At 33.6% G+C, this 51415-nt stretch overlaps 1 protein-coding gene across 1 annotated transcript; it reads right to left on the bottom strand.

The window, feature by feature from the left end:
* Positions 1-14704: 14704 nt before the first annotated feature.
* On the bottom strand, positions 14705-45651 carry LOC143049608 (scavenger receptor cysteine-rich domain superfamily protein-like). Its single transcript, XM_076223208.1, has 7 exons — positions 45513-45651; positions 43887-44050; positions 43287-43434; positions 28190-28359; positions 25005-25146; positions 24025-24173; positions 14705-14859 (listed from the first exon to the last, which is right to left on the bottom strand). The coding sequence occupies exons 1-7, from the start codon at positions 45530-45532 to the stop codon at positions 14705-14707; spliced, it is 948 nt and encodes a 315-aa protein (XP_076079323.1). The 5' UTR covers positions 45533-45651.
* Between the last annotated feature and the right edge of the window lie 5764 nt (positions 45652-51415).

The following is a 51415-nucleotide window of genomic DNA, read 5'->3' on the forward strand; positions in this document are numbered from 1 at the left end:
AACATTACCGAAACTTCAGAAGGAAGCTCGTCGTTTGTTTTTAAAAGCACTTGATTACAGCTTGATCGATGACTTGTTATTTCTCTCGCGGATTGCAAAGTCTAAACGCACTCAAAGAATGGGAGAATTTCAGTTGATTATTCCTAAACAATTGATACCTAAAATTTTAGAAACGTACCACCAAACACCTTTAGCAGGTCAAATGGGTATTCAACAAACAGCTGGCAATATTTCAGAACCATTTTAGTTTCAAAACTTGCAGTGTCAAGCTATGTTCGTTCTTGTCACGACTGTCAGGAAAGAAAGATGACAAAAGCTCATACGAAATTCGAAATAATTTCTTTTCGAACGCCTACAGAACCGTTTCAAACTTGGCTGGTAGACTTATTTGGACCATTGCTAATAACACAAAAAGGGAACGCATATGTTTTCACAGCAATTGATGTTTTCCCAAATGGTTTTTTGTGTTCCGTTTCTCAGTTCAGATTCAGTTACAGTGTCTAATGCTCTTTTTAAATTAGTATGTACTTTTGGCGTGTGTGATTGCGTTATAGGTGACAAAAGTAGCTAATTTATTTCTCAATGCACTGATCAGCTTCGCAAAATTTAGAAGTAAATCAAAACTTTACATCAAATTTTATACACCATTGCTTGGGATTGTGCGAACGTACACATAGGACTGTTGCAGAACGTTAAACACCTTAAACAATTCAAAGAGCAGAATGCTCTGAGGGATACGATTGCCATAGTTTTCATTGACACATGTATAGCAGTTCTCCTGTTCTGTCAACTTTTCATTAAGCAAATGCGTGAGATTTGGCCAAAATTGAAAAGATCAAAGAGGTTAGAAATAGATCCAAGGATACTGCCGTAAATAAGCATGAACATGCATAAGTCTCACGCATTTTTGGCAGCCCTGGTACAGCTGGATAGTATTATTTTCAAAACTAATTCAACTGCATATGCAAAATGTAATAATCTGAACTGAGAATCTGAATAGTCACTCAACTTTAAAAATAGCCAATCCCGGAAACAAGTGTATGAGCAATTTACTTATTGTGTTTTATTTTTGTACTATAAATTCCAAGTTTACTTTCCACAGCAGTCACTGAGAGTGAGAGAAGGTATTTCAATTCGTATCTTATCACCGTTAATTCTAGGAGGAACCCCATTTCTAACTCTTTAAATATTAATTTTCTTTGGGTCCATGGGCATGACTCCTTTCCGTACACACTCCTCTGTTTAAATTGAGATCGTTCTTCATATAATACGACGTTTATCGACATCTAACGAGTTAATTTTTATTGACGAGTCGTATTGTATTTCGACATTCGATTTTGACGGAAAATACTTCCGGAAGGGAGACAACTCGAAACGATAATATGGAAGACTCTATTTCGGCTGAAAGGGTTATATAGGTAAACACTACATTTATTTTAATTTAAATGATGCATATGATTTAAAATTATGCAACAACCATAACCCTCAATAGCAGACAGACATAGCATGAATCCCATGAGTTTCAAATTAATCAATGAAGCGGGAAATCCAGAGCAACCACACAATCTGATACCCTTGAAACGAAGAAAACTATACGCATGCGCATTAATACATAAACAAACCCGCGACTTGAGAACTGGAACAAGAACGTTTAGTAAATGATATGATGAATGGTTCTCCATTTCTTTATGAGAGTATAGTATCAAATATCAGTTTCATAATGGTAACATATGGAAAAACTCCACTTCAGTTCTTAGAACTCATTCAGAGAACTCTCGCATTAATCAAAACTGGGGAATTCCCTCTGATGTGTTTCTAAATTAAAAAAAAAAACACTAAATATAAATACTGCTTAATTCTGATTTTCCGTGTTGTTAAAAACACGCATATAGGTCAAGGAAAATATCAAACATGAAGATTGTGAGAAGAACATTACAGGAAAGTTGTTTATGTTCAATCCTTTTGCTTGTTTTTACCTTTTAAAGCAAGACAATCATAAAAATCTGAGATGTTGCTGAATGTTTAGAATAAAACGAATGACGTGAGGGAATGCAGCTCTGAGTCAACGGTAAAAGTCTACAGATTGCTTGAAAGCAATCGTATCCCAAAAACAGAATACAGTGGGACAATATGTTACCTGCAATAGCATTTTCATTTAATATCTCAACTTAATATTCCCCGTACGAAGTGGTTTCATTACGGATTTTGTCCAAACTTTCCTCTCTCCGTTTTAAAACTTTGAAGATCTTAATTCGCTTCCTATTGATTATCATAGTGACATGAACCAACAAATAGACAAATTGAAACTAATTCGAGAAGAAGCAGTCGTTAATGCACAAATTTTTAAAGCAAGTGAAATTAAGAAGGAACATGAAAACAAAAAAGACAAATCCGCTTAAACTTAACATTGGTGATTTTGAATATATGTTGAAAGAAGTAGTTGGACCGGGTGAAAAGCTTCAACCAAAGTACTCGGGACCATATATTGTTCATGAGATTTTATCGACACATTTAGTTAAACTCCGAGAAAAGGACAGTGGTAAATTGTTAAGAATCCAGTGCATTTGGACCGTTGTAAAATAACATTCGTTCGCGCTCCGAACCCGACCAATTATTGTATTCCAATATCAGTGAAAAATGACCAAACTTTGAATGAAATAGAAAAAGCAGCTATAACTAATTCTGAATCTACTAGTAGTGTTGCCTCAAATGAGCCAAATAGTGAACCAGTTAACAATAATAATTCACGAACAAGACCCGTGAGACAAATTCGTAAGCCAGTGCGGTATCGATCAGAACTGGGCAATATCAGTGAAAGTACAGTGGCCGATACTTCATAATCTGCACAAACGGAAAATACTTTTTACAAAGTCAAACGCATTTTGGCTTAACGAAAACGGAACGAATGTTATTAATATTTAATGCAGTATAAAGGTGAACCTGCTCAAAATGCGGTATGGACCGCGGAGAACCAGTTTAACGAAGCCGTATAAAACTCCAGTTATAGACTAAGACGTATAGACGATGGAACATTCTTTTAGTGGATTTTATATCGCATTTGACATTACTTGGTAAATTGATATGTTGACATTTTTGATAGAGATAATTTCATTTCCATATTATAGACTCTATAGTTTTTATTTGACAGTTTTTGTAGTTTAATAGTTTGTGTTTAAGCATTGGTTAAATTTTTCTTAGTCTTCAATTTGCCTTTTTGTAAAGTAGCTAGTTATAAGTGTAAAAAGAAAGAAAAAAAGAAAAGAGAAAAGTTAACTATAGAAACAGACAGAAAGTCTGAAGTTTTTGTTTATTTTGCTGTGTATTTATGGATCTTTTATGAAGTTGGTTTTTTTAATTTAATGTGTACAAATGTTATTGTATTGTTGATTATTGATGACTGTTTTTTTGGTAAGTCAGTTTTTGTTATATCTATTTTGCATGACTGTATTTATGCATCCCGTCATACTTTGAACGACAAACTTATTTCATGTCTACCTGTGCGAATTTCAAACACGCAATATTACACCAGTACTCAAAACCCTCCTTCCTTGATGGGTGCAATTTACATAGACAAATAAAACCGTATAATATAATCAAAATGAGGATGTTAATTTTGATGCATGCCTTTGTGTGTGTCTTCGTTACATTTGTTGTTTTTATAGTGATTAAGACGATAACACAATGTTGACTGCTGTACCCCTATACTTTTGACATTTTTACCTATTGTGTCTGATTGTTTTGTTCACTCATTTGTGACAATATAATGGAATTTGATGCGACTGTCATACAAGTGAGAGGTTTAGCTAGCTATAAAACCAGGTTCAATCCACCATTTTCTACATTTGAAAATGCCTGTACCAAGTCAGGAATATGACAGTTCTTGTCCATTCGTTTTTGATGCGTTTTGTTATTTGATTTTGCCATTTGATTATGGACTTTCCGAATTGATTTTCCTCTGAGTTCAGTATTTTTGTGATTTTACTTTTTACGCATGTAGAATTGTGAAAAATTTCCATTAAGATAATGAATTTCCGGTTTAATGAGATGAAAACAAATGTTACACATTGTTATCGGATGTCATAAAATATTTTGAGAGGTCAATGAATTATGTGGATAATTTTGGTTTAAAGTGTTAACCAAAAATGGAATACCTATTTATAAACAGTACTCTCGTAAAATCATCCGTATATTTATGAATTTTCATTTATACCGTTGAAAACAAGCTTAGTTTGCATTGTTGTTCTTTTTCTAATGGTATGCATACATGTAACAGTGTTATTTATATTCTTTAAAAAAATATACTGGAGTCTAAATAGAGCATTGAGTCTGAGAATTTAGGAAGTAGTTAGTATATGATGATGATTTATCTGTTTGAAATGGGTTTTTTTTATTGTTATGTTTTGAAATCTCACTGACCATCTGAAACAAATTAAGTTTGTTTTTTTGTCGGGAGGGGATGTTAGAATGTAGATTGCCATGGTCAGAGACTTTTCATACGAGTTATCGTTCTTTATATAGTTTTCTTCAATATATTGTTTCGATATTGTTTTGTGAGTAGAATTTGAAAAAAAAAGAATATAAATGTTGATAAGAAAACGGTTTGTTTATATTGTGCCTCAGTCTACCCAGAAATGTGAGCTAGATTCCCTAGACGTTATATGTTATATGGTACGTTATAGTGTTTGTTACGTTATCAAACTAGATCGGTGATTAGTCAGACCGGAAGTGATAGATTGTCGTCAGTACGAAAGAGTGTGGCAGATTTAAAAGGACGATTAGTTGTTACTGAACCAGATGAGTTAAGTTGAACATTTACTCACATTCTCAACTGTTGTACATATTCAATTACCAATGTAAATAATAAACTGATTGATACGTTTACCTCTTGTGTGTTACATATACATCCATTAGAGGTCCGGTAGACCATTCCACAAACGAAATTCTACCGGACGTATGACGTATAAAACGGATGATAAACGGGTGTGAAATGGACATGAACGAATAAAACAAATACGTATCGAATGTAAAACAAATAAATGCCAATTGAAAATTTCGCGTTAGAAATGTCAAGTATTGGTATGTCAGATTTCTTGAATGCAATGAATGCTTTTTAGTCATGTTTGCGAACAATCAAAGGAAATTTTCTAAAGAGCACGTCTTCACTATCGAACAGTTCTTATTTAGACCAGACTGAATAATAAAATTAACGGTACCAATTTTCTTGCACCAGATGCGCATTTCGACAATACATGTCTCTTCAGTGATGCTCGTGGCCAAAATATTTAAAATCCAAAGCTTATATAAGAGATGAAGAGCTATAATCCAAAAGGTCCAAAAAGTATAGCCAAATCCGTGAAAGGAATCAGAGCTTTGCATGAGGGAGATACATTCCTTAATTTATAATAATTTCTAATATTTTGTAACAGCAAATTTTAATAACACAAAAAATCCGTATTTTCATGCCAGTACCGAAGTACTGGCTACTGGGCTGGTGAACATATATGTTGCAAATATCAACCTTCTTGACTACAAACTAAAACCAGTAACACGGAAACGTTTTAATTCTTTAAGGTCATCACGTTTATGTGATTTAAATGTATTAATATTGCCGCTTTCAACTTTCCTCTAACATTATCTTGTTCATCTGTTTTATCCGGCACGCTTCCGTTATGTATAAATAAAGGCAACAGTAGTATACCGCTGTTCAAACTCACAAATCCATGGACGAAGAACAAAATCGGGGTAACAAACTAAAACTGAGGGAAACGCATGAATATAAGAGGAGAACAACGACACAACACTACAATGTAACTAACACACACAGAAACGGACCAAGCATCAGACAAAACCCCACGAGAAGTATAAAATTGAGAATAGAAATGGGGAATGTGCCAAAGAGACAACAACCCGACCATAGAAAAAAAAAACAAAAAAAAAAACAACAACAGCAGAAGGTCACCAACAGGTCTTCAATGTAGCGAAAAATTCCCGCACCCGGTGGCGTCCTTCAGCTGGCCCCTAAACAAATATATACTAGTTCAGTGATAATGAACACCATACTAATTTCCAAATTGTACACAAGAAACTAAAATTAAAATAATACAAGACTAACAAAGGCCAGAGGCTCCTGACTTGGGACAGGCGCAAAAATGCGGTGGGGTTAAACATGTTTGTGAGATCTCAACCCTCCCCCTATACCTCTAGCCAATGTAAAAAGGTAAACGCATAACAATACGCACATTAAAATTCAGTTCAAAAGAAGTCCGAGTCTGATGTCAGAAGATGTAACCAAAGAAAATAAACAAAATGACAATAATACATAAATAACAACAGACTACTAGCAGTTAACTGACATGCCAGCTCCAGACTTCAATTAAACTGACTGAAAGATTATGATTTCATCATATGAACATCAGGCACTTTTATACGATATTCGTTCGTTGTATGTACGTTTGACATCCGTTCTGCCCGGTACGGTTCCGTTTCGCGTACGTTATATATCCTGAGTGTGTCCGTTTGCCATTCGTTACGAGTCCGTTCTATATGGTCAGTACACCAACAAACTCCAAATGGATACAAATTTTGTCAACGGAAAACTTTTTTTTCATCCTTTCGGCGTCCGTTCTAGCTATCCGTTAAGGTTACACTCCACAGTTAGAAAATAAAATTAAAAATGGACCACAAAATGTTCTATCATCTCTTTGTGTTGTACATGCGCAAATGTATGTGATCAGCATCTTCTATAGGTTCCATTATCAACACGTAAAAAGGTGAAATATAATTCATTGTAAGTGTATCCATCATGTTTGTCAATGGCAACAATCTTCATTTATTTACCATAAAATATTGCAAAAAGGGGAGTGAAACTGTCACATATTCCCCCAAAAATGTGGATCGAACTTGAATGTCAATGCCTATGAGTGAAACCTTTTCAGAAACTGTTGACATTAATATTCCTAATGATCAAATACAAAATGGGTGTCTTTCGCCTCATTTTTCCGTAAAATTTAATTACAAAGTTCGTGCGACAAGAAGTTGGAAAAGAACAACAATAATTACCAGACCAATCTATGGTATGGATATGCAAATACGGACTTTCGTACAGAAAACAGCATATACTACATACATAGCATAATCTTAATGAACATATTAACCCAATAGGACGGCTTTTAATCCTCAGATATCCAAATATGAATTTTATACCACACTAGCTCTCATATTTGAAAATTACACAGGGGCCAAAATGCGAAACTACACACCCAACTGTGTAGTGCTACCTATATAAGGTGTGACTGCAGCTTTACTATATTAATCATGTACTCGCAAAGAAGATATATTACGTCCAGTGACAACTACTTCATTCATTATCAGGACAACATATTAACAATAAATGATAAATGTAAGTTCTACAATGAGATGCGGAGGAGTATTTTCCAGGGACTTTAAAATTGTACCTTTATTTTTCCTGGAATTTTGAATTGGGCCTAAATTTAAACGGTAATTAGGAATTTACACTTTACGGTAATAAAAAATTAAGACTGATCAAATTATAAATTTTGGCAGCAGAGAAAGACTACTTTATTTTTACTGGACTTCAGTATAACAATATTTTATTCCCCTTTATATAACAGAAGCCGTCTTAGATATAAAAGTTGGGGAAATTCTTACTGCCACTAGATAATATAGGGTATATTTATAGGGACTGAAATTGCTGCTACAAAAGAGGGGCGAAAGATACCAAAGGGACAGTCAAACCCATAAATTGAAAATAAGCTGACAACGCCATAACTAAAAAGGAAATGGACAAATAATAGTTCACACGCCACTAAATAGAAAACTAAAGTCTAAGCAACACGAACCACACCAAAAACTTTGGGTGATCTCATGTGCTCTGGACATGTTATGGCGTCTATAAAATTAAGGAATACTTGAAAAATCATGATAGGAAATACAAATCCCAGGAATTTCGTATCAATAAGGAAATATTTATATTCCGTATGCATGCGGTGCTTAAATGTTGCTACAAACAAATGGAAAGTTCATAATTGGGAAGCCGACAGCATTTCTTTTGTCGTACAGTTTTGTTTTCAACCTACCCTCATTGTCAATTTTCTAGATGTAAGTCAAGATATGAGGAAGACTTGCAGTTGTCAGCACTTCGATGTTGACACAAGTATCAATTTTGTCGTCATTTAAATAAATTTCCTTTTTACAAAACTTTGGATTTATTGAAAAATTAAGGATTTTTTTATCCCAGGAATAGATTACCTTAGCCGTATTTGGCACAACTTTTTGGAATTTTGGATCCTCAATGCTCTTCAACTTCGTACTTGTTTGGCTTGAAAAAAAAATTGATATGAGCGTCACTAATGAGTCTTATGTAGACGAAACGCGTGTCTGGCGTACTAAATCTGATCTCTAGATCAAGGATCGATGCGTTCAACATAGTCAACAAATTTTGAATTATTTAGTGAGAGAACATCATCTTTATAGTGGAAAGTAATGTCAAAGGGTATTACTTACTTTTTGTCTGTCTATGAAGTTCCTGTATGAAGTCAGACTCATAATGATAAAGGAACAAGTCGGCAAGAAGAGGGGCACAATTGGTTCCCATGGGCATGACGATAGTTTGTTGAAAAACACATCCTCCAAACGTAAAGGAATATGTCAATAAAAAAATCAAGCATCTTGATAATGTTAGTTTTAGATAGATATAGGAAGATGTGATGTGAGTGCCAATGAGACAACTCTCCATCCAAATAACAATTTATCAGTGACGCTCATATCAAAAGTTAAACCATTATAGGTCAATGTACGGCCTTCAACACGGAGCCTTGGCTCACACCGAATAACAAGCTATAAAGGGCCCCAAAATTACTAGTGTAAAATCATGCAAACGGGAAAACCAACGGTCTAATCTATATAAAAAAAACGAGAAACACGTATGAATTACATAAACAAACAACAACTACTGTACGTCAGATTCCTGACTTAGGACAGGTGCAAACATTTGCAGCGGGATTAAACGTTTTAATGGATCCAAACCTTCTCCCTTTTTCTGAAACAATAGCATAACATCACAACATAGAAAAACTCACGATTAAATATCAATTGGCAGGCTTATGTGATAGACCTGACTTAGGTTTGGGGGACAAAAGACAAGTATATATATTGTAAATGAAACGAAGAGCTTTTAATTTATGATCCTTTTACTTTGAATTCAAACGCCAAAAGAGGCTGATACATGTAATCATCACAACAATCATGGTTAAGACAACATGACGGTTCCGGAAAGTACGGATTCAACATACAGATATATATAACAATTAACTCAATCAAAAAACGTAAATTGATACACTATGAACGAATAAATTTGATCTTCGATATCTGAATGTATAGAGACTGTTTTGTTTGAATCAGAGTGATTCTTTACAAAAAGGATGTATCCTACCATTACACAAGATTCTTGTATCTACGTTTGCCATTGTATAAGGGTTTTGCGGTTCACAAAATTACCGTATTGGTCTTCATAATATCGAAATAATTTATAATTTTCCTTTTACCATTGTTAGGGCATTTGTATTCGATTAATTTATCCCGACAGGACATTTCTCACGTATTATGCACGTTCTCAAAGAATATGTGTCTATTGTTTATCAATAGAGAACGATCGGTTAATTTAACCAAAATCTGAAATTGATTTGCATAAGTTTAATTTTTAAAAATCAAATAATGAATTCTTTTGTCGATTATACGTTATGAATATGTTAAAATATTAAAAACAACTCGCAATCAGGACTTCTTGTCTCTGCATGAATTGATTGTATAATGTCTTTTAACATGATAAAGGGTCCAAAAAGGGAAACTAACAATTGAGAACACCAAATCGACGTAATGTTTAATAAGATTTTAACATATGAAAATGTTCTATCCACATCTTGACAAAACAATTATTTCTGCTTATATCAGAAATACACTAATGTACTTAATACATTAAGAGAATGCTCGATTATTTTTTTTTAAAATCATCACAAAGATAACGTTGTGTTTATCAGAAATGGAATGTTGATTGATCTTTATTGATAATCTCATATTATACAAAAAATGTTCGATTCACATATCCAATAGACTTGTACTGTTATATGAAAAAGAACTTAGTATTTTGGTTTCTTATAATTGAAGATCGCCCATCTTGAGAACGATCCATAAAACAGGAGTACAACTTCATGAAATGCTTGATATAAACAATTAATTGTAAAGTGTAAGGAAGTATCAGTTTAAAACATTAAAATACCTTGGCATATTTCCGCCAGTGAAATCCATATTTTTCCTTTTCTGTCGATAAATTACAGTTTCTTTGTTTTAATCTCTTTTATGCCCAGATTTGAACAACACTCATATTGATGTTCGATTAAAAATAAACTCATCATAGATACCAGGACTAAATTTTGTATATACGCCAGACGTGCGTTTCATCTACAAAAGACTCATCAGTGACGCTCGAATCCACGAAAGTTTAAAAGGGCCAAATAAAATACGAAGTTGAAGAGCATTGCGGATAAAAACTCCGAAAAGTTTTGCCAAATACAGCTAAGGTAATCTATGCCCGAGACGGAAAAGCCTTAGTATTTCAAACAATTCAAAATTTTGTACACAGAAAAAGAAATTGTTTGTTAAATTACTACTGGCACAGATAGTTTTAACTTACCACAATTAACACCAGCGTCTTCACTATGTCCGCAATTATGAATTTTCCAACCTGGAAATGTACAAAGCGATAATCGAGATTCAGTTCCTGTACACGCAAGATCATCCATCCAAATAGGCCCGGTAAGTGCCCCATAAGCAGCACCGCCGCTAACACTAGGTACTCTAAAATATGAAAGGAAAACAGATTAAAGGACATTACTAAAAACGCTCTTCACAAATCCTTCACAATGTATCAATTCGCTTTTGAGTAAAGTGTATATTTTTATAACGTTTGTAACCGTGATGACGTTGCAAGAGTAAAAGTCATATCCTCGTGCGTTTGGCTTTGTTCGTATTATAGTACCAACAGTTCAGTACTCGTTTACTCGATCACCAAACTTTCTTTTCGTGTTATATACATGAGCAACACAATAGGTTACACATTTCAGTGGTTCATAGTTCCCGTATTATTAACAAAATTGAGTGCAACCTAAACAGATATAGCAGGTTAATGTGACAACAATTGGGTTCTACCATCCAAAACTAAATAATAGTTATCAAAGGTACCAGGATTATAATTTAGTACGCCAGATGCGAGTTCCGTCTACATAAGACTCATCAGTGAAGCTCATATCAAAATATTTATAAAGCCAAACAAGTACAAAGTTGAAGAGAATTGAAGATCCCAAATTGCATCACAAACATACAACATAATTGACAAAACAAGTCAAACATGCATAGTTTACTTTTTTAAATTGTTATTTGAATGGAGAGTTGTCTCATTGGCACTCACACCACATCTTTCTATATCGACAAAAGTCTGAGAAAGACACACAAAAAATATATAAAATCTCGAAGCAATTGCCAAACTGAATAAAAAAGTTGGCGAGCATTGAAAAACAAACATTCCGGATTGTTTAATAAAATACAGCGTATGAAATCAATTCCTGGTGTAAACCGTATGGTGAAACTTCTAGTTCATCAACTCTTTAATTTTGGTTCAGGACTATTTGTAGCTTGCTATTCTGTGTGGTCCAAGGCTCTGTGAAAACGGCCGATATTTGTTTACTTTTACACCTTGTGACCTAGATGGAGAGTTGTCTCAATGGCACATCCTCTTATGTCTACAAGCATGAACTATTAGAAACCACCTTAGAATTGACCTCAAATCTTACTTATATTATAGTCCGAACAAGGCTTCTCAAGCAATCCACTTATGTATGGCATAAATGAACAATTTATAGAAAAATAATATACTTTTAAAAAACAAAACTCAGATTATTGCTGAATTCAAATGAGACCAGGACGGTGCAAGAAAAGGCTCAAGGTAGATTAACCAAAACCGGTCACATTTTCTAATTATATCAAAGCTCATCGATTTTATGTACGTTGGTTCATTGAAAATCTACTTTATAAACAGATTGTCTAGCCCTTTTAAGAAGCTTGAAGATATGGATGATTTATCCTCTCATTACGATAAATATGGTGTTGCTCTATAAAACAAAGTATAAATTTCTATTTAGAATTCTTAAGGAATTAACATTCATCCATATTTTGACTATTTTATTTTTTATGTCTGTTTTGTTCACACCTCGTTGTATATATAACGGAATTTGATGGAACTGTTGTAAAAGTGAGAGGTTTAGCGCTATAAAACCAGGTTCAATCCACCACTTTCTACATTTGAAAATGCCTATACCAAGTCAGGAATATGACAGTTGTTGTCCATTCGTTTGATGTGTTTTGTCATTTGATATTGCCATGGGATTAGGGACTTTCCGATTGAATTTTCCTCGGAGTTCAGTATTTTTGTGATTTTACTTTTCACAGCTTAAATTTTGAAACCAATATTCAACAAGTGTTTATTTGATAAGGATATCTTGGAAGTCGAAGAGGCGATGATGGTGCATGTTTAAACCTGCCATATTCTATAAGCAAATGTCAAAAATCAGGAGTCCGTAGTTCAGTGGTCGTCGTTTGTTGTTTAAATATTTTTGTTTTCGTTTATTATTTTTTGCATCAATCTTTGTTTTATTCTTTTTTTTTTTATTTGTTTAACATTTTTCGTTTTGGGGTCAATTAAAGCTTATTTTGCGGACGTTTTGCGATTGTTAATTAATCCGTGAGGTGACATATAGTTTAACTTTCAAAAAATGTCATATGGTTCCTGGTAGAAAGTGTTCTAAATGAAAATCATACCACATCTTATTTCTTTACATGTTAGGGCAACACCCATATGTAATTGTTTTATGTGCTACATACAGAACTAATGAATGAAGCCATTTCAAATCAATCTTTAATGTGTTCTTATTTTATGCGGTTACATCACTGTCCAAGGTAAGGTACAGGGTTAGGACCTCAAACATAACCCCACTACATTCGATATACGCGTATACCAATTCAGAAGCAAGTTGTTCAGTGGCTGTTCCTGGTTGATTATTTTATATATATGTGTCGTTTATTGTTTTTTCTTTGGTCTTGTGGGTTTTTAATTTTTTAGTGCTTCACATGTTTTATGTCAGGGAGTTTTATAACTGAATATACAATATCGGTTTTACAAATTGTTAAAGCAGAACATCATACCAGTTCTTCTTTTTGTATATTTACAACAAAAGTTTGTTTAAGTAGTGTCCATTGAATATTTTGAATATAAAAAGGAGGCGACACTAAAAAGATAAATTACAGGAACTCACTAGTAAAATGTGGTGGCTCTGATCATAAACATTTGTTAGTGCCGTAAAAGGTGAACATAGTGAAATGCATGAAAATTCAACGACGTACCAACAGCTAAAATTAATCCTGAAGAACTTACATACGTATTCAATAAGACAATGAATGACACTCATGTTGATACATTAGGGGTCAAATCAACATTTCATTTACTCTAATTTAGAACAAAGGTAAACGTTGTTCTACTCTGATATAAAATAGAGCTTTTTATTACAGAAATTCATGCTATCCCATAAAATGTCTCAAATAATTATAAAAAGTTTTGTAATTTGAATAACATTTACATATAGAAAGTTATAACTAGAACATGATAATAACAGTATTGTTGATCAATTGGTGATCTATTATTGAAAATTGAAGGAAAAGAAAACTCATGGTAAATTTGTAAAATATGCCTTTTAAGTAGTAGTGAAAAAAACTATCAAAAAAAATTTATATTGATATCAAAAGTTTGTGTTCCTGTAGTTAGAAATTGAATTTCATGAGTTTTCTATGTTACAGTCATATACTGCAGTCCGTTAAAATTGAGCTTTGAATTTTGCAAATATGAATTGAAAAATGGTAAGATATGATTTTATTTACTAATCAGTTACAATGGACTTAAGGTAAAGGCTGAACAAAAGACTGTGCGTGTGTCACAAAAACAATTTACTCACTCCAAGTTCAACATTGGAGAATTAGCGGTACTTTGACAAGAATAGTGATGTTTTTGTTGACGTTGAGGTTTACTTATCCGATAGATATTTTTTTAGCTCCAATTTAATATAGTTGCTATGTCTTTTTAAGTTAAATGTGCTAACTAGTATTCAATGATATACACAAAATATCGATATGAGGTTAATAAAAAAGTAACATAAAACAATAGACACAAAGCTTCGAAATTTTATTTTTTTAGATAATTAACAAAACAGGTTAAAAAGGGTCTTGATGGAATGGCATACTTAAGAAAATGTAGTATGAATTTATTAATTATTTCAATATCAGATATTTTTTTCTAATGAACGGTTTTACGGGTAAATAAATTCGACGTAATTGAATTATACTCAATATCAAGTATGCTAGGTGTAAAAATCGTATTACAAAACAAACAGCTTCCAATAAATGTTGACATAACAGGTATAAAAGTAATACAATTGTTATTTGAGGAATCCTCACATCATACACATACGTCCTGTCTATTCAACTGTGAGAATAAAAACCATCAAGACTTTATTTGTCTTACTAATCGACTTACTAGAATTCACATCTGTGCAGTACCTTCGTTGCATTGATTTACGTCACAAACTTACAGAGTATGATAACCAGCAGATGCACAAGCCACTTTTCCATCGTTCTGTTCGAAATGGTCATCGCATATAGATCCCCACTCCCCGTTATGTTTTACTTTGATGGATCCATAATACCCATGTGTAAGCTGAACAGTTTTATGTTCTGTGTCACCTGGTAAAACAAATGCAGTCAGAAAGATATAAATCAAGTAAATGCTATCACTTGTTTCTATAATCAGATTCTGGGCTTTTGGGAATATAACTTAGCTGTCTGTCGATTTCCTGTATTAATTTACGAATACGGTAACAAGGACATGCATGGTTTTATCTATTGATTGTTTTCAATGTAATTCAAATAATAATATAGATAATAGGAAATCAAGGAGATAAGGACTTAATCGAGACATCACACAGCCACACAGAACAACCAAACATAGATAGGCTAATATGCAGTCTTTGCCAATAAATGTGTCTATCCAGAATGAAAAGCTCGTGTTTTAAAGTTAGTAACAATTATTTATCCGTTAAATATTAAAAAATTATTGTGTTTAACCACTCCTATATTCAATTGACAGATTATAAATGTTCATGATTTGTAATCTAACTTTGCGATAGTATTTAAAATTATTTGCATTTACATTTTAAGTAATCTAATCATAGCTTTTAAGATAAAATGGAAAGCATTTGAGAGTGTCAATAAATAAATGCAGCAATAGTATATTTCTACTCAATGGTAGAATGAGAGAAAAAAAATCCTGGTAACAAACTGAAACCGAGGGAAACACATCAACCATAAGAGGAAATCATACAGTGCAACATACATAGACACGAATATTAGATAACAACTGCTATATTCCTGACGTGGTACATGACATTTTCAGAAAACATGGTGAACCCATGAACCTGTTTTTTTTGCTAGCCAAACTTCTGCGCTTTATAGCAATGTTAAATATATTCGCTAAAATGACAACATTACATAAAGGGAATGCAATACAAATAAATGTAAGCATATCCAAAACAAAAATACATAAATGATAAAATAATAGTACCTTTCGACATGTTACCCACAAAATAACAACGAATATCTAAATTTGATTTAGGAGAGTACTCAAAAACAGCTTAATGTAATAATGAATTGGGTGGCTGTCACACGAATGCATTAACGCCACAAAAGTAACATCACAGGAATTTTTAATAAATGGATATAAATCAAGATTTGGTTTCTTATTATGTTATTTGATGTATTTTATAACAATTACTAGACTATTTATATAAACTAGTGTTTGTAATAGTGCAACTAACTGTGTCGGCCTTTCTTCCAAACTCAAACTCTGTAAAACAAATAAATCCTGTGCACATTGTTGCTATAAACTAAGATCAAACAAGTGAACGGGGTGATTCATTATGTTCACTGTCATATACGAATAGAAAATAAAACTAGAATCACAAATACAAACGGCATGACTCAAAACAATAGCCGATCATAATTACAAATAAAACTTCGTAACTAAACGCATGAACGGTGGATAAACAAATACCGAGACACGTTCTACAGCAATGCGAATCCAAGGGTCATTTCTCATTCGTTTAATGACTTTGAGCTTTTGTCTTTTGCCATTTGATTAGTGACTTCCCTTTTGGTTAGAATTTTTGTGATTTTGCTTTTTAAAGCATAATGATTCATGTTTTAACTGATTTAATTCAATAACATAAATTTAGGATTTTAAAATGGGTTATAGACGGAAGTATAGTTAGTCTTTGGAATAGAATTACTTCAGAAATGGGGTCTTAAAATCTAACCAAAGATACCAAGCTTAATATTTGTTTTACCAGACACGTCTTACGGCTACGAAAGAATCCATAAGGGACGCTCGGAACAAAATTGTTGGAAACCAAAAGTAAAGTTACGATTGATAAAAACGTAATCACCATAAACTGATATATTCAATGACCCTTTTTTCGTTTTGACCGATGTATGAAAAATTTATATATTCGATCTATTTATCATGGTCCGTCTGCCTGATCGTCTTTGAGTCCGTTCAGTTTCGTGTGAACGTTATACGCTTAAGTAGTTTACACATAAACCAGGGTTTGGTTACAATAATTTGAAATATAGAAAACGGATCCATTATAATGCGCATTTTTACATTCTATATCAATTTACGATGTTGATATTAATGTATAAAAGAGTTCATTATCCGAGTTTAAAGATTTTTAGTAACATTTATTCTAATTGGGGTAACATCAACTGCAGCCTCTGAATACATGTGTATCATCAGGTTACTTTTTTAAGAATCTACCAAATAAAGATTTTGTTCCGATTTCTCCGTTCCCAATCACATCTGGTAGTGTGAGTAGTGCAGGTTCTCCTAAATGTAACTTGTTCTTCTTTTTTTTTAGGGGGGGGGGTCTTTAAAACAAAACTGCTACGACTATATCAATATGTTCTTTAAAAGGTCTAACAGCTGTGTTCATAACTGCAAAAAGTATTATTTCTATTTATTATTATTATTATTATTTTTTTATTATTATTATTTTTAAAAAATATCATTATTATACTTGGAGATATGAAAATAATTGTGCAAATCTTGATACAAGCATGAAATTTGGTATCAAGGTTGACTAAATGATAGTTAAAAAAAATCAGCTGCTGGCCGTAAAAAAAATTTCAAGATGGCCACCGCTGATTTTGCAAATGGCTTCATATCCAATTGGCTACATTTCGAAAATCCTTGAAAGCTGTGCTATAGGTATAATACAATGTAAGTTTTGATAAAACATATTCCTTAACAGTTCCTTAAGTAAGACAAAACAACACATAAATGAAGAAAAAGAGTTACTTCCGGTTTCAAAATGGCGGCAAAGACGTTGAAATGTATTTTCTTTTTGATAATTTCCATCAACTTTACAAGTCATATCATTTTCTTTGTTAAGTTTAAATGTCTACTTTGATTAGAGAGACAGGTTGCTTATTTTATAATTTTCTGACATTTGCTAATACAAAAACCCGTACAAAGAAATGCCAGAACGGTAGCATTTACAGTTACCAACACAGCTCGACTTTTTGCCTCCGCAGTTCAAAAGTTTCTGACACGAGTATGCAACGGCAGCCAAAGAAGTCCATTTTGGTTTCCAACTGTCATTGATGTTTTCATTCATCCAACCCCAGTATCTATGACTTGGTATCTGTACCTGTCGAATACCTGAACCAAACATGTCCTCCTTGATATGCTTCTCTTTTGATGTGCTCCGGAAAAGAACCTCGTGTAGTCGGAATTAAATCACAATGCCGCTGCTTCCTGTCAAATCATTCACATCGTGCCTCAATAAAAGCAATAGTAGTATACCGCTATTCAAAACTCGTAAATCGGAACAAAGAAACACATCGGGATAACAAACTAAAACTGAGAGAAACGCATTAAATATAAGAGGAGAACACCGACACAACATTAAAATGTAACACACAGAGAAACGGACTAATCATTAGACAAAATCCGGTGAGAATAACAAATATAACTTCAAAACCAAATACATGAATTTGGGATAGAAAAGACAACGACACAACATTAAAAAAAAAGTTACACACAGAAAAACGGACTAAGTATTAGACAAAATCCGATGAGAATAACAAATATAACTTCAAAACCAAATACATTAATTTGGGATAGAAAAGTACCGTGACATGTCTTATAGTAATGTGAATTCACACTCAAATATAAGAGAAAATAAACGACACAACGGAAACACAACGTTAAAATGTAACACACGCAGAAACGAACTATAATATAACAATGGCCATATTCCTGACTCGGTACAGGACATTTCTAAAGAAAAATAACAGAAAATATTGATGTTGTTCTGTCATACATGATGCAAACAAATGTTTCTATGATGTCCGTGTCTGTGTCTTCATACTTAAGTGAATAAAATGTCCGTTACATCTGGAAATACTTCCCATGTCAGCCAAGCTGGCCTCTTCCCTTTCCTACGAAAATCCCACAAAGTGTCACATCCACTGAATGTATGGACTAAATTGCAAAGAATATTTTCACCATGAGTAACATACATATTTTTATTAGTCCATATAGAAGCAACTCCTGTCGGCAAGAAACACCTTTGGTGTTCTACCAGAACCAACACTTTTCAGTCCAGCACAAGAACCTTGTCTTTGTCTTGTCACAGTTTTTAAATGATTAATGTAGTAAACATCAAATGCAATGTCTACTCTTGAATACTTATCGATGCAAGACTTTATATAAGGCAGTATGACATCATTTGCATAATCATCAAACATGTTTGCCCAACTTAGTGGCTGCAATTAACCATTGCTGCCCCACCAACGATAAATGTGACAGAGGTTGGATCAGCAAATTGCAGAATGTTTTCAGTATACCCATTTGCAGCTATTTAATACCATTTTTAAAGTGACATCCTGAGAAAAAGACGGAGTAACAGTTTGGTTTTTATGGATAAAGAAATATTCCAAGTGAAACTGTCTACTGTGAAAAGAAAAGAAAAGCCTAGAAAAGATATCTCAATAGCTTTTAAGGTTCTTTAACTTTGTTTTTGACAAAGATATTTCCAGTTTAATTTACGGCCATTATAGGAAGTTGGTTTATTTTTATCTGGTTATACAAAGCAGGTTCTCCTTCGTTTTGCATTTGCTTCAAACGATCTTCGTATTGTTTGAACCAATATCTTGGAGTTCAAATACATATCTTACCTGCTTTCGAATCAACAATTTCCTAAATAGAGTAATCTTTTTACAAATCTGATGACTCTTCTAGACATGGATTTCCAAACTAGTTCATTACTTTACAAAAGCCTTTGAAGCTTTTTAAAGCAATCCTTTCGTGTTTTCGTAGAGTCTTCATTGTGTCGTTCATCTGTTGTATAATGACTTAAATCATTAGATTTTCCAATTCATCTTTAGCCTACTGACTTCTGGTCCCGATACCACCCATTTGTTTAAAAGGGATCTTCGGTTGAACCTTTGGCACAAACATCGACCTTCACAATTGCATTATTCTGTTTTTGTGCCTGATCAATTGTGATATAAGAACAAAATTGCTAGTCTTACGTACAGTGAAATTATCATTTTCAAATTCCATTGCCACTTGTGGTTGATGTTCGGTGAAGCTGGGTTCACACTGCCGATCAGATCAACTCGATCAAGCCCGATACGTGATCGGGAGACTGGTCTGACTCAATCGACAAGAATGTTCGGGATAGTCTACCTTGCTCGTCATCGATCTGACTTTCTACCCGAGAGTTTTGACATGTCAAAAACATTCGAGTAAGGATCGAGAAGCAAGTCACTCGAGAAGAGATCGAGAATTCGTCGAGTAGCGGTCGAATTGATTCGAAAAGAATCGTGTAGAGATCGAGTTTGGTCGGAATACAAATATTTTACAGATCAGGACTCGATCATTTCGACATTTGCTCGACTAATTTCCGATCATTTCCAGATTAACTCGGCCAATTCCAAATCACTTCCAGACCACTGCGACTTATATATTTATTTTATCCCAGACAAACTCGACCTATACCCGATCCCTTCGCGGCCATATTCGACCACTCTTCGATCTCTACTCGGCCATACACGAGAACACATGACTGCTATACGGTTCTCTAAAAGTTTGTGCAGATCTGATTAACTCTCACAACTCTGCTTCTGTAAAAATAAATTGGCAACATTATTTTTAACTGTACAAAATTCCTCCATGTACAGTACGTGTCTTTACTTTTGCAAGGAGAGGTGATATTTTAAAAGAGATGCAAAAGACATCATAGGAACAATCAAACTCAAATGTCGAAACAACCCGTCATAGCCATAGCGAAAGACAAAAACCGACGAGAAGACAAACAGCAGTCCACATACAATGTAACATTAAAAAACCAAAAACTTATCAACACGTTACCCAACAAAACCTGGGATGATCTCAGATGTTCCGGAACAAGAAAATCTTGCAATTTTGGCACCGGCAGATTTTTAAGAAATTTTTAAGAAAGTAATTGTGCAATAACTCTCATTGTTAAACTGCTGATGACTAAGTTATTTTTCAAAGTTGGTTTATAAGAACACCAAGATTATATGTTACCTGTTTTATTGGCTATTTTCTGTTTTGTATGTATTCTGGACCATTCTTGTGGAATAATTTGCCAATACCGTTAAGAAATATTACAAATGTAAATTCTTTCAAATACAAAATAACAGATCATTTATTGAAATCAACCTAGCTATATCAATAATATTAAAAACTGATCATGTCATCATGTTTATTTTTTTCATCACATTTTATCAAGTTGTATTAAACATTATTATCATACTTGACTTTTTATACTAATGTATGCAATGTATATGTTTGCATTTTGTTTGATTTCTCATGATGAGGGCCTCAGGGAAGATTAGTTATATAGCTAACTGTGTAACCCTCTTAAAATAAAGTATTGTTGTTGTTGTTGTTGTTGTTTTGTCTGTCAATATTTTCAGTTTGTCCAGAAATGTTTGTGGTATAAAAAAAAAAGATGTGGTACATTTACCAATGAGACAGCTCTTCACAGAACACCACATGACACATACATTATCAATAACAACTATAGGTAAGCTTACAGTCAATTTTTCATTCGAACTTTTTGACGTAATTTACAAAACAATGAGACAAACTACAAATGTTTTTTTTTATTTGGAGCGAATTTCTATCTAACAGTAACGATACAAACTGTTCAGCGAGCACACGTTCTGATCATTTGTTTCTAACATACTTTTGCATACACTTTGACAAACGATACATAACGTTTACAAAACTTTGGTTAGAAAGATATGCACTCTTGATAGATATATGTAAAGTTAACATGTAAACAGTTTCAGAAAAGGTATCACTCCAGGGGATTTAAATTCTACTTTGGGTCAAATTATTGGGAAATATGCGACACCTTTGCCCTCTTTTTGCAATATTTTTTGGCAAATACATGCAGGTTGTTGCCATACAGCAAAAAGAAAATAAATATATTTAACCATTTAACTACTTGATATCAAATCTATGAAAAAAACTGATTACACACTCATGCACATATATGACAAACAGAACGCTGTATTTGTAAGAAAGCAAGAAAATTGGGATGATAAAGTGTATGTATATTACTATCTAACATAAGTACTAATCCAGTGAAACATCTCATTTTGTGGTGTCATTTCTAAAAAGGAGCAATAAAACTATCAATATCATTCAGTGTCCATTATGAGTAAATTTTTATAATTATTGGGTTCCTCTTTGTTGAGTTAGTGCAAGTCTCTCATACTGCCCACACAGTGGTCGTCGTGTCATCCACTTTCTCACCTTGATTTCTCTTCGTTGCTGTCTACACATCGTGTTTGTTTGTCTTATATGCACTCTTCAAACTCCGTCACAGCTATTAACCTGTCTCTCTGAGCTTTGTCACCTTGCCCGCAAATCCAATTGCTTTATTTTTATGTAGATATTTTAAATGTGTGATTTTATTCGGACCTTCTACTGAATATAACCAAATAAACGGAGAGTGTGTCCATTGGACAATGATAATGCCCCAGCTTGCATATATAACATTGTAAGGGGTCATGTTAGTACCTACGCACGGACGGACGGACAAGGGTAACACTTAATACCCACTCCGAAGCTGCAGGGAATAAAAATTTCGGAAGTTTTTATATGAAAATTGTGCATACACGACCTCTTTCCCTACGACCCATTTACGATCAGGTCGATCTGGATCAAGCTGAGATTGTGAATAGTTGATTTGGTCTAGATAGTAGAGTAAAGATCGTGTTAAGATCGTAAACTGATCGGAGTTATCGAATAAGTATTCCTTTTGTTGTCGGGATGGAGTCGTGAAGGTATCGTGAATGGTCGAGTTATGGTCGTGTGTAGATGGATAGCGGTCGGGTAGAAGTCGTAGACAAGCGCAATCAAGAATTTGGTTGAGCTTGGTCGTGGAAATTTGGACAATCGGGATCATCTTGTTGATCTGATCGGCATTGTGAACCTAGCTTAAGAGAAACCATATCTCGGATATAGATCGGTAACGATCGAGCATATTGTTCAAGATCAAGACCTAAACAAATACGGTATCATGTTTTATATGGACTGTTTGTAAAGTACGAAATCTTACTCATGAAATGAGCATACTACCAAAGGCACAAGAAGTTCTTAATCTTAATATTCAACGCCATGAATTAAGCTGTGGTCGAGATGACTGTATTTCCTTACATCAGCCTATCAAATCATTAAGTCATGAAATAAATATACTTTCTACGTTTAAATTAGATTTAGATAAGCTAACATTACCTACTCAGGCAAAACACATGCAGTTATCTGATGCGCGTGTCTAGTCCTCGGTACATTTTTTTTAAATGTATATTATAATGATACTTTATGCCAATTTTCATGCTTGTATCATTATTTGCACAATTCCCTCGATTGTGCTTGCTAATATCTTCCACTATCAACATCATCATCATCATCATCATCATCATCATCATCATCATCATCATCATCATCATCATCATCATCATCATCATCATCATCATCATCATCATCATCATCATCATCATCATCATCATCATCATCATCATCATCATCATCATCATCATCATCATCATCATCATCATCATCATCATCATCATCATCATCATCATCATCATCATCATCATCATCATCATCATCATCATCATCATCATCATCATCATCATCATCATCATCATCATCATCATCATCATCATCATCATCATCATCATCATCATCATCATCATCATCATCATCATCATCATCATCATCATCATCATCATCATCATCATCATCATCATCATCATCATCATCATCATCATCATCATCATCATCATCATCATCATCATCATCATCATCATCATCATCATCATCATCATCATCATCATCATCATCATCATCATCATCATCATCATCATCATCATCATCATCATCATCATCATCATCATCATCATCATCATCATCATCATCATCATCATCATCATCATCATCATCATCATCATCATCATCATCATCATCATCATCATCATCATCATCATCATCATCATCATCATCATCATCATCATCATCATCATCATCATCATCATCATCATCATCATCATCATCATCATCATCATCATCATCATCATCATCATCATCATCATCATCATCATCATCATCATCATCATCATCATCATCATCATCATCATCATCATCATCATCATCATCATCATCATCATCATCATCATCATCATCATCATCATCATCATCATCATCATCATCATCATCATAATTAGTATTATTATAATCATACATACCACATTCCAACACAACTGCATGTGAACAATTGCTTCCATATCCAGCATTAAAATGGCAATGTCGTAAATCATATTCTTTGCCGGTACATTTCACATTCCTCATTGACACATGTTCTAGTGACAATAACGTTTTGAAAGGTTGTCCATATCTGAAAGATAATTCAAAAACTGATGGTCATTGAAAGAACTAAGTTTAAAATAATGTGAAAGCAGAAACAAATGTACATTATTAGATTATTCGCAAGTTTCTCATTGTTGAAGGCCGTACGGTGACATATAGGTTTTAATTTCTGTGTTGTAAGGTTGTGGAGAGTTGTGTCATTTTGTAATCATACCACATCTTTTTTTAAATATATAGAGCTACCGCAATTAATTATTGGTAATTGTTATTTATGTATGGCAATACAGGCGCCTGTGTAGAACACTTTAAATCTGATCATTTTAATATGTTTAACATTCAAAGATAAACAGTTAACGGATGTGAATAAAAACGTAACTTTCCTGAGGAATGTAGGTGCTACTGAAGTACGATGAAAAATCGTGATGAAAGAATGTAAACCAATGTGCACTGGAAGGTAAATAATAATACAATATTGTAATTGATTCCAGATGAATAATACACCAACTCATTTTTATCAACTTTTATGGAAAACTTTTTTAATAAACGGGACTGCATGTTAAATATATAAAAAAAAATACATCCCTCCTTCAATTCCCTTATATTGCACGTGCTACAAGATTCTGGATTGTCAATGTCACAATTCTGTTAAAATTGGCAATCAAACTCGTAAGGTAATTATTAGTTGGAACTCCGTGAATGAAATAGCTGTTGTCGATGATGTGTTATATATTGAAAATAACAGATTTTAAAAATGTACAGGGAGGTCTTATTACCATAACATTATAATTAACCGTTTACTAGTTCTTTAACCTCCCTCTTAATGCAATACACTTGATGTGTGATTTTGATTGTTACATACGATTCTTTATATCCCATCATTCTACAAGCAACGTCAGCTTCTGTATAGCCGAAGTCGTCTGCACATACTGCTCCCCATTGTCCAAATAATTTTACTTCTAGTAATTCAACTAATTTACTAGCATTTACTCTTATTTCCAATCCTGTGAAATTAGTTGTATGAATTCTTTAGTTTCTGAACTATAAATTTAAACAACACATTGCATAATATGATAATAATAATAGCAATGTAACCAGGGTGCCTCAATTTATAACTCAAAACTTTATATTCAATGCAGATTGTGTTGCCACAAAAGAACATTCAAACTCATAATTCAAAACTAAACTGACTTCGGTTTTGAACTAGTGTCAGTACTCTCAGATTTGTAAAAATAAAAATGTCAAAGAGACAACAACCCGACCAAAAAGCAAAATAACAGCCAAAGGCCAACAATAGGTATTCAATGCAGCAAGAAAATTCCGCACCCGAAGATGGGTCTCAGCTGACCCCTTATTAAAAATGTGTACTAAGTCATTGAAAATGGACGGTATACTAAACTCCAAAACACATAACATAAACTAAAATTAAAAAGCATACAAGACGAACAAAGGCCAAAGGATCTTGGTTTGGGACAAGGGCAATAATACAGCGGGGTTAAACATGCTTTTAAGATCCGTATCCTCCCCCTATACCTCTAGTCAATGGAGAATGAAGAAACACACAGCAATGCGCGCAGTATAGCCCAGCTTTTTAAGAAAGTCCTACTCTGATGTCAGAATAGGTAACAAGAGAAAATAAACAAAATGACAATGAAAAGGATACATTAATTAACAAAGGACTACTTGCGGTTGCTGACATGCACGCTACAGACTTTAATTAAACTGATTGCAATATTATACATTCATCTTATTAAAATCAAGCATCTTTTTGTTAGTTAGATGTATTTCTATTTCTATTTGTATCCATCTGAAGAGTTAAGCGTTTCCAGCTGATTTCTATAGTGTGTTGTTACACCACTGGTCTATGATAGTAAGAGGATTGGGATCCCGTTGACATGGTTAACCCCTCCACATTGTGTATGTTTGTGCATGTCACTAGCCAGGAGCCTGTAATTTAGTGGCTGTTGTTTGTTGCTGTCATACAAATTTGTTTTTCGTTCATGTTTTGTACATTATATGATGAAGAAGGCCTTAGTTTTCTCGTTTGAATTGTTTTTTATTTATAATTTCGGGACCTTTTAAAGCTGACTTTACTTATGAACTATACTGATTGTTAAAGCATGACCTATAGTTGTTAATTTCTTTGTCATCTGGTCTATTGTGAAGAGTTGTCTCATTGTCAATCAAATCGCATCTTTTTTTATTGACAACACCATGGCATGAAAAAGCACAACAAGACAAACAACAGTATACTAGTCTGAGCAACGCAAACGCAAAAAAAAACAAAAACCGGTGGTGATTTAGTTTAGGGTACATCGAAAGAAATACAGAATACGGTCACAAGAGTGCGGGAAGGAATGATTTTATATCAGTTAAGTTTTGGTAACTTGATTTCAGTTGCTGAGAACATTGTCTGACCCGATATTGTTTATTTAAATTCGATCTTATACATGAAAAACCAATTTTAGTGGATTTCGTGAGTACAGGTGATCTACAACATTCATCGTTCAACGAAGTAAAAAATTGCTGTCAGCTTGCTTGCAGACTTTGGAAAAACACGTAACCAAATATCAAGGAAAATACTGGTGTTTCCTCAATCAACGGAAACTGTCAAACCTATACTTAGGGCTGCATAAACATTTGTCAATCGTTGAAAACTTTATATGCTGGCCTCCCTCTGAACATTTCTTTTGAATGTTTTGTATTTTGGTATTTTTCTCCTGTTCCACTTCTTTTTTAATTAGAAATAAAAACAGCAAATTTTCAAATCATCTATGCAAACGACGCATAAAAATATTTTCCTGGAAATCTATCTTTTGTCTTGTGGATAAAAGAAAAACAAATTGTGAATTGAATTCGGTTACATTTTGGAATATGAGTGCTCAAAAACTTTCATTATTCAAATCTGTTATATCTTGATCTTTTATAAATGAAATACTTGATATAACTTACCACATTTTATTGAGACAGATTCTTGATACGTACAGTCTGTATTTTCCCATCCACTAAAGTAACAAGTTGCAATGTCCGTTTCTGTTCCAAGACATTGCAAATCGTCCATTAAAATTGGCATGCTGCTCGAAAAACTACCAAACGGTGTATTCTTATAAAGTGTAGGATGTCTTAAAAAGATAAGTTTTCTCAATATTATACATTGATTAATAATAAAACAAGCGAATCTGATATATGAAAAATATCAATTATTATTAGATTAGATTACAAAGATTATCAAAACTAAGTATCTATTTTGTGAAGAGCAATAGCATAAACGACTTGTTTTGAACTTTTATACAGACTTAACAAATGCAAATGATTTAAACGATAATACTTTTATTGCCTTTTTGTTTTGCAGATGAAATTTACCTTTTTTCTGTTTTTTATTAGGTCTTCCCGTGGAAAAACATTTTGTTTTTTATCTGATTATTATTAGGTCTTTCAACTTTCAGTGGAGATACCTTTTACTTTTGTTCTGTTCAGTATCATGTCACTTACCGTGGAAAGACCTTTTGTTTTTTATATGATCATTAAGTCTTTCTACACAAATAGCGATAAGCCTTTTTCAACTGATTTTTATCATTTCGTTCTTATGTTGTACTGTTACACCACTGTCCCAGGTTAGGGGAGGGTTGGGATCCCGCTAACATGTTTAACCCCGTAACATTATTTATGTATGTGCCTGTCTAATGTCAGGATCCTGTAATTCAGTGGTTGTCGTTTGTTTCTGTGTTACATATTTGTTTTTTCGTTAAATAACTTTTACAATAATTAGGCCGTTCGCTAACGCTCGGTATAAAAATATTGACAAATATAATGCCAACCCATGTTAAAACGCGCATAGAGAAAGACATGATAAAATTAATTCTTAATTATTCTCCCTTCCATCAGCTTAATTTGTTCATTTTTCTGATGAAAATCATACGATTGCAAACTTCCAGAAATTAGCAGTATTTTATTTACTTAATTTAATGGCCTTTAAATATTATATTGTGAACAAGTATTAAGAATTCACCATATTCAGTTTTATGAACAATAATACTTGCGTTGAACTGAAACCCATCGTACGACACAACACTTTAGCATCGTTTACGTCAAATAAGTCGTCACATATCGTTCCCCATTTTCCCTTATGAAATACTTCCACTCTTCCTTCGGTTGGAACTGAACCACCAACTAATCTTATCTGCGTAGCTAAGAAAATATAAAAGCTGATTACATAGCTTATTTATATATTTGAAAGCTAAACAAATAATAATAAGGCAACGCCAAGAATGATTATAAAAAAAATATTTGTCGAACATCCAACCTCATTGATACATTTGAAAATAAGATGTGTTATGATTGCCAATGAGACAACTCTCCAACAACGACCAAATGAGGAAAAAGCCAATAACTACAGTTAACATATTATCATTTGGTCGTAAAACAGATATATTTCAAACAATAACTAGGTTATAATTGTAGATAACCAGAAACCGCGAGACATTAGCAGTTATTTTAAACAGTTTACTTTATCTTTTAAATTCTGAAATGGTTTCGGGTAAATACAGCTTATAATATGTTTTCTTTATTGAAATGTCTATATTTATATATATAGTTTTTATTGAAATCATTTATGGAGTCGCTCTGTATCATTTCAATAACATCTTTCAATATATTATGTTTTAAAGTATAAACATTTAGGATTCAGAAAGTGTATTGCTTATTTATTTTCATCTGTATTCAAAAAAATTCTGACTAACAAAATCATAGTACTTAGAGCATTCTCTGTCAATATTCTAAGAAAATAGGTAAAACAAATCGATAATATACTTACTGAGAAAGATAGTTATCAAAGGTACCAGGATTATAATTAAGTACGCCAGACGCGCGTTTCGTCTACATAAGACTCATCAGTGACGCTCATATAAAAATATTTATAAAGCCAAATAAGAACAAAGTTGAAGAGCATTAGGATCCAAAATTCAAAAAAGTTGTGCCAAATAATGCTAAGGTAATCTATGCCTGGGATAAGAAAATCTTTAGTTTTTCCAAAAAATCAAAGTTTTGTAAACAGGAAATTAAAAAAAAATGACAACATTATTGATATTCATGTCAACACCGAAGTGTTGACTACTGGACTGGTGATACCCTCGGGGACGAAACGTTCACCAGCAGTGGCATCGACCCAAAGAAACGGACAAAGAAAAGAAAAAACTGAATTAATATTATTTCTTAAGTGTTTTTATCACTTTTATATATATTATGTTTGAAATTTGGGCGCCAAATTCAAAATTGCCGTAAATACTGAAGTTGCTAAATCTAATGTAGTTCTTTATAGTTACAGCCTGATTTTGCACCGTGATAGTTATAAGGTTTTTATACACTTCTGAATATGGAGGTAAATAAACAAATTCCAATAGACAAGAGGCTAAGTTCAATATGTTTATATAATAGACCCTTTTATAGTAAAAACATGAAACAATTCATAGTGTTAGTTATAATGCTAATGCACTTTTCATGAAGCCTATATTTAAATTCCTAAGAAGGGTCTGCATCCCATTCAAGCTGTCTCTGGTCAGCACGATTCAGCCTGGAACTAACATTCGAGATAATTCATATGTTCAGTCGAAATTAACAAAACCGCAGCTGCTAGTGTATAGTTGTACAAAGAAACAATCAAACCGTCACACGGAAGACCATTAACCTCCTGTTTGTTCTTATCTGGGAATCGTTATCCACTGTAAGACTAGAAAACGTGATTTAGTATAATATTTCTGCAAACTTGGACTACTAGTAGTTGTTTCCTCCGACAGAATGTAAGAAATTTCTGATGATGCTTGCGGCGGTATATCCAGAAAGGTATTGTTTGCACTACCCATATACTGCAGAATGTTTCACACTGTCTGCTGTAGACAAATCCAAGTACAGTATCATCAAAAGATTCCTTTCATGTTACCTGTAAATCTTTATTCAAACTTATTTCAAAAGATGTTCAAGTAAATAGGATTATAATTTAGTACGCCAGACGCGCGTTTCGTCTACATAAGACTCATCAGTGACGCTCATATCAAAATATTTATAAAGCCAAACAAGTTCAAAGTTGAAGAGCATTAAGGATCCAAAATTCCATAAAGTTGCGCCAAATACGGCTATGGTAATCTATGCCTGGGATGAGTCTTATTTTACCAATCTGAAGATATTTTAAAATCTTTTTTTAACAGAGAGTTTAACCAATCTTCCATCAATTAAAATAAGATTCAGTGACCCAGATATCTCATTAGTGGAAGGAGAACTATCATTTTAATGCAATTAGTTTGTAACGATAATTTTCATTGGACGTTGACAAATATTTTGAGGGGTTAGATTTCGCGTTCTACCAGTTAAGAAAGGAACCATTTTGAGTGCTGAATTTTTTCGGGGTATGTAATTTCTCAAAAAATAAACAAGATAGTCACATTTTGAGTCTCAAATTCTTCTATTTGTCTATATTGAAACCATTCTGAAGCGCACGAAAAGTAAAGATATGTTTAGTATTCATGTTTGACATCCAGAGTATACATATGACGTCACATTGTTTAGATGCTAAAGACGATGCAACAATTTCGAGGACTTTTTCATTTATGTCATTTTTAAGCCAAAACATTTATTAAACGACATTTATTTTAATATGTTGCATTAGAAAGGATATAACTGTATTGTATTTTAAGCTTGGCCTTCGTCAAACTTAATTTTTAAACTTTCGCTAGGTAAACTCAATTTCTCCTGATCCGCTTATCATGCTTCGTCGTTGCCAGATGGGATAAACTACCAGCTTTCCTTCTTCTATTTCATGAGCTTAATTTGCTACGACATTTATTAAACCATTATATTCGAAGGAACCAAAAACTTATTAAACACAAACGTCACTGTACAGAATGTATTAATTGTAACGGTAGAATACCGTATGGTAAGGATTGATCATATTGACATTGATTAAATAGCATTTAAGTTTAACTCAGCAAATTCGAACAATAAAACGTTACAAAGGGTCAAACGAATGTAACGAACGATTAAATACGATCGATACGTTCATTTTCCATGAAACAACATCCAACTGTAGATTGAATTGATTAACGCCTACACTATTAATGATTGAATACGATTAATAAGATCCAGACCCTTGTTAATCATTTATTCAACTGACTGAACTGAGCAACCCCTTACGTTGGTAACGATTGAATACGATCCAAACAATCGAAAAATCGTGTAAACGATAAGAGACAGCTAATCGATTTGATCATCTATAAAATGATAGTAACATTTAAATATGATTGATATGTTCCTGACACTTAAAAACAATACGTTTAGTATCTGTTGGACAAATTGTACCGATCGATAATAGATATAAGAAGATAAAGAATGATCAAGAATTATCTATCCCCCTCTCTGTCGTTGAATGTATGAATATCATTACAATGAGGATCAAAAGTAGCTCACCACAAGAAACTCCAACATCCATTGAGTGTGTACAGCTAGAGTTTCCCCATCCGTTAAAGGTACAGTTGCTAATATCTAGTTCATCACCATTGCATGAAAGATTGTCCATCCATATATCACTGCTACCTACACCAAATTTCGAAGCTTGAAAAACCTCTGGTTGGCTAAAATCAATGAAATACAATTGATCTACTTTTTATTTACATATTTAACTAACCTTTGTGTATTTTTAGTTGCAACAGAGCTCTTTAGTATATTTCAATAGCTGTGAGTATTTTTGTCGTTTGTCTGTTTTGTCTTCTTTTTTTTTCATAATTCATGCCTGACTGGTGAGTCAAGCCCTTACCATTTATCTTTTACAGTGAAATTGTATATGTGCTGTAAAACCTTTGTCTTGGTTAAATGAAGTAGTTGAACGCTCTCACATAAGTAATCCTGCAACATTAGTTAAATCTAGAGCATGGTGTTCAGTGGTTGTCGTTTATTAATATATGCCTATTTTTTTGTAGAATTGACGTTCACCAGAGCCTCTATTGCTTACTATACGGCATGTGGTTGACTAATTGTTGAAAGCAATATGGTGACCCGTGAATATTCAAATGTTGGTCCTTTAACTTTTTTTGAATATGTGTCTCCTTTGTGATAACTTGTTTTTATACGTGAGGATTAGTTTGTATCTGAGAATTTGTGGTATCGTAAATGAACTGAGTTATTCTACGTATATGCCTGTACCAAGTCATGAATACGACAGTTGTTTTCTATGCGTTTGATGCATTTTGGGCTTTTGATTTTGCAATTTGACTACGAATTTTCCTCGAATTCGGTATTTTTGTTATTTCACTTTCTTCACTATTGCACAATTTTCACAATGCGGATTTTATATAATGGAACAAGTGCACATGTGGAGAAGGATTTCCTTGTCCTTTCTAGGCACACGAGATCAACTGCAGTTTTTGTCGGGTTTAAGTTGCTAAGTCTTTTAAGTCTCTATGATATGTGTTGTGGACTACATTGTTTTCCGTCGTTTTTCGTTTTCGCTATTGCGTTGTCAATTTCGTTTCGATATATGAGTGTTGAATGTCTCCAAGGTATGTTCAGCCTCTTTTCATTACCTTAAAAGATCTAGGCAATAATAATTACGGTACCAATTGTTTTTCTCTACTAACAATACATTTCTCTTCAGTGAAGTTCGAAGTTGAAATATTTACGCAACAGTAGTGTACTGATGTTTAAATTTCACTGATGAGTTAAAACTAATAAATCAAGGTATCAGAAGCAAATGAGGGAATTGTCTGTACTCTAAATGAGAGGCGAAAGAAACCATAAGGCAACTCTAACCTTTAAATCGAAAATAACCTGACAACACCGCAGTAGAAAAAAAAGACAAAAAGACAAAGAAGTACAACTTTACGAAGTTCGTAAAGTGCGAACATGAATGAGCGTTGCATGTGTATAGAGATATGTTTCACATGGTAAATGGCTATTTGGTTTGTAATAGATAAACTCTTCATAAATACCAGCATTGAAATTTTGTATTTCAGCCAGACGCAAGTGTTGTCTACAAAGGACTCATCAGTGACGCCCGAATAAAAAAAATGTTAGAAAGGCCATATAAAGTACGAAGTTGAAGAGCATTGAGGACCAAAAATTCCTAAACATTTTGCCAAATACAGCTAAGGTGTAATAAAAAGGGTGTCAAAATTGTTCTGATAATATTAAACAAACCAACTTTTTATCACACTAAGATAATAGTAATTTAAGAAATATATATTACAAAGGTTATCTGGGAGTTTCTTTGGAAATGTGCTAATCTAAAAATAGGGAAAAGCTATATATGTTAAAGTGTTAAAACTCGCATAAGTACGAGAACATAGGGTATATGGTACCAGAAAATGTGTGTAAAAGGGGGTGCTTGCATTATTAATTCGTGCATAATGATACAGAACTAAGTAACTAACCGTCAATGCATGAATAAATGTACAAATAATAGCAAAAATTATAAAAATAAGATATTTGAATTGTACAAGTGTAATAGCTGCACTCTACTTAGAAAGTACTAATAAATTGCGCTACGATTACAATAAAAGCGACAAACGATGTTGCAGATGCTATTTTTCAGCTATAAATTTAGAGTGTTGTCAAGTGTTATAAATTCTAATTTCACTGGCAAATAAAGGCAACAGTAGTATACCGCTGTTCAAAACTCGTAAATCTATTGACAAAATACAAAATTGGGGTAACAAACTAAAACTGACGGAAACGCATTAAATATAAGAGGAGAACAACGATACAACATTAAAATGTAACATACACAGAAACGGACTAAGCATTAGACAAAAATCCGATGACAATAACAAATATAACATCAAAACCAAATACATGAATTTGGGATAGAAAAGTACCTTGACACGTCTTATAGTAATGTGAATTCACACTCAAATATAAGAGAAATTCTAATATGATGTGCTTCTTTAGCTTTGTAAACACCACTGTGATAAAATTCTCGATAAAATATACTTAGCGCAGACTCAGAGATATACATAATAATGGCTGTTACAATATACTTCCCACGTAAATCTTCATGTATTGGAACCTATATGCAGACCCTTTGCCGATTTTATTGTTTTAAAAAGGGCAATTAAAAAAAGACGTTACGTGAACCATCGGAATTCGTATGATATTGTATTAAAACTGATTTTTGAGGTAGGTTTTGTTTTATTTTCTATTCTATTCTATTGCATTATTCGCATATTTACTCATTTCAGCAAGTCAACATGGCGGCTCCTTAGTTACAAAATGTCAACTTTGGATTTGACGGAAGCTTACGAGAAAAACATGTAAATTAAAAATGGCAAATGTTGGGTTTGAGAATTTAAAGATTAAAAAGTTTTTTTTCTAGCAATTATTCACGAAATAACATACACAAGCTACATATTTATAAAGATATTTGAGCTTTATCTAACAGGGAGTAAAAAGTAACAGCCACCCACACAGCATACATATGTGACGGGATTGCTTCCCTTAGAAAAACGTAGTAGATACTTAGTCAGCCGTAAGCGGTTGAGCTAGGGAAGTACTTCTTTAGCTCAGTCGGTATACGCGCTGCCTTGTAACACAGAGGTACCGGGTTCGAGTCCCGGTGGAGACAAGCAATTTTGAAATGAAATTCGTGCTCTCCGGTTACATTGGCGCCCAACAATAATAACCCACGGGTAGAAGAATTACCTAGCCAGGTTAAAATATAAATATAAAAAAGATGAAGATATCATCATTATAGAGTATAATGACTCTTGGGGTGGGGGAAGTGTGACGGGATTGCTTCCCTTAGAAAACTTAGTAGATACTTAGTCAGCCGTAAGCGGTTGAGCTAAGGAAAGGGTAAAATCACAAAAATACTGAACTCAGAGGAAATTCAATTCGGAAAGTCCATAATCACATGGCAAAATCAAATAACAAAACGCATCAAAAACGAATGGACAAGAACTGTCATATTCCTGACTTGGTACAGGCATTTTCAAATGTAGAAAATGGTGGATTGAACCTGGTTTCATAGATAGCTAAACCTCTCACTTGTATGACAGTCGCATCAAATTCCATTATATAGTCACCGATGCGTAAACAAAACAAACAGACAATAATAGGTAAAAATGTCAAAAATAGGGGTACAGCAGTCAACATTGTGTTATCATCTTAATCACTATAAAAACAACAAATGTAACGAAGAAGCACAAAAAGGCATACATCAAATTAACATCCTCATTTTGATTATATTATACGACTATATTTGTCTATGTAAAATGCACCAATCAAGGAAGGAGGGTATGGGTACTGGTGTAAAATTGCGCGTTTGAAATTCGCACAGGTAGACATGAAATAATTTTGTCGTTCAAAGTATGACGGGATGCATAAATACAGTCACGCAAAATAGATATAACAAACACTGACTTAGCAGTTAAAGTAATAATAATAAATAAAATAATAGTGTGGTTCAAAGTATGACGTGATACATAAGTACAGAGTCACGTAAAATGTATATCACAAAAAAAGTTGGTTAACAGTAAACGTAATATTAATGAATAAAATAATTTTGTCATTCAAAGTATGACAAGTGTAACCGGAGAGCACGAATTTCATTACAAAATTGCTTGTCTCCACCGGGACTCGAACCCGGGACCTCTGTGTTACAAGGCGGCGCGCTAACCGACTGAGCTAAAGAAGTACTTCCTTAGCTCAACCGCTTACGGCTGACTAAGTATCTACTAAGTTTTTCTAAGGGAAGCAATCCCGCCACACTTCCCCCACCTCAAGAGTCATTATACTCAATAATGATGATATTTTCATCTTTTTTATATTTATATTTTAACCTGGCTAGGTAATTCTTCTAACCGTGGGTTATTATTGTTGGGCGCCAATGTAACCGGAGAGCACGAATTTCATTACAAAATTGCTTGTCTCCGCCGGGACTCGAACCCGGGACCTCTGTGTAACCTCATTGGTTGATATCTTTGGCGGAAGTACATGTGATACATCCTCATTCTTTCAATATCCAAGCTGTGGGAAGGTCGTGCTCCACGTGTTGTCTGCAAAGTAACTATATTCTTTAACTTTTACTTACATTTGCCTTGGTGGCAATATAGCCTTGGTGGCTTTAAGACCTTGGTGGTCATTTATATATGCCTTGGTGGCAAAAGACCTAGGTGGTCATTTATATATGCCTTGGTGGCAATAGACCTAGGTGGTCATTTTTATATGCCTTGGTGGCAATAGACCTAGGTGGTCATTTTTATGATTTTTTACATTTAACTTGATGGCAACAATGAATTAAAAATACTAGCCTTGGGGACGTCAAGACCTTGGTGGTCATTTATAGTCGCCTTGGCGGCTTCTTGATGGAACTAGATGGTAATGTTTGACCTTGGTGGCAAAATGTTTTGGGATTTAGACTTTAGGTAGTTGTTATTGACCAGGTGGTCAGATATTTGTTATGCCGTTCGCCGGTTAAACGCAGGGTAAAGTGATATCGCTGTGGAAGTGGGGGCTCTGGCCATTTTGGAAAATTGTAGTTGAAAGGAGAATAATAAATTATTTATAGGGTTAAATGTTTCTTTTGTTACTTTTGACTGTGTTGTGGACTTTTCATTTATTGTTACATCGTACATACTGATAGAAATGCTATTTAAAGACTTTGTTAGATAAGAATAGAATTATTGAGAAAGTGGAATAATTTAGTGTGACATGTCACTTGATATTCATGTTTTTTATCGGAGTGATGTGTATTGAATTATAAGGTGTCTTCGTCGAGGTCCGCGTTCAGCGGTCTGTTTGATTGTACATAGAATTGAATAGAATGTTTTTGTTTTCAGATGGTGTTACCTACAGCTTTGACAGGGTGACGAATGAAGGAGAAGTAATATGACATTGCACGATGATTCATGTCAATGAGTTCGAACAACCTTTTTAAAAGGAAAGGATTTTTTCTAATCAGAATATGGTGAGAACAAATTGCAATTGAAGTAATGTTTTGATTTCTGAAAATAGGAAAATAATGAATGGGGAAAATATTGATACTACACTAAATTATGTATGTCTGTGTTGAGAAAGGCAGAAGATGCCAATATGGCACGGTACTAAAAAAAAAATCTGTGATGGAAGCAGCTTTATGTTCAAATGAACCTATTTAAAAGTAATGCTAATAATTTTTCCGTAATTTCATGATGGTTTCCATTGGATGTGTATTTAATTTCATTGATGTGTTGAAATATGTCACAAAAATCTTTTTCTCATGGGAGATTAAATAATGGTTGCAATATTTTTGTTTTGTTTTGTTTTATCTAAATTAATAAATAAATATAATGTTGAATGATTTTGTATGCTAGTACAAATGTATACTTAAATTTTATGTATAATGGTTGAATTTTTTAATTTAAATTTCTTTGTCTACAGTTCGAGGGACACTGATTCCCTAGTGGTTTTCCACGTGGATTGTAGGCAAAGGGATTTTTCCTTTTCAAAGTGTGACTAATGCTGTCTTTAGTACAAATAAACAATTTGTTATTGGTTAATATATTTTCAGCAGACATGTGAAGAAACGAGTGGAAATACAATTGTCAATGTTCCTGATTATGAAGTAAAGAGTGTGTTTGATTCAACAACAGTAAAGAAAGAGACAAGTCAACATAGTTTACACTTGGAGGTGAAGTCCCTTTGCTTACAAGCTTTCCATATGCCGAAGATGTTATTAAATAATGACAATGTTCATTTTGATATGAGTTCATTGCCTTAACTCAACTTTTAAAAGTCTGTATGTGATCAAATTCATGAGAATTTATTGAATTATGAACGATTTATAAAGAACTGTTTACATGCATCTTTAAATGTTTAGAAGTGTTTTAATTTTAAAAGGAATAATATTTAATAAAAGTGTTGAATTTGTTTTGAGTATTGGGAATACTATTCCTTAAGGGAAAGCCTTGCTAGTGGTGTATTTTGAGATTGGCCTGCAAATATGCTGTATGGACTATAGAGTTTTCTATGCCCATAACTTAACATGAACTGGATGCAAGATTATATCAATCACTGAGGATATGTGTATAACCTCATTGGTTGATATCTTTGGCGGAAGTACATGTGATACATCCTCATTCTTTCAATATCCAAGTGGGGTTGGTTTAAGGGCTATATGTTTGGTCAGGCAATACATATTGCCTGTTTGGGTTGATGAGGTTCTTGATAAGTTCCCCCCTCTCCGACCCATAAGTACCAAAATGTGGATATGTTTTTATATTTATATTTCAATATTGGTATTACATGTATGCATTTTGGGTTGATGAACACGAGACAACATTAGAAAAACATGAGCATTACCATGGGATCATGTTGACAAAACAAACCTTCGCTTTATCGATTTTCAAGGGAAAGGTCAATTAGGGCAAGCGTATTGGCATGTTTGTGTTTGCTTTTTCATTACAATGGTAAAAATAAGATTATATATCTCGGATGACAATAATGTTGATTATAATGCTCCATTTTATGAGCTCCAGAGTAGTTTTATAACTGAAAAACAACTGTGCACTATATCCAGTGAGCTCTTTTGCATTGCATTGTGCATGGTAGTCCACATTTTGGATTCTGAAACGTTAAGATATTATCTTGTATTCGGTTCTTTCCTCTAGAGTTTTCTATGCCCATAACTTAACATGAACTGGATGCAAGATTATATCAATCACTGAGGATATGTGTATTACAAGGCAGCGCGCTAACCGACTGAGCTAAAGAAGTACTTCCTTAGCTCAACCGCTTACGGCTGACTAAGTATCTACTAAGTTTTTCTAAGGGAAGCACTAGATACATAGGTACAGAGTCATATCATAAAATAATTTTGTCATTCAAAGTATGACAAGATACATAGGTACAGAGTCACATCATAAAATAATTTTGTCGTTCAAAGTATGATGGGATATATAAGCACAGAGTTACGTCAAAAGGATATCTCTAAAAACAGACAACAGTAAAAGTAATATTAATAAAGACAAATAAAAGGATAATATAACACGTAATTAAGATGATAAACAACGTCAGTACGCAAAATCTATACTTCAAGACCATCGTGTATTATTTGTGAAGTTGATACGGAATATTTATCAACAAGTTCTGGGTACCTTCCGATGAACTTTTTTAGAAAAAGGACGAGACGTTCTTTGACATACCCCTGGTTCATCAACTTTCTGCTCAGACACTGATGACGTTTTACAAAGTCTGAGTAGGAGCTGCAAGCTCTTGAATACCGAATAAGTTGGGAAATGTATATTCCATATGCAGGTGAAGTTGGTATGTTGCTACTAAGGTGGGGGAAATTGATAATTTCAAAATCAAAATCGTCTCGTTTGTCATAGATTCTGGTACTAAGATGACTGTGTATGTCAAATTCGAGGTATAAGTCTAAAAATGAGGCGGATGAAGCCGTGTCTGTTGTCTCTTTAATTTCTAGTTCTGGTGGATATATTAATGGAACCCAATCAGAAAAGTTTGGATTGTTAATGGAAAGAACATCATCAATATATCTGAAAGTGAAATTAAATAACCTGGCTTCTTTGATCTTCTTGTTTTTGACAAGTGCCTGAAGGAACTCCGATTCATATGAAAACAAGAAGAGGTCAGCAAGGAGAGGCGCGCAGTTCGTTCCCATAGGAATGCCGACAGTTTGTTGAAAAAGTCTACCTCCAAACTCAACAAATATGTTGTCGATAAGAAACTCCAGCATACTGACCACTTGTTCTTTTGTGTAGCAGGTTTTACCTTTTTGTTTGTCACTATTAACGAAATATGCCTTATGAAATCCCAAAGTAATAAATTTATAGCGTATGCTACCATTTTTATGTTGAAAGGCATTGTGGATTATTTCTTTTAGGCGATTTTTCAATTTCACATGGGGAATGGTGGTATACAGGGTTGAAAAATCAAAAGTTTTGATAGAACTAATTTCAGAAATAGACCGAGATTTAAAATTGTCTAGAAGTTCTTTAGAATTTTTAAGAATCCACATATGGTTAATACCACTACGCGAGTAAACAGTTTCACAGTATTTCTGAAGACCCTCTTTCACTGCGGATAAAATTTTAGTCAATCTAATGGACAATTCTTTAGTGGAACATGAAGATGAGCCAGCAATATACCGTTGTTTGTACGGAATTTTATGAAGCTTTGGTATCCAATACAAACAAGGTAAGTCCTCCGATTTGGTGTTCAATGTAATGTTTATGGAAGCCATGAAGGACTTATGATTTGCTAAAATCTCATCCTTGTCAAATGATATGTCTTTGTATGTGGGATTACCTGAGTGCTCCTTTATACCCAATTCTTTTACAAGACATTCGTAGTAATACGATTTACATACAAAGACAATATTATTTGAAGCTTTGTCCGCAGGAACAACAACATACGTATCATGAAGAGTTGATAGACATTTCATGGCCTCTTTGTCTCTGAAAATGGACTTTGGTCGATCGTTAACACAGTTTTTCAACTTGTGAATGCGACGTTTTATCAGAGACCTGATAGTTTTAACCCATTCTGACAAAGTGTCCAGTTCAACTTCTTCTCGTTTAGCCCATGCTCTGGCGTAGTCCTCAATAGAATCCATAATTATTTTGAAGTTATGGTTCCAATTGATGTGTTGGGGTTCTCTAAACTTAGGACCATGAGAAATCACCTTTCGGAGATTTTCATGTTGAATTATGTTTAGATCTCCAGTTATAACATGACCAGAGGGGCTGTAATTATAAGGCGAGTGGGAACAGTCACATGTCGGAGGGCTTTTTAAGTATTGTTCTAAGTCAAGGTCCTGCAATGCTTGTTTATAGTTAAATATTTTAGGTGCAATGGTTTTGGTGTAACTGTAGGATACAATAGGAACAGATTGATTTTGAAAATAAATAGGAATTTTAGATGTTACCTCCTTGTGACATAGAACGTTGCCGAGATTGATTGCATCAATTCCTCTATTGGCAAAATCAACTGGAAGGAATTTCCTCTTTTCCTCATGTAAAGTACTTCTTTAGCTCAGTCGGTATACGCGCTGCCTTGTAACACAGAGGTACCGGGTTCGAGTCCCGGTGGAGACGAGCAATTTTGTAATGAAATTCGTGCTCTCCGGTTACACATACCCACGCTTCAGTTTTTTAATGACCGTATTTGTCCTATTAGAATCGAAATAATTCATGGAAGCCATAGATTGTTGGATAAAATTCGAATATCACGGCCCAGGCCATGTGTAAATTTCCAACAATCTATGGCTTCCATGAATTATTTCTTAAACAAACGACACAACGGAAACAACGTTAAAATGTTACACACACAGAAACGAACTATAATATAACAATGGCCATTTTCCTGACTTGGAACAGGACATTTTTAAAGATAAACATGGTAGGTTGAACCTTGTTTTGTGGCATGCCAGTTTAAGTCTGAAAAGACCATTTTGATTTGAACAGCTCAGACTGTTATATTTTTTATTCTCATCGGATTTTGTCAAATGTCTTAAAACGTTTTTTCTGTTATATTTGTGTTTTATGGTAAAGATAATAAATCACCCGCTTCATTTATTAGATTTTAGTTTGGTTCAACGAAATTTATACGATTTATATTTGGTTTACAGTTTGATTCAGAAGATACAATGACTGCCACATTTTGATATTAATAAGTATTGTAATTTTCATGTAATTAATAAATGTAATATTAGTATTAGATTTTTTTTAAATCTAATCTTGGATCAATCCTAATTCTATCTTATTTTTGGGAAATATTTTTAGAAGCTAAATGTGACGCCGTTTCTGTGTGTGTTACAGTTTAATGTTGTGTTTCTGTTGTGTCGTTGTTCTCCTCTTATATTTGATGCGTTTCCCTCAGTTTTGGTTTGTAACCCGGTTTGTTTTTTTCTCACTCGATTTAGAAGTTTCGAACAGCGGTATTCTACTGTTGCCTTTATTTAGAAATTATCATTAACCTGTACACTTCAGCCATGTACTGTATTAACAGTACTGCATTGATTGCAAACGAATTTTTTTAGTGGTACTGAATCTACATTTCCATAGGGAATTTTTAGATTATGTTTCACTTAATTTGTTTATTGGTGTTTGAGGTGGTCGATCACTGTCAATATCGAGAAAAGATAAAAAAGAAAAAAAAAAATATGTAGCAGACATACTAGTTTGGGTAGCATCCTTAATAACAACTTTACTGAAATATATGAGATGCAAGGATCTTTTTATTGTTGGGATGTACAAGTACCCGGCCACTTTCACTCTATGTAGTATTTCTGTTTGTATCCATCTGATGAGTTCAGCCTCTTTCAAATGATTCATATAGTTTGTTCTTATGTTGTACTGTTACACCCCTGTCTCAGGTTAGGGGAATTTATGTCCCGCTAACATGTTTAACACCGCCACATTCTGTATGAATGTGCCTGTCCCAAGTCAATAATTGTGTTGAAAGGAGTACATGGAGCACAGAAATCTTTTTTACAAATTCAAAAGATTAGTTGTTCATATTACGAGAACAGAATAGAAAATTGATCGCCATTCTACATATTTATCAAAGGTGTTACATATATGAAATGTGAAACGAGATTTAACATTATCGCGAAAGTATGATTTGAGAGTACTTTCAATTACTGAAAGCTAGTTAAAACACTAAACCCATTAATAATTAAAAGAAATCATGCATCAGAGACTAAAAATCAACTAAAAAACATCCAAGGGATTTAGTGTTTAACGTCAGTAAGAGTTATTATATTAAAGGAATGCGTTTTGAATTTGCCTATTTTGTTTTGTTGCAAGAAAACGAGGCACGTGACCGTAATTTGTTTTTATCTTTCTGAAAGCACATTATAAGAGATAACATCTCATATTATATCTTTAGATTTTATAGGTTTGTTTTCTTTTTATCACATTAAATAGGAGTTTCCATGGGCAATTCATACAAAATCTAACATTTTGCACACCATGTAGCTTGAAAAAGAAGCCATGTGACCCATTATCATATTTTTGAAGAAAAGAAAAACATGACATTAACTACATTTTGGGAAATCATTTCAATTTATGGATTTTAATTTTGACCCCGATCAACCTTTAGCACATATCAACTTGAAAATTATAAAAAAAAAAAAAAAATTACAGTCGACGTTTATACTTACGCATTTTTATATCCAAGAATTCTGCATATCACCATTGCATCTCGAGTATCAAAATTATTATTGCAAACTGTGCCCCATATGTTGTCATGAAAAATTTCTAATCTTCCTTCCGACACCGACTTACCATGAACTAAACGAACATCTGTATCTGTGTGGGTTTTTTTTTCAGAAATAAAAGATACATTTATATATTAACCAATATTCAGACGGAATAATTGGGATATTTTGTTGGCACATTGTTGTTTAATCTACCATTTTCTACATGGTATTCGTTTGATGTGTTTGAGCTTTTGACTTTTTCATTTGATTAGGGACTTTCCGGTTATAATGTTCCTCTGAGTTCGGTATTTTTTATTATTTTACTTTTTAGAACTTTCGTTATTTGATAAAAACAGTAATGCTAAAACGTACAAACTGAAAACATTTTATTTGATTGCCTAAAACAAAATATCTTATTATAGTTTTACAAATCAGGTCACAATATGGTATTCTCCTTTACATGAAGACGTATATATGGTCGGTTATACTAAGGAGCCAGATAAATGAAAATACTGGGATGTTCACGTTACCAAAATCTCCAAATGATCTTAACGTTCTTACCGCAATTCAGGCCCACATCTTCTCCGTGTCTGCAGCTGTGTGTTCCCCATCCGCTGTTTGTGCATAAGGATATATCAGCTTCGTGACTGACACAATCAAGGTCACTAAGCCAGATCGTACCATTGCCGCTACCGAAATGAGATCCCGGAAATATAACTGGATGTCTGCAAAATATAAGATTTTCTCCTACTATTTAATTTTTGTCGAATATAAATAACACGAGATATATATGGCTAACATAAATTAGTTTGTAAACTGACGGCACAACAACTCGAAATTCGAATCAATTTTCTGAATATACCTTCATCGATAACGCTCTAAGTCAAAGGTGTCCATTTTCGTGATAAATTTTTAGCTTTCAAATGTTTAGTTGTGAGCTTTCCAGATGAAGGTGAATCTAGAAAAGAGTTTCCGGCGCACAATCTACTACATCTGCATGTTTTTCATCTATCAACAACGGATCGATTCCATGCAGTGCTGGTTGAATGCTTGTTCGAGGGAATCATTTGATCCGTAGTACTTTGGTGCTTATACTATTGGACAGAAACTGTTTGGATTAAATAATAAATTTGTCAGAGAGTACAGTCAAATTCTCTCATGTAAAGGCTGCTTTAAGTGGATTTGACCATATTTGTACGGACATTTTGGTTGGAAAGCTTTTACAGTGTCTTCGTATATATACATCCCTAGCTTTCAAATGTTCAGATTTTGGCGTTCCTTATTGTCTTATTTAGCTTTTTAAATTAAAGAACCTTAGTAAGCGCGATCACATACCCCCAGACCTCACATTGTCACTCGATAAATAAAATAACTGTAAGAAAAAAAATGAATATTATTTTCCTGTCGATAATCACATCTACATAATATGTCCTTATTATCTAAAAGGTTTCATGAAGTTCTGTTATGAGGTTTCAAAGGAGTTTTGATGGCAAACTGTTGCTGTAGTATATTGAGACAAATAAGTTCAAAGGGTCGTAACTCCTAGAAAAAAAATGATTCCTAATTTCCTGTCGATATGCACATCTACATAGTATGTCCTTATTATCTTTTAAAAAAGGTTTCATAAAATTCCGTTGTGCGGTTTAAGAGGAGTTGCGATGACAAGAACAAGACTGACGTAATGACGGACGGATGGGTCAAAAACATTATACCCTCCGCAACTTCGTTGCCTGGGGTATAATAACTGTAAGTACTCGTAGATCTATACATTGTGTTTTAGTCTCTTTAATGCTGTTTTATGAGCTCCTTGTGGGTCTGATGAGTCAATCTTTTAAATCAAATTTTACTAGTTATGCTCCATGAGGGGTTGTCATTGGTTGCTGTCTGTCATAGCGTATTTGCATATCGATTTTTTTAAAATAAGATATTTTCCAATTTGCATTAGTAGTTTACATCCTTATCCTTTTTTTTATGTTGGATATTTGTCTGAATTAAACAATCGATATCGAGGTATTATGCAGATCTTTATAAAAAATTAAAACTTGAGGTGAAAACTCCGGCGGAAAGCACTACAATTCTTTGTTCCGATCAACGATTCTCAATTATAATCATGTTCTTTGAAAAAAATCGCTTTTCAAAAAAGACATAGTTTACTCTATACATTTAAACATACTACATAATACTCACAATAAATCTTTTCCTAACATACGGCAAACAACCCTAGCATCACTCTCATCAAAACCCCGCCCACATATGGTTCCCCAAAGACCGCTGTGAAAAATCTCAACTCTGCCTTCGTATTTTGTCTTACCGCCCTCAAAACGAATCGGCGCTACAATACAAAAAAATAAATAGTTATGCGGGTATATTTTTAGACTCGTGCATTTCATAAGTTATTGTTTCGATATGTCTAACATATCCTCTATTCGAATATAATTGTTTTCATATAGTATTTTTCATCTTCGCTATCCAAGGGTTACGATCTCCACCATTGGTCAAGAATAATGTATTCGGAATGGGCGTGACTGTAATCTTTCGATAGATGGCGCAACATTTTTATCACAAATGTTGGCGTAATCTGCCAAGGGTGGAGAGGAGGGGAGTGGATCGTAACCCTTGGCTAGCGAAGATGAGTATTTTTCAATAACAATATGCATTAGCAAACTCCATATTTAGTTCAAATATCTATATAACATTTTTACTTACTATGTTCATTTGAGTCATACACAGATAAAGCCAAGTATATCTGGAAAGAAATTATATTTAGAATAATTAGCAAATCATAATCATTCTTTGGAAGTACTTCTGTCAAAGGTGAAGATATGATCAGGTCACTATTTTCCTGCTGGATTTTAAAATAAATTTGTTTTTACTGCCAAAAGACAAGATCGCCAAAGAAGACGTTGTTCCGTTAGTTTTTTGGTTTTTTTTAAATAAGTTTAAATCATTTGAAGTGTGTCAATTATCATTATTCATATCTTTTGATTTATTTTTTTGATTGGAGCTTCAAATGTTCTTAAAGTATTTGAAAACTGAAAAAAATTATCAAAATAGCCTCTTTTGATGATCTTAACAAACGCAATGACTTCATCTATCAAATTGTCAACGGCCAATTTCTTAGCAGTAACATGTCCTCTTTCCAGTCGTACATGACGTCTAAAGATCTTAGTTAAAATGTTACGCTTGTGGATATTAATATTCACACTCATGCCCTATATGTCAAAATTAAGTATGTGGACTTCGTTAATTAACAGGAGTGTACTCCTTACACCAAAACTGCTGAAATAGAGTTATTAGGAAGAACAACTGAAATCGACAAAACATTAATTTAAAAGTCGCAAGCACGAACTAGATGACATATACGATGTGTATGTGTCTCAATTTACTAGTCTTTGGGACATTTTGACGGTCTTATATCTATAGATGCCAGTATGCATTCGGTCCAACGATTTACAGAAAAGGAGCGACGGTTTACAGAAAAGAACCGAAAAGGACCAAAAAAGAACCGAAAAAGACAGAAAAGGACAGAAAAGAGCATTCAAATATACATGATATAGAAATAAAGCAATGCATATATACACGATTTATGTATACTGTTAACAATTCCTCTAATTAATAAACGCATAATTCAAATTTAGATCGTGCATTAATAGAGAAATGTGGACTTACAAAAAAGAGACAATGTAACTTGGTTTTTTAGTAATATTTTTTTTAATATAATAAGTATGCTAAATGATTCTAAATTATCATTTATTTTTCATCAAGGATTTTAATCTAATCATTTAAATATTTTGTTTATAATAAAAGATAGAAATAAGAAGATGTCAGCATATTGCCCGTGGGCACTGGGTGTAATACAAAAAATAGGCATGTCAGCATCACCGTTTCCTCTCGGATGTTACGTCAAATATATTTGTGAAGGTGCCACTGTGACATGTGATTTAATCATGATAATCGTCACGTTAAGAAAAATAAAAAGGCTTGTTTTCTCACTTGTTTTCAAAATTACAAAAAAATGGTGAGATCACGTAATTGTGAATTTCGATAAAAGAGGGACAAAAGATACCAGAGTGAGAGTCAAACTCAAAAATAGAAAATAAACTGACAACGCCATCTCCAAAAACATAAAGACAAACAGACAAACAACAGCACAGAGGAAACAACATAGAAAACCAAAGACCAAGCAACACGAACCCCATCAAAAAATGGGGGTGATCTCAGGTGCTCCGGAAGGGTAAGCAGACCCTGCTCCACATGTGGCACCCGTCGTGCCAATACTGATAGTTGTAATCGTAATATATTAATTTTGTTTGACGTATTGTTTTTAATTTCAAAAGCATTTAGTAATACTAGTACTATATTAGATATCAGACCTGAACTTACAATCTCTGCTATTCACAAATCTAGATTGACCTAAAGATTTTATACAGATAAGATTACTACGTATTGTGAAACTTATTTGGCATTTTGATTATTTTGTAAATGAAAGTAACACGTTTTTTAATTTCGTGCTTCAATCAGGATCGCTTACACCAGATACATATATACACCCCTAACCCAGTGTATACATATCTCTGCTTACACCCATTCGTTTGTCAATGATGTATTTGGCAAAAAGGCTTTGAATAATATAGACAAACTCATTTATGTCAACTATGCAAGAGGAACTTGGAACTGGTGTTTCCTAATTATTTCCATAGCAGTGGTATTTGCCCAGTGCTTTAGTTAATGAAAACGACACATTATAATGTGCATGTGTCCGAAGCGCTTATTTATATTTGCTTTCATCAGGGATGATAAAGTCCATACATTTGAAAGCCAATGTTGTACGACTGATCTACGTGTCCAGAAGAGATATATGGCCATACAGATTGTAACTCTGGAGAAAATGTAACACAGAGTGACTTCGTTAGTGTATTGAATGCATCTAACTATGTATATTTTGAATTCATTTGACTATACGTAATAGAATGTAAATTTCAATAATTAATTTTTTACCCTACATGAGTGGTTAGCAGACATGCGCGTGCCTCATCTATTAACCTTGTGAAATGGGAATATTCTTCCATAAAAACGGCTAACACATGATAACTCAGTGTTGTATAATAACATGAAGAATGATATAAGAGTAACATTGATTATATTTGACTTGTAAGTACGCAACGAAATATTCTCTAAACGATTACATACACATTTCACAAAGCTTTACATTTGAAATATTTTGTCTTGTATCCAATGGAAATGAAATGATTGTAGCTAAAGTATTTAAAATTATTCTATCAATGAAATTTAAATAACTTACAAAAGCAATCGAAACTGCATCGAAGTTCATTTTTACATGACAAGTCACAACTGATTACGACGTGGACTGACTTATCTTTATAGATATTACCTGATCGTCATCGAAAAGTTCAATCCTTTTTGATAAACTGCTCATTTTCAAGAGGACCTTGAACGTCCTGTCATTTTAGAACCTGTATCCAAATAATTGTAGGACTGCAATTTTTTTTTAGTATACTTGGAATCTGTTATTTAAAAGATATGGACGTTAAACAATCATCTTTCATAGCCATCTTCGTCATTTGTCTTAGATTTCTTCGAGTAAAAGAGTAAACTATCCTATTGAGATCTAGGTGTAAACCATAATGCATGTGCATCATGCAGTACTAATCCAGATAGTCATTTCAAATTCTCATGCATCTAGTGTTCAACGTAAAAACATTGTCATGAACCTGAGCTCAGTATTTTAACGCTCACTTTTGCAACCCGTTACTATCGTGCAGATAGTTTTTTTAAAGTGTGCCTAAAATGTGTGTATGGACAAACTTGCTGCATTTTTTATTTATTATTGTTTGCTGACTTTGACAATGACCCTTTTTTTTTTCTATGAAAGAAGTTTGTGTGTGTATGTGTGTTTGGATGGGGGTTCAAAGAAAAGAGGTAAGCATTTGAAAACATGTAAAAAAAAAAAATCAGAACGAAGGACAAATGACTTCCGCAGTAGCTGTATCAAAATTTCGTTGTGGCTCTTTATCACTGAAACGGTAAGTTACTCATTTAAGTGAAAGAATTTGATAGTTTTGTGATGTGAATTCAAGTAATACTGAACAACATGTTTTAACGAATATTGTTAGGAGATTGGAACTTTTAATTCATCCATTCTATTACCTTGAGTGTGGACACAGGCACTCGTCTCTGAATTTTTTTTCCCCTATGTACGTTTATATAGGAAATTGTTTTCTGAGACGAGTGCCTGTGAGTGTGGAAGAGAAATTGAATCATTATAAACTGTGATGACAAACAAATTTTTATTAGCAAGAACATGAAAATTTGTGTTTAAGAGGAGAAAGATAAATTTAAAACTACTATAGTGTTTCAATTATTGATTGTCTATTCATATGCATATTTCTGCTGTTTTTATAAGTTATTATTGGTTTTGACCTAGCGTCAGTATTCTCAAGTCTGTATTTAGTGTCTTTTTTTATTGTGGGGATGTATAAATACCCTGCCACGTCCGGTCAGGAACATATGTTAAATACCTATACTTTTCTCAGGTCCGGTCTGTGTTTTTTTTACTTGTTTTTATGCCCCACCTACGATAGTATAGGGCATTATGTGTTCTGGTCTGTGCCTTCGTTCGTCCGTCCGTTTGTCCGTCTATCCCGCTTCAGGTAAAAGTTTTTAATCAATGTAGTTTTTAATGAAGTTGAAGTCCAATCAACTTGAAACTGAGTACACTATGATATGATCTTTCTAATTTTAATGCCAAATTACAGTTTTTACCCCACTTTTACGGTCCACTGAACAGAAAAAATGATAGTGCTAGAGGGGCATCCGCGTACTGCGGACACATTCTTGTTTCTTTTGTCGTGTAACACCACTGTTCCATGTTAAAATAACTTCTATTTTTTCTATTTTCTCTTCGGTAAAAAAAAGTTATTTTATTATTATATAGTATTAATAAATTTATAACAGCGCTTTAAAGGACATTAGGTTGATATTAAAAGTAATTGTTTGTACTTTAAATTATCTTTTTTAAAATTATGTATGCATTAATAACCTTAATTACCCTTACTTGTCCTTATTTACCCTTACTTAAATTTACTTACCCTTACGTACCCTTACTTACCCTTATTTACCTTACTAAGACTTACTTACCCTAACTTATCCTTACTTACCTTACTAAGACTTACTTACCCTTACTTAACCTAACTTACCCTTACTTACCTTACTAAGACTTTCTTACCCTACTTACTTACCCTTACTAAATCTTACTTAACCTTACTTACTCTCTTACTTACATTACTTACCCTTATTTTCCCTACTTACTAACCCTACTTACCTACCTAAGACTTACTTACTTACCCTACTTACCTACCTAAGACTTACTTACTTACCCTACTTACCTTACTAAGACTTACTTACCCTTACGTACCCTCACTTAATCTTACTTAACCTTACTTATCCTTACTAACCTTCTTAGACCTACTTACCCTTACTTACCTTACTAAGACTTACCCTACTCACCTTACTTACCATACTAAGACTTACTTTCCCTACTTACTTACTTACCTTACTTAACCTCACTTACCACTATGTATCCTTACTTACCTTACTAAGACTTACTTACCCTTACTTACCTTACTGAACCTTACTTACTCTGTTACTTACCTTACTAAGACTTACTAACCCTTACTTAACCTTATGTACCCTTACTTACCTTACTAAGACGAACTTACCCTTACTCAACCTTACTTACCCTTACTAAGACTTACTTACCCTAACTTACCATTTTAAGACTTACTAGCCTTACTTAACCGTACGTACCCTAACTTACCCTTAATTACCTTACTAAGACTTACTTACCCTTACTTACCTTACTAAGACTTACTTACCCTACTTACTTACCCTTATTTAACCCATTAAACCTTACTTACTCTCTTTCTTACCTTACTTACTCTACTTACCTACCTACGACTTACTTACTTACCCTACTTACCTTACTAAGACTTACTTACCATTACGTACCCTCACTTAACCTTACGTACCCTTACTTATCCTTAATTACCTTCTTAGACTTACTTACCCTA

The sequence above is a fragment of the Mytilus galloprovincialis genome, chromosome 10 (genome assembly GCF_965363235.1).
Source record: "Mytilus galloprovincialis chromosome 10, xbMytGall1.hap1.1, whole genome shotgun sequence".
Taxonomy (NCBI): Eukaryota; Metazoa; Mollusca; class Bivalvia; order Mytilida; family Mytilidae; genus Mytilus; species Mytilus galloprovincialis.

Excerpts from the sequence above, each read along its gene's own strand:
- LOC143049608 (XM_076223208.1), bottom strand. The coding sequence starts at position 45,532 with ATGTTAGGAAAAGATTTATT. Across the intron at positions 24,174-25,004 it reads ATGATGGGATATAAAGAATC|ATATGGACAACCTTTCAAAA; the intron begins GTATGTAACAAT and ends ATTATCTTTCAG. Across the intron at positions 14,860-24,024 it reads TGCAGTTGTGTTGGAATGTG|GTGACACAGAACATAAAACT; the intron begins GTATGTATGATT and ends TTGTTTTACCAG.